The 60,948-nt window shown below is 52.3% G+C and overlaps 5 protein-coding genes across 18 annotated transcripts; 3 read left to right on the forward strand and 2 right to left on the reverse strand.

Annotated features, from left to right (window-relative positions):
- Positions 1-8,628: 8,628 nt before the first annotated feature.
- Positions 8,629-25,734, forward strand: VPS11 (VPS11 core subunit of CORVET and HOPS complexes). 5 transcript variants are annotated; one of them, XM_040977096.1, is made up of 16 exons: positions 8,629-8,855; positions 10,486-10,634; positions 10,766-10,901; positions 11,218-11,381; positions 13,735-13,982; positions 14,657-14,858; positions 15,264-15,415; positions 17,177-17,363; positions 17,755-17,901; positions 18,008-18,196; positions 18,324-18,485; positions 19,043-19,182; positions 19,272-19,474; positions 19,586-19,757; positions 24,876-25,098; positions 25,248-25,734. In XM_040977096.1, exons 1-16 carry the CDS (start codon positions 8,669-8,671, stop codon positions 25,410-25,412), a joined length of 2,826 nt encoding a protein of 941 aa, XP_040833030.1. In that variant the 5' UTR covers positions 8,629-8,668; the 3' UTR covers positions 25,413-25,734. The 5 variants fall into 5 exon arrangements, with proteins under 5 accessions (XP_040833030.1, XP_040833029.1, XP_040833028.1 ...); XM_040977095.1 differs by having other exon boundaries at positions 8,657-8,855; positions 10,754-10,901; XM_040977094.1 differs by having other exon boundaries at positions 8,657-8,855; positions 15,264-15,427.
- A 2,395-nt stretch (positions 25,735-28,129) lies between these two features.
- Positions 28,130-34,847, forward strand: HMBS (hydroxymethylbilane synthase). 4 transcript variants are annotated; one of them, XM_040977105.1, is made up of 14 exons: positions 28,135-28,271; positions 30,597-30,650; positions 30,938-31,010; positions 31,339-31,388; positions 31,479-31,534; positions 31,914-31,991; positions 32,190-32,267; positions 32,377-32,452; positions 33,153-33,266; positions 33,499-33,537; positions 33,774-33,893; positions 34,096-34,149; positions 34,251-34,337; positions 34,430-34,847. In XM_040977105.1, the coding sequence occupies exons 1-14, from the start codon at positions 28,218-28,220 to the stop codon at positions 34,601-34,603; spliced, it is 1,107 nt and encodes a 368-aa protein (XP_040833039.1). In that variant the 5' UTR covers positions 28,135-28,217; the 3' UTR covers positions 34,604-34,847. The 4 variants fall into 4 exon arrangements, with proteins under 4 accessions (XP_040833042.1, XP_040833039.1, XP_040833040.1 ...); XM_040977106.1 differs by having other exon boundaries at positions 28,135-28,265; XM_040977107.1 differs by lacking the exon at positions 28,135-28,271 and adding an exon at positions 30,335-30,443.
- A 250-nt stretch (positions 34,848-35,097) lies between these two features.
- Positions 35,098-36,890, reverse strand: LOC121154178 (histone H2AX). The gene has a single exon (XM_040977109.1). The coding sequence runs from the start codon at positions 36,040-36,042 to the stop codon at positions 35,611-35,613; it is 432 nt and encodes a 143-aa protein (XP_040833043.1). The 5' UTR covers positions 36,043-36,890; the 3' UTR covers positions 35,098-35,610.
- A 90-nt stretch (positions 36,891-36,980) lies between these two features.
- Positions 36,981-42,661, reverse strand: DPAGT1 (dolichyl-phosphate N-acetylglucosaminephosphotransferase 1). 5 transcript variants are annotated; one of them, XM_040977101.1, is made up of 9 exons: positions 42,300-42,661; positions 41,854-41,974; positions 41,529-41,742; positions 41,161-41,307; positions 39,146-39,230; positions 38,633-38,821; positions 37,879-37,966; positions 37,554-37,709; positions 36,981-37,479 (listed from the first exon to the last, which is right to left on the reverse strand). In XM_040977101.1, exons 1-9 carry the CDS (start codon positions 42,458-42,460, stop codon positions 37,414-37,416), a joined length of 1,227 nt encoding a protein of 408 aa, XP_040833035.1. In that variant the 5' UTR covers positions 42,461-42,661; the 3' UTR covers positions 36,981-37,413. The 5 variants fall into 5 exon arrangements, with proteins under 5 accessions (XP_040833035.1, XP_040833033.1, XP_040833038.1 ...); XM_040977099.1 differs by having other exon boundaries at positions 41,529-41,974; XM_040977104.1 differs by lacking the exon at positions 42,300-42,661 and having other exon boundaries at positions 41,529-41,726; positions 41,854-41,944.
- A 5,202-nt stretch (positions 42,662-47,863) lies between these two features.
- On the forward strand, positions 47,864-56,640 carry C2CD2L (C2CD2 like). Of its 3 annotated transcripts, none has more exons than XM_040977110.1 (14): positions 47,864-48,585; positions 50,536-50,631; positions 50,955-51,074; positions 51,247-51,357; positions 51,452-51,568; positions 51,652-51,763; positions 51,885-51,993; positions 52,630-52,694; positions 52,772-52,899; positions 53,011-53,185; positions 53,866-53,967; positions 54,093-54,229; positions 54,318-54,606; positions 55,562-56,640. In XM_040977110.1, the coding sequence occupies exons 1-14, from the start codon at positions 48,238-48,240 to the stop codon at positions 55,771-55,773; spliced, it is 2,121 nt and encodes a 706-aa protein (XP_040833044.1). In that variant the 5' UTR covers positions 47,864-48,237; the 3' UTR covers positions 55,774-56,640. The 3 variants fall into 3 exon arrangements, with proteins under 3 accessions (XP_040833044.1, XP_040833045.1, XP_040833046.1); XM_040977111.1 differs by having other exon boundaries at positions 54,096-54,229; XM_040977112.1 differs by lacking the exon at positions 51,247-51,357 and having other exon boundaries at positions 54,096-54,229.
- Positions 56,641-60,948: the final 4,308 nt, after the last annotated feature.

Raw genomic sequence — 60,948 nt, forward strand, 5'->3', positions numbered from 1 at the left:
CGGCCACCGTGGCCAGCATTTTGTCCAGACTGAGCTTGTTGAAGGAATTCTTATCTGATCCTGTGTACGTATCTGTGGACAAAGTCAGATATCTGTGCTTCAAAGATGAATCTGCTAGCAGAAGCAAGGAGGGAGCTGTTCTGTTTTTAATTGCTGAATGGTCAAATAGTAGAGAAATTGGGAGAACTAGAGGAATTTTGTTGCAAATGTTCATACAGTCCCACCATGCAGATAACACCCAATCGTGATCACTTCGTTAGAAGAACCCATTCTAGGTTAAAGCTGAGTTCAACCGCAGGCTTCCCGGCCCCTGAAGGTAACCTCAGTGTGGTGTGCAACCTTCCAGACTGACACATATCTCTCTTTTCATACATGTGCTTTTAATCTTTTTTAAACCATAACATGTCCTGCAGTTATATTGCTTATGGATTGTTGTTTAGCTAATAAATCCTGGAGCATCTTCCCTGTTGCTGTGATCCACTGCAGGGGCCAATGTGTTGGCTCAACTGGCTAATCCTTCCCCCTGCAAACACCAGCATCTCATATGTATGCCAGTTTGTGTCCTAGCTACTCTACTTCCGATCCAGTTGACTGCTTGTGGTCTGGGAAAGCAGTCGAGGACAGTCCGATGCTTTGGGACCCTCCATCTGTATAGGAGACCTGGAGGAAAGTCCTGGCTCCTGGCTTTGGATCAGCTCTGCTCTGGCCATTGTGACCATTTGGGGAGTGAACTAGCAGATGGAAGGTCTGGAAAAAGATAAGTGGAGTAGCTGAGACACAAACTGGTGCCCATATGGAATGCTGGCACCATAGGGTGGAGGATTAGCCTTTAGAGCCACTGTACTGGCCACCCAATGTGAACCTTCTGGAGTTTCCAGTTCAATTTCACAAAGAAAGGTTCTGTTTTCCGATCATTGATCCCACTTTTGGCCAACTATCTGGTAGATTTTTTAAATCAGTTTTAAACCAAGAGTGTATATTTTGAACCCTTCAGGAGCCTCTGAGAGAAGCCAGCACTGTACTAGATGCTGGCAACCCAGACAGGTGTGAGCTTGTCCTTGCTCTCGGGAAAGTCGCTACCTATTGAGAAACAAACCTGTTCATGGTTATTAAGCATCTGTTTTTATTTATTTATTCATTAAAGACTTATTAGATGACCGCAGATTGGAAAATGAGCAGTCCGTCTCCCTGTTCTGAAGGCAGCACCCACCGCTAGGAACCCGCGAAGCCACTGGTACCTGTGCGTTGCTGCGCTGCCATCTCAGCCTGGGTGTCCGTCCCCATGGGAGGTGCAGCAGGTGCTGCAGGTGCTCCGCAGAGTCACCTGTTGTGCTTTACAAGGACATGCTACAGAACAATGGGAGGTTTCTGAGGTAAAGGTCTGATTGCCATTGACCTTGGTGGGTAAGTTCACTATTCTTTTTTTTTTTTTTTAGAGATTTATTTATTTGGGCCCAGCACGGTGGTGCAGTGGTTAAGGTCCTCGCCTTGCACGCCTGGGATTCCATGTGGGCGCCGGTTCTAATCCCGGCAGCCCTGCTTCCCATCCAGCTCCCTGCCTGTGGCCCGGAAAAGCAGTTGAAGACGGCCCAAAGCCTTAGGACTCTCTGTGTGGAAGACCTGGAAGAAGTTCCTGGCTCCTGGTTTCGGATCAGCATAGGATCGACTGCTGCGCTCACTTGGGGAGTGAATCATCGGACGGAAGATCTTCCTCTCTGTCTCTCCTCTCTGTATATCTGCCTTTCCAATAAAAATAAAATCTTTAAAAAAAAAGATTTATTTATTTATTTATTGGAAAGTCAGATATACAGACAGGAGGAGAGACAGAGAGGAACATCTTCCGTCTGATGATTCACTCTTCAAGTGAGCGCAACGGCCAATGCTATGCCGATCCAAAGCCAGGATCCAGGAACTTCTTCCAGGTCTCCCACACGGGTACAGGGTCCCAAGGCTTTGGGCCGTCCTCAACTCCTTTCCCAGGCCACAAGCAGGGAGCTGGATGGGAAGTGGAGGTGCCGGGATTAGAACCGGTGCCCATATGGGATCCTGGTGCATTCAAGGCAAGGATTTAAGCCGTTAGGCCACGCCACTGGGCCCAAGTTCACTATTCTTTTTTTCTTTTTTCCTCTTTATTGATCACATTGTGTTTATGAGACATTGTTCCGTAGGTAATAGGATTCCCATGGGATTCCCTCCACCCTCCCCCAATCCTCCCACCTTGGTGGATACCTCCGCCTTGTTGTGTAACCACAGTTTAAGTTCAGTTGAGATTCCCTCACTGCAAGCATATACCAAGCCTAGAGTCCAGTGTCTTGTTGTCCAGATAAGTACGTCTTCTTTGGGAGACCTCTTTGATCTGACGGTACGGCCAAAATAGTAAAATCCCGATCAATTAAAAGTCCCGTCAGCCCCATATATAACATTTTGGAACCAATTGACCTAGTGCTGAGTGAACAATATGTTAGAATTACATGTACACTCTTAACAACATCTTGTGACCATTTCAATGACTTTTTGACAATTGAGGTGCCATACTGCTTTGGGTGGGGTATGCAGAGAAATCCTCCATACTTTGGTGAGGAGTACTTGTTCTTTGTGTTCTACCTGATTGTCTATTCCAAGATGTGTGTGTGTGTGTGTGTGTGTGTTTGGGGGGGGGGTGTTCTGGAGCGACCCTGTTGGTCATTGCAGAGGGTGGGGACCCCGAGCTGGAGCTGTTAGGACGAGAGAAAGCTCTTCTCCCTTGTCCCGAAGATAATAACTTGTTCAAAGCACCTGAGGGCTCCATCCCTTCCCCATCTCTGTACAGAATGCTAGTGTGGCAGGGCAGGGCATGCAAGCTGCCATCTTGCAGAACATCTGCCGAAATGACGAAAGATGATAACGGACACTGTCAAGGGTGTATGCATGCTTAATGAATCATGAAAATGGCGGCCCAAGTGGCTACAAGAGTTGGGTCGAATGAGGCTGAAGTCAGGATCCAAGACCTTCTGCATGTCCCACAGAGGTGCAGGGGCCCAAGCACTTGGACAATCTTCTGCTGCTTTCCCAGATGCATTAGCAGGGAACAAGATAGGAAGTAAAGCAGCCTGAACTTGAACTAGCATCCATATGGGATGCAAGTGTTGCAGGTGGAAATTTACATGTTAAACCACCGTGCTGGTTCCCAGGAGAATTTAAAAAATATTTATTAATTTTGGGCCCAGCGGCATGGCTCACAGCTAAAAGTCCTCGCACTGAACACACCAGGATCCCATATGGGCACCGGTTCTAATCCCAGCAGCTCCACTTCCCATCCAGTTCCCTACTTGTGGCCTGGGAAAGGAATCGAGGACGGCCTAAAGCCTTGGGACCCTGCACCTGTGTGGGAGACCTGGAGGAGGTTCCTGGCTCCTGGCTTTGAATTGGCACGGCACCAGCCGTTGCACTCACTTGGAGAGTGAATCATTGGATGGAATAGCTTTCTCTCTGTCTTTCCTCCTCTCTGTATATGTGACTTTCCAATAAAAATAAATAAATCATAAAAAATAATAATAAACAAAGAAAAATACTTCTCTCCTGACAATGAATTTTTAAAAATCAGAGCCCTGGTGTGGTAGCCTAGAGGCTAAAGTCCTTGCCTTGCACATACAGGGATTCCATGTGGGCGCCGGTTCTAATCCCGGCAGCCCTGCTTCCCAACCAGTTCCCTGTCTGTGGCCTGGGAAAGCAGTCGAGGATGGCCCAAAGCCTTGGAACTCTGTACCCATGTGGGAGACCTGGAATGAGGCTCTGGGCTCCTGGCTTCAGATTGGTGCAGCTCCAGCCATTGCGGTTGCTTGGGGAGTGAATCATCAGATGGGTGATCTTTCTCTCTGTCTCTCCTTTCTGTACATCTAACTTTCCAATAAAAATAAAATGACTCTTAAAAGAATTTTAAAAAATCCTCCTGTTGGAGCAGAGCTGGCATGATATGTCAACTAGGCTAATCCTATAGCTCCAATCACTGGCATCCCATATGGGCACTGGTTTGTGTCTCGGTGGCCCTGCTTCCCATCCCACTCCCTGCTTGTGTCCTGGGAAAGCAGTCAAGGAGAGCCAAACCCTTGGGATTCTGCACCCATGTGGAGACATGCAGAAGGCTCCTGGCTCCTGGCTTCAGATCATCTCAGCACAGGCTGTTGGGGCCATGTAGGAAGTGAACCAGAGGATGGAAGATCTTTTTCTCTGTCTCTCCTTCTCTGAATAAATCTGCCTTTCCAATAAAAAAAAATAAATAAATCTTTTTTTTTAATCATTGTCATTCAGAAATCCTTACCTTAAGTTTATAGCTAACAAATACATATACTCACCAAAGACTGTTGGATGCAGTGTTGTGTGTAATAGGCCACAATTGGAAGCTACCCAAATGCCCACCAAAAATTGGATAAAGAAAAAGATAGTGTTTAATGCATATAATCAAATTGTATATTCTATGTTCAATGGGAACTAATGGTCTAGTAATACTTAGTGAAACATCAGTGAATTTCACACATGGCACAGAGTAAAAGGAGCCAGAGTGTTCTATGATTTCAGTTTTGTGAACGTTAAAATCAGGCACAGCTAAGCAGTGGTGACGGGCGTCACCGTGGTGCTGATGCTGACGGTGTTTGGAAGAGGGCAGGAGGCAGGCTCCTGGGGCACTGGCAATATCCTCATTTCTGGTTATGAACGGTGTATTGCAATGCACATGGCATTGCAATGGACTGCAGTATGTCATTTCCCTGCCCTTGTGTTACACCCCTGCACGTGTGTTATTCTTCAGTAACAAAAATGATTTTGTTTGTCATAGAGAAAAGTTATTGATGGCTAATGAAACCCTATTTTGCTGTAAGCCTAGGTAGGAGCAGAATCCATTTTCTGCAGGAGAAGCATTGTGGTGCAGTGAGTGAAGCCACCACTTGTGACACCATTGTCCATATCGGAATGCCTGTTTGAGGGCTGATTGTTCCACTTCCCAGCCAGCTGCCAGTTTGGCCTTGGAAAGCAGTAGAGGATGGCCCAAAACCCCAGGACGCTGCACCCACATGGAGGGCTTGCAAGAAGCTCCTGGCTCCTATCTTCAGCTCAGCTCAGCTCTGGCCATTGTGACCACTTGGGGAGTGAACCAGCAAACGAAAAATCTTTTCTCTTTGTCTCTCCTTCTCTTCTTCTATGTTCCCAATAAAAATACATAAGTTAAAGAAAAAACACTTGAAAGGCCAAGCTTCAGAGCCAGGAGCTTCTTCGGGTCTTCCATGTGAGCTCAGGGTCCCGAGGCTTTGGGTTGTCCTCTACTGCTTTTCCAGGCCACAAGTAGGAAGCTGGATGGGAAGTTGCGCCACTTGCGACACAAACCAGCACCCATAGGAGATCCTGGCACATGCAAGATGGGCATTTATCCACTAGGCTATCACACGAGGCCCAAAATGAAATAAATCTATTAAAATTTTTTTGAGATTAAAATGATAGTTTGCATTGGAAGAAATGTTCATGTTTCTTCCTCATTCAATCCAGATGTCTCACACCCTGGACAGCAGCTTGTTTGAGCCTCGTCAGAACTGGCGTTCTTGGAATGCAGAAGTGCAGGTAAATCGGTACACACACGGTGCTTTTCTGTGTCATTCACAGCACTGAAGCTGCTGCATTCATACAAGAATAACCGAGTGACAAAACCCTGCTGTGTGTTCTAACAAGTACCTCCTAGCCTCTTGCTCCAGGAAACTAATTAGAGACCACAGGCCCTCAGAACTCTGGTTTGATTTCCAAAGAACTCTGATGCTTATACCCAGAGTCCCTTTCACCTCCAGGAGTCTGTTCTCACCGGATAATGACACCTGCTCTGCAGACAGCTTTAGGAAACGCCTGTGAACAGTGAAAATAGTGTGCTTGGTATTACCTGCTACATGAAATTAGGGGCTGGTTACTGGCGGTTCTTTTTGTGCCAATCCTCTAGCGTGGTAGTTGCAGATGCTGCCCTGTTCTTTCATACTCTGGGCTTTTAGTACAATTCCAGGGAAACAGATGGGTCTTTGCACAAAAGTGGGAAAGGAAGGAAGGCAGTTAGACCAAGAGGCACTGTGGGTTGCTGTCACTCCAGTCTCTACTGCTTTATCTCCCCTGGATAAACCAGCCCAAGAGGGATGGGCAGAACCAGATTCAAGTTATCAGGGAAGACTTGCAGCCGCGTCCTCTGAACAGCAGGGGGAGCACCAGATCAGCAGTGAAGAGCCTCCCCCCCCCCCCTTGTCGTTCCTATCAATGCTTTCACCCTGCCTTTTTTTTTTTTTTCTCTTGAAGATTCATTTATTTTTGGGCCCGGTGCGATGGTGCAATAGTGTAGCGGTTAAAGTCCCCGCCTTGAACGAGCCGGGATCCCATATGGGCGTGGTTCTAATCCCAGCAGCATTCCCAGGGCACAGGCAAGGAGCTGGATGGGAAGCAGGGCTGCTGGGATTAGAACTGGCACCCATATGGAATGCTGGCACGTTCAAGGTGGGGACTTTAACCACTATGCTATCGCACCAGGCCCTCACCCTGCTTCTTGATCATACATCCTAAAGTGTGAAAGATCCCGTTACTGAAAGTGGTTCGATCCACTCCGCCTCTGCGCTGCTGAGCCGAGATCCTGAAACATCCGGTACCCATGGGACAAAGAGGAAAGCAAACTGACCTGAACTGCCTGGTGATCACAGTGTCTTCCTGTCATTTCCCTCTTCAGCTGAATGTTCACCACCTGCCCTGCTACTCCGCCAGAGGAAAGGAGACTCTCAGCAGAGCCATCACGTCTATTCAACCAAAGGGAATACCCACCAGATCCCATTAGCTCTTGGTAAACCAGGTACAGTTCCCACTCTTAGGGAACTTGGGCTTGCAGGACGAAAGCACACATATTCTGAAGAAGTTGTGTGTGGAGCAGTGGAAAACGAAGCTTCACACACATTAATCACACAGACACTTTTCCAGATATCCGTACCCTCTCACATACGGCCGTCATTCCTCTATCTAGCTCCTCGTGGCAAACAAGCAGGAAAGTACAGCTCCTAGGTGTTTTTTTTTTTTTAAGATTTATTTTTATTATTTTTTCATTGGAAAGGCGGATATACAGAGAGGAGAGACAGAGAGGAAGGTCTTCTGTCCGATGATTCACTCCCCAAGTGAGCGCAATGGCCGATGCTATGCCCATCCGAAACCAGGAGCCTCTTCCGGGTCTCCCACGCGGGTGCAGGGTCCCAAGGCTTTGGGCCGCCCTAGACTGCTTTCCCAGGCCACAGGCAGGGAGCTGGAAGGAAGCGGGGCTGCCGGGATAGGACCAGCGCCCATATGGGATCCCTGGCATGCAAGGCGAGGACCTTAACCACTGCGCCACTGCACCGGGCCCTGTTTTTTTTTTTTAATTTATTCATTTTATTGGAAAGTCAGATGTACAGAGAGGAGGAGAGACAGAGAGGAAGATCTTTTGTCCAATGATTCACTCCCCAAGTAGCCACAATGGCTGGAGCTGAGCCGATCCAAAACCAGGTGCCAGGAGGCAGGAGCTTCTTCCGGGTCTCCCACATGGGTGCAGGGTCCCGAGGCTTTAGGCCGTACTCGACTGCTTTCCCAGGCCACAAGCAGGGAGCAGGATGGGAAGTGGGGCTGCCGGGCCATGAACAAAGGTGCTTGTATGGGATCCTGGCACTTGAAGGGAGAGGATTAGCCACTGAGCCATACCATAGTGTTCATTTTTTTTTTCCTATTTGAGAATCAGTGCGGCAAAAACAGAGGTCTTTGGGTGTACTCCCCAGGTGCAGCTGGGCAGGCTGGAAGCTGAAAACCTGCAATTCAATCCAGAGCCCACATGCACAGCAAGGACCCAGTGAGTTGAGCCATCACCTGGTTCCTCCCAGGGTGCACATTAGCAGAAATGCTGGGATCAGAAGCAGGAAGAGGACTGGAACGCTGACTCTGATACGCAATACGCAGTAATGGCATATCCTAAGTGCATCTGAATAGCAGGTTGCTGGTATCCACCCCCTGGGAGCTGTGCTCAGTGTTGGTGAAAGACCATCAGGAATGACAAGGCAAGGGTCACGGGCAGGGAGCTGGATGGGAAGTGGAGCTGCCCATATGGGATCCTGGCGCGTGCAAGGCAAGGGCTTTATCTGCTAGGCTACTGCGCCGGGCCCTAACAGAAAAGTTTTAAGCAGGACACATAAACCAATAAAAAACACTGACAGTGTTCGCAAACTACGTCTATGAACACAGACACAAATATTTTGGCTTTATTTTCCCCTTTCCATCAGCTTAAACACTGGCATCGTTATACTGCACAGTCCAGTGAGGCCTAAACAGTTATCTTAGGCACAGCGCATTACAACTCCCAAAACGCATGACACTCCTCCTGATCCCTCAGTGCACGCTCCTTTCGCATAGGACGAAACAGATGTTCATACGGCGACGGGACCGGATCTTCGTAGTTCTGGTCCCGCCACTTGGGAGCCACAAAGCAAGCTTTTCCTGGAGGACGCAGCGAGCCCACAGTCCCGCCCTCACTCTCAGCAGCTGGAAGCCATCGTTCCCCGCCCCCTGCGCCTGTGCGCGTGCGCACGCTCTCAGGACCTGCTGGTCACATGATCCGCGGGCTCGGCTCACGTGACACCGCTCCTGGAGGTGGGGTACCGCAGCCAAGATGGCGGCCTACCTGCAGTGGCGGCGTTTCGTGTTCTTCGACAAGGAACTGGTGAAGGAGCCTCTGGGCAATGATGGGGCAGCTCCCGCGACCGTGCCTGCCGCTGGATCCGCTGCTTCCAAGTTCCTTTGCCTCCCTCCTGGCATCACTGTTTGCGACTCAGGCCGCGGGAGCCTGGTGTTTGGAGATATCCTTTCCCTGAGCTGTCTGCTTCCTCCCCCGGTGCCTGAAGAGACCCAGCTAGAATGGAATCTTGTCAGAGTGGTTCCTGCCTCGGCCCGCTTTCCTTCAGATGGTCGCCTAGAGCTCCTCCGTGGTCTGATGGAAAGAAAGAAGGATGTCCGTTTTCCAGCTTGTCATCTGATGAGTCCTGGGCAAGTCTTGTAAACCCACTGGGCTTCAGTTTCTTTCTGGGTAAAAAGAGTGTCATGCCAATTTGGCAAGGTTATTTTAAGATCAGTCAGTTTAAAACAAAACGAAAAAAGGGGGAAAAAAAAGCATGCTAGTTGGCTTTGAAAGAGGAATGTGTAGGATGTCATTATGTCCCTTGGCCAATCCCAGGAAAGAGGAAGTGGGACTGGGAGTTTGTGGCTTGGTGCTTTATTCAGTTGCCATTAAACTGTAGTTCCTTCACTGTCTAAGACAGGGTGCACCACAAGATGATGTGTGAAGAAAGCATTGATTTGTTTTTTTTTCTAGTAAGATATACATGTTCGAGTTCTGATCCAAGCATAAATGCACTAATTACACAGGGCTCTGAGCCCACCAGTGATGTCTGGACCCATGGAAAGGATAAATCGCTGTATGTTGCATTTTTCCATGCAGATGTTCTTCCACTTAGGATAGGATTGCCTCCTGATAAATTGTAACCTGAAAATATTTATGTTGCAAATGCATTTCCTACGCTTCGCCTGCCAACCAGCCTAGCTGCACTGTAGAGTACCAGGTGTTGGCTGACTGGAAGCTGTCAGGCAGAATCAGGCAGGCTAGTGACGCGCAGTGCACTGCTGTCCTGGGAAGAGGTCATCAGCATACAGCACTCAAAGCATATTGCTTGACATCATGGTGAAATTGGACAACTGTGAGCAGTATTATCACAAGTTAAGAACTTTCTGTACATAGATATATCTGATAAAGCTCAATTTATAAATTAATCATTGTACAAGACCAACAACAATGAAATAGAACAATTGTAACAATATACTGTAAATTTGAGGACCAGCGGGATAGCTGATCCTCTGCCTGTGAATGCCAGTTAGAGTCCCTGCTACTCCACTTTGAATCCAGCTCCCTGCTAATGGCCTGGGAAGGCAATAGAAGATGGCTGGGGTTCTTGGGCCCTTGCACACGTGTGGGAAACCCAGAAGTAGCTCCTGGCCATTAGTTTTACATTGACTCAGCTTTGATCTTTGTGGCCATTTGGGGAGTGAACCGACAGATAAACATAAACATAGTCCCACTTTCAAAATATCTTACTTCCTCATTCATTTCCCAGATGGCTACAAGGACAAGGCTGGGCCACGCTGAACCAGGATCATGGAACTCTGTAGGAGTCTCCCACGTGGGTGGCAGGGACTCAGGCACTTAACCGTGGTATGTTGCCTCACAGGTGCATTAGCAGGGAGCCAGGATGCTGGCTTGGCCAGTGGTGGCTTATCATGCTGTGCCACCATTCCAGTCCCAATATAGTAGTAGTAGAGGTTTCAGACTGTGGTTGGTGATGGGTAATGGGGTGATTGAAACCATGGGCAGTGAAACCCTAGCTGAGGAGACTCCTGTATCTCTTGTTGGAGAGGAAGTACCTTGACTGCCTACACATATGGAAGGCCAGATCTGGTTCTTGCCACGCTCCCTACAGCTCACAGGCTTCCAGGCCTACAAACTACGGGTGACTCACCTGTACCAGCTGAAGCAGCACAACATCCTGGCATCTGTCGGTGAGGATGAAGAGGGCATCAACCCTCTGGTGAGTCCCAGAAAGGAAGAAGAAAAGCTCCAGAAGCCTGTCCATTGCTTTTTACTTGTTTTTGTTTTTGTTTGTTTGTTTTTGCTGGGGGACAGATGGATAGCATTCACACTGCTGAGGTTTGTCCACAGGTAAAGATCTGGAACCTGGAGAAGAGAGATGGTGGCAATCCACTCTGTACTCGCATCTTCCCTGCCATCCCTGGAACAGAGCCAACTGTCGTGTCTTGTTTGACTGTCCATGAAAACCTCAACTTCATGGCCATCGGTAAGCAGAAAGAAAGGACTTCCAGAGCCTTTGTCAGCTTTCTTCACGGTTGCTTCTGCAGGTCTTCCTTTTTTTTTTTTTAATGAGATCATTTTGTTTGGAACTGAGGCCATTTAGATAGTACAGTTGAGGATTGGAAAGCATCTAAGTATGCTCTCCGAAAAGAAGTCTGTGTCCTCATATTTGGGTTAGTCACTAGAGACTCTGGGAATGAGGAAACCTGGGCCTTCTTGCTTGCTGTCTTAGTGGTCTTTTTTGCCCTCTGCTTCCTGATATCTTCAGCCTCAGTGAAGTCCTGCTCCTTGCTCTCCTGCAGGTTTCACAGATGGCAGCGTTACCCTGAACAAGGGAGACATCACCCGGGACCGACACAGCAAGACCCAGGTTTTACACAAGGGCAACTATCCTGTCACTGGCCTGGCCTTTCGCCAAGCAGGAAAAACTACCCACTTGTTTGTTGTGACAACAGAGAATGTCCAGGTATGGCCAAGGCCTTTCTACAACCGAGGGGCAGGCAGGAAGGTATTAATGTTGATCGGGGGCTAGGGGTAAGGAACTGAAAGGAGAGGTAGTTTGTTTTCTTTCTTTTTTTGCTTCTTTCTTTCTTTGTTTCTTCCTTTGTTTCTTTTTTAAAATTTATTTGAAAGACAGAATTACAGAAAAAGATCTCTGTTGGTTCTCTCCCCAGATAGCTGCAATAGCCAGAGCTGGGTCAGTCTGAAGCCAGGAGCCTTAGCAGGGAACTGGATTGAAAGTGGAGCTGCTGGGACTCAAACCAGCGTCAGTGTGGGATGCCAGCACTGCAGGCGGAGGCTTTACCTGTTATGCCTCCATGCTCTCCCTGAGAGAGAGCATTCTTAGCATTTTTATCACATAGCGAGAAGTCATTTTTCCAGCTTAGCATTTTCTTTCTTCACTTAGGAGAGTGGGAACAGTTAGAATTAGGAAAGGAACCCTGGGCTTGTAATAAAAAAAAAATGTTTGATTTTTTTTCCCCCCTCAAATTGTTAAGTGACATTGGACAGATTGCTTTGGCTCTCTAGTTCCTGGCACTCCTAACTCATACCAGCCTGTTTTTTAAAGAATGCTCTTGTTTAGAAAATAATATTTATTTTCATATACATGAAAGGCAAAGTGGCAGAGAAAGAAAGCTCTTCCATCTACTGATTCACTTCCTAAATGCTCGCAACAGCCGTGACTGGGGCAGACCTAAGCCAGGAACTGGGAGTTGTAACCATGTCTCCCTTGTGAGTGCAGGATTCCAAACACTTGAACTGGTATTTGCTACTTCACAGGTGCGCTAGCAAGAAACTGGATTGAAAGTGGAGTCTCTGAAAATCAGATTTCAGTGGGATTCAGGTCTCCCAAGGGGCAGCTGAATGTGCTGGGCCTCAGTGCTCACCCTGTCCTGATTTTTTTTTTCCTTTAAATATTTATTTTATTTTTATTGCCAAGTCAGATTACAGAGAGGAGGAGAGACAGAAAGGAACCACAGTGGCTGGTGCTGTGCCGATCCGAAGCCAGGAACCTGGAACCTCCTCCAGGTCTCCCACATAGGTGCATGGTCCCAAGACCTTGGGTTTTCCTAGACTGCTTTCCCAAGCCACAAGCAGGGAGCTGGATGGGAAGTGGAGCTTCCAGAATTAGAACCAGCGCCCATATGGGATCCCAGTGTGTTCAAAGCAAGGACCTTAGCCACTAGGCCACTGCGATGGGCCCACCCTGTCTTGTTTTTAAATTAATTACTTAGTTAATTTTTGTTTGTTTGTTTTGAAAAAAAAAAAAAGCATTCTTTCATAGGCTGGTGTAGTTTCCAAATAACTCATAACACCCAGAGCTAAGTTAAGCTCAAATCAGCACCCTTAGCAATTCATGAGTGGCCGGGACCTAATTACACCAGCCATTACCTGCTGCTGCCTGGGTGCACATTAGCAAGAAGCTGGGTCAGAAATGGAGCAGCTTTGGTAAGGGATGCTGGCATCTGCTTTAACCACTGCTCCAGACGCCTATCTGTAACCTTAGGCTTTTTTTTTAAGGATTTATTTATTTATTTTTATTGGAAAGTCAGATATACAGAGAGGAGACAGAGAGGAAGATCTTTTGTCCGATGATTCACTCCCCAAGTGAGCGCAGCAGTCGATGCTATGCTGATTCGAAGCCAGGATCCAGGAATTTCTTCCAGGTTTGCCACACAGGTGCAGAGTCCCAAGGCTTTGGGCCGTCCTCGACTGCTTTCCCAGGCCAAAGGCAGGGAGCTGAATGGGAAGTGGAACTGCCGGGATTAGAACCGGTGCCCATATGGGATCCTGGTGCATTCAAGGCGAGGAGCTTAGCCGCTAGGCCATGCCGCCGGGCCCAACCTTAGGGTTTTTTTTTTTTTTTTAAGATTTATTTTTATTATTTTTTTATTGGAAAGGCAGATATACAGAGAGGAGAGACAGAGAGGAAGATCTTCCGTCCGATGATTCACTCCCCAAGTGAGAGCAACGGGCCGATACTATGCCGATCCGAAGCCAGGAGCCTCTTCTGGGTCTCCCACGCGGGTGCAGGGTCCCAAAGCTTTGGGCCGTCCTCGACTGCTTTCCCAGGCCACAGGCAGGGAGCTGGAAGGGAAGCGGGGCTTCTGGGATTAGAACCGGCGCCCATATGGGATCCCGGGGCGTGCAAGGCGAGGACCTTTAACCACTTGCGCCACCGCGCCGGGCCCCAACCTTAGGTTTTAATTCCAATTCTTCCTTGAGCATTTTGAAATACCATCTTCCAGAGAGGGGAATGCTTTTGTGTGAGGGCCTCAGCGCCACCTCTTCAAAGGGAACTTTCCCTCTTTCTGCAGTCTTACATCGTGTCTGGAAAGGACTATCCTCGTGTGGAGTTGGACACCCATGGCTGTGGCCTGCGCTGCTCAGCCCTCAGCGACCCCTCTCAGGACCTACAGTTCATCGTGGCTGGAGACGAGTGTGTCTACCTGTACCAGCCTGACGAGCGTGGGCCCTGCTTCGCCTTTGAGGGCCATAAGCTCATTGCCCATTGGTTTCGGGGCTACCTTGTCATTGTCTCTCGTGACCGGAAGGTTTCCCCCAAGTAAGGACCCAGGAGGGAGCTGCACTCGTTTTCCCAAATTAGCATCCTAATGGCTGAATACTGCCAGTTTCTAGCTTCAGTTTCCCAAAGATTGTTCTACACTAAGACTTAATTTGTACTGAGAAGTGTGAGTTTCTGCTGCAGATATCTGCCGGGTTGCCTTGGCCTTGATATACTAGAGATGTCCAGAAAATGTGAAGTTTGTGTTGATTGTTTTTTCACTCTTTAGTGAAAGTAAGTTGGACAGAAACAAGAGCTTAAGGTAATGGAGGAACTGGAAAGTAGTGAACGTGCCTCCCCCAGTTGTGGCTTTTCAGAGCCGTGTGGAGCAGGGAGACAGGAGCTCTGGCATTGTGGAAGTGCTCTTTGTTAGGTATTGGTTTGTTGCCATTGGTCCCAAGCACAGCAGGCATCAGGTGATCCATTTTTGCATGAAAGGCTTCCTGTCTACTGCGTGAGTTAATGATAGGATCTCCGAGGGTCAGATGAGGCTTGTGTGTTTTCCTCGGCACCTTCCAGCATTGTGCTGGGTGTTAGGGACGAGCTGCAAGGGCAGCCAGACAGGTGGTTTGTCCTGGGTGGGATGGGCAGCACCAAAATTGCCCAGGGAAAGGAACTGAAAGGGAATGGACACAGGTGATACACATATCTGATGCTTTTTCTTTTCTGTACAGGTCAGAGTTTACCGGCCAGGACTCACAGAGCTCCGACAAGCAGATTCTCAACATCTATGACCTGTGCAACAAGTTCATAGCCTATAGCGCTGTCTTTGAGGATGTAGTGGATGTGCTTGCTGAGTGGGGTTCCCTGTACGTGCTGACGAGGGACGGGCGGGTCCACGCACTGCAGGAGAAGGACACCCAGACCAAACTGGAGGCAAGGCCACCAGGTTCCCAGAGCTAGTCACAGACGCCTGGAAGTAGCTGCAGAAGTAGGCTCCCGTAGTCACCTGGCTGGGGTGTTTCCTTTCCTTGGGGTCACCACCTTACTCAGTTTCCTTATCTAAGGTAAAATTACAATAGGTTAATAGCCTTGGATGAAGTTTTGGAGGGAAGTAGTTTCTGGGAGCATGAGCCCACTTTCGGGGTTCACTTTGTTAGAGAACCCTTTGCAGTGAGCTGCTGCTGGCCTGGTGGGCGTGTGGGAGGGTGTATGGGAGTGCTGTGAGGAGCATATGGGTGGATGGCAGCTCCAGGACTGACTGACGTGTGTTGCAGGTACATTTTGGAGAGGAGCCTTCTCATGACTCCTTCCTACTTTCTGATGTCCCTCCTCTTCTAGATGCTGTTTAAGAAGAACTTATTTGAAATGGCAATTAACCTGGCCAAGAGCCAGCATTTGGACAGTGATGGGCTGGCCCAGATCTTCATGCAGTATGGAGACCACCTCTACAGCAAGGGCAACCACGATGGGGCTGTCCAGCAGTACATTCGGTCAGTCTGCAGGCACTTTGGGACAGAGCTCTGAACGAGAGGAAGTCAGCTAGCTGAAACCTGTGCTGGGGGCGGGGCTTAAACGCCATCCCAAAGCTTTGGTATTTGCTGTAAAAACTGCACCCTCTCACAGGAAAGGACGGGTACCCTGTTGGAAAGGCAGTGTTAGGGGAAGGTCTAATGTGTAGGCAACTGAACTCTTGTTTTAAAGTTAAGCTTAGCCATTTTTTTTTTAAGATTTATTTTCATTTTTATTGTATAGATTTATGGAGAGAAGGAAAGACAGAGGGAAAGATGGATGGGGGAGCTGGTAGGTATCAGGTTACAGTTAGAAGTCTCACATTGTATCATACAGTAGAGTGACTATGGGGAATGATAATATACCATATTTTTCCAAAAGCTGAAAGAAATGATATTGAGTATTTTTATCATGAAAACATGAGATAATTGTGTTCACGTAGATTTAGGCTTGACTTGTTGTACACATGTATTGAAACATCACATGGCACCTTGTAAATATGTTCCTTTTCCCCACCTAAGGATATGTTGATTTATTTGAAAGGCAGGGTACCTGGGAGAGGAAGACAGAAATTTACCATCTGTTGGTTCACTCCCTAAGTGACCACAACAGCCAGACACATCCAGGAGCCAGGATCTCCATTCTGGTCTCCAACATGGGTGGTAGCAGGGGCCCAAGTATTTGAGCCATTATATGCTGCCTTCTCAGACACATAAACTAGAAGATGGATTGAAAGTGGAGTAGCCAGAGCTTGAAGTAGCATTCTGATGCATTAAGATTAGAATACTGGTATTTTTTTTTTATTAAAGATTTATTTATTTTTATTACAAAGTCAGATATACAGACAGGAGGAGAGACAGAGAGAAAGATCTTCCGTCCGATGATTCACTCCCCAAGTGAGCGCAACGGCCGGTGCTGTGCCGATCCAGAGCTGGGAACCAGGAACTCTTCAGGGTCTCCCACAGGGGTGCAGGGTCCAAAGACCTTGGGTTTTCCTTGACTGCTTTCCCAGGCCACAAGCAGGGAGCTGGATGAGAATTAGAGCTGCCAGGATTCAAACCAGCGCCCATATGGGATCCCAGCGTGTTCAAGGCAAGGACTTTAGCTGCTCGGCCACTCTGCCGGGCCCAATACTGGTATTCTAAACAGGGGTCTACTGCACCACAACTCTGGCCTTTGTTACAATTTTTGTTTTGTGAATTAAAGGAAAAAATTACCAAGGACCCTGGTACTCAGTGTAGACCACAGTCCAGCAGTGCTAGTGTTACCTGAGACAAAAATAAATAGGATCTGGGGCGCAGTATAATTGCTCAGTAGCTAAATTCTCACCTTGTAAGCACTGGGATCCGATATGGGTGCCAGTTTGTGTCCTGGCTGCTCCACTTCCCATCCAGCTCCCTGCTTGTGGCCTGGAAAAACAGTAGAGGATGGCCCAAAGCCTTGGGCCCTTTATCCATCAAGAAGTTCCTTGATCCTGGCTTTGGATCAGCTCACCTCCAGCTGTTGTGACGATTTAGGGAGTGAGCCGATGGATGGAAGATTTTTCTCTCTTCTCTCTGTATGTATGTCTTTCCTATAAAAATAAATCGACCTTTAAAAGAAAAAAAAGAAAGAAATGCAGGATCTTGAGCCTTACCCAGACCTACTGGACCAATTTGCATATTAATGTGATCTGCAAATAATTCTTGCACACACAAATTTGGGAAGTGGTGCTGATCCAGATGATACTGGTGTCTCCCTAGAACCATTGGGAAGTTAGAACCATCCTATGTGATCCGCAAATTTCTGGATGCTCAGCGTATCCACAACCTGACCGCCTACCTGCAGACCCTGCACCGACAGTCTCTGGCCAATGCCGACCATACGACCCTGCTGCTCAACTGCTACACCAAGCTCAAAGATAGCTCCAAACTGGAAGAGTTCATCAAGGTACAGGGCAATGCTGGAAGAGGATTCAGGGGCTGTGGAGTCCCAGGTCTCCCTGCTGCAGCAGGACCCAGGAAAAGGTTGGGTTTATTTGTAAACCTCTGTAAATGGGGAGGCAGAGTAGATGTGTTGCCAGTTTTCTGCCATCTCCCTTTTTTGATGATGTCAGAACTTGGCACATAGTTCAGCCCAGGGCAGTGACCTTGAGGAAACCATGTGTCCAGGAGGGTCTCCAGCTTTCCATCAGGAGCTGTGAGGAAGACTAGCTTCACGTTCTCCGAGCACAGCCTTTGGTAGCACCTTGGGAATTTGTCTTGACATCAGGTGCTTGTGTCCTCTGCCTCCTCCAGCCCCACCTCTGTGTGAGTGACCCTGTCTTATATCTCTGTGGCAGACGAAGAGCGAGAGTGAAGTCCACTTTGACGTGGAGACAGCCATCAAGGTCCTCCGACAGGCTGGCTACTACTCCCACGCCCTCTACCTGGCGGAGAACCATGCCCATCATGAGTGGTACTTGAAGATCCAGCTCGAGGACATTAAGGTGGGTGAGGCTCTTGACTCGATCAGTGCTCCATTCATCTCGAGGCCATCCCAGAGAGATGAAAGTGGCAGGAGCAAGTGCTACCCTGTTTTTCCCCTCCCTGCAGAATTACCAGGAGGCGCTTCAGTATATCGGCAAGCTGCCGTTCGAACAGGCAGAAAGCAACATGAAGCGCTATGGCAAGATCCTCATGCACCACATCCCGGAGCAGACGACCCAACTGCTGAAGGGACTCTGTACTGACTATAGGCCCAGCACAGAAGGCCGAGGTGACAGGGAGGCTCCAGGCTGCAGGGTGAGGCCTCTAGGAGAGTAGCTGGGGTCAGCCAGGATCACCATGGGGACTGTGTGGGGGACCGTGTGGGACATCAGACTCACTCACTCACTCACCGAGCCACCTCTCTCCTCCCTTGTCATCCCAGGCCAACTCGGAAGAGTTCATCCCCATCTTTGCCAACAACCCGCGAGAGCTCAAAGCCTTCTTGGAGCACATGAGTGAGGTGCAGCCGGACTCCCCCCAGGGTGTCTATGACACACTCCTTGAGCTGCGCCTACAGAACTGGGCCCATGAGAAGGAGCCCCAGGTGAGCCCTGGCGGGGGCGTGGGAGGTACCGGAGAGCAGGACAGCATTTGCTTTCCACATTTTTTTTTTAAGATTGTATTTTTTTTTATTTTGGAAAGTCAGATATATAGAGAGGAAGAGAAACAAGAGAGGAAGATCTTCCATCCAATGATTCACTCCCCAAGTGGCTGAAGCAGCCGGAGTTGCTCTGATCTGAAGCCAGGGACCTGGAGCCTCTTCTGGGTCTCCCACGCGGGTGCAGGGTCCCAAGGCTTTGGACTGTCCTCAATTGCTTTCCCAGGCCACGAGCAGGGAGCTGGATGGAAGGGGGGCCACTGGGATTAAAACAGGTTCCCATATGGGATCTCAGTGTGTGCAAGGCAAGGTCTTTAGCCGCTAGGCTACCACGCCAGGTCCTCATTGTTTTCCTATAATCAGCCCTGAAACCAGCAATGACATTTCCTCTATGGGTGCAGAGAAAGTTGGACTGAGGGAGAGAACCAGTCAGTGGGCCTGGTCCTAAGAAACAGCATGAATGTTCCCCCATGTCCAGCAGCTCTGCCCTCTCTCTTCCCTAGGTCAAAGAGAAGCTTCATGCAGAAGCCATCTCCCTGCTGAAGAGTGGCCGCTTCTGTGATGTGTTTGACAAGGCCTTGGTCCTGTGCCAGATGCATGACTTCCAGGATGGCGTCCTTTACCTCTATGAGCAGGGCAAGCTGTAAGTGTGTGGGGAGATTACAGGAGAAGGGTAAGGATTCGAGTAGTTTTCCAGGGACAGCTGCTGAGACGTGCCCTTGCCCGGCCCAGGTTCCAGCAGATAATGCACTACCACATGCAGCATGAGCAGTACCGGCAGGTGATCGCTGTGTGTGAGCGCCACGGCGAGCAGGACCCCTCCCTCTGGGAACAGGCCCTCAGCTACTTCGCCCGCAAGGAGGAGGACTGCAAGGAGTATGTGGCGGCTGTGCTTAAGCACATCGAGACCAGGAACCTCATGCCGCCCCTCCTAGGTACTGGGAAGGATGGGACTGGTGGAGGCTGACGACCAGAAAGGGCTCTGGGATGGGCGCCTTCGGCTCATTCTAGTTCACCATCTTGTTTCCCCTCGGACCCTCTCTCAGTGGTGCAGACCCTGGCCCACAACTCCACAGCTACTCTGTCAGTCATCAGGGACTACCTGGTGCAGAAACTGCAGAAGCAGAGCCAGCAGATCGCCCAGGATGAACTGCGGGTGCGGCGGTACCGAGAGGAGACTACACGCATCCGCCAGGAGATCCAGGAACTCAAGGCGAGGTACCCAGTGCTCAGCTGTGCAGGGGAGGGAACAGCCCGGTAGCAAACCCATTCTCATGGGATACAGGAAAGACTCATTACACATAGGAAGCCAGGATGGCGTAGTGTGTGTTTGTTCATCTGTAGCCTTGAACATCTGCTTGGGTGTTTTGGAAGGAAACAGAATCTTCCATCTATTGCTTCACTCTCCAGATGGCCGCAGTAGGCAGATCTGTGCCAGGACCAAGTGAGGAGCCAGGAGCTCTGTGTCTCCCCTGAATGGCAGGAGCTAAGTTCTTGGGCCATCTTCTGCTTGCTTTGCAGGCATATTAGCAGGGAGCTGGATCAGAAGCAAAGCAGTGTGGCCAATGGAGCCATAATATGCTAGGTTGCAGTGCTGGCCCCTTGAAGGTCTGATTTTTATTTCAACTATACTGTAATCAAAGGCTTAATGATTCTACCAAACAGATTCTAGCAAATCAAATGACTATAGTCCAGCAGAAAAATGAGCAGGGACTCTAAACAATAATCAGCTGAAAAGATGTTAAATTTCATTCATGATGTGAAAGTTGTATTTATTACTTGGAAGTCAGGATTACACAGAGCGAGGGAGAAATAGAGATCCTTCATCTGCGGGTTTACTCACCAAATGGCTGTAGTGGCCAGGGCTGGGTCTGGCCAAAGCCAGGAGCTTCATCCAGGGCTCTCGCATGATGGCAGGGACCCAAATTTTTGCGCCATCTTCCACTGATTTCCCCATTAGCAAGGAGTTGGAGTGGAAGTGGGGCAGCAGGGATGTGAACTGGTGGCTATATGGGATGCTGGCATCATAGGTTGTAGCTTTACTTGCTGCATCATAACATCATCTCCACAAAGTATATTTTAAATAGTCACAGAATTATTAAAACTATAGTAGTATATAATTCCTATCAATTCTTAAAGATTTATTTTACTTTTTGGGAAAGTCAGATAAACAGAGAGAAGGAGAAACAGGAAGATCTTCTGTGCCCTGATTCACTCCCCAAGTAACCACAACAGCTGGTACTGTGCCAATCTGAAGACCGGAGCCCAGAGCCTCTTCTGGGTCTCCCACAGGGGTACAGACAGGGTCCCAAAACTTTTGGCTCCTGACTGCTTTCCAGGCCACAAGCAGGGAGCTGGATGGGAAGCGGAGCTGCCAGGATTAGAACCAGCGCCCATATGAGATCCCAGCATGTACTAGGCCACTATGCTGGGCCCAAACCCGATTCTTTCTTTTTTTTTTTTTTTTAACTTTTTCCATTTTTTAATTATATTTTTGACAATCTTTACATAGTTAATTAGGGTAAAAAAGTTCAAAGGCTGCAGGAAAGTGAGTAAGTCTATTATTTTCACATTGTTTCCTTCATGTATCTGAGGTGAAGGGGGATTTTAAGGGAGAAGCCCGACCCAATTTCCCACCCTCCCCAGGTCCCTGATGTGGGGCATGCTCTGAGGGTCTTGCTCAAGTGGGTTTGATAGTTCAACAGTTAAGAATTGCTGCCAGTCTCACCATTCCAAGCACGATGAAGTCATTGAAGAATCCACTGATTAACATAGTCCATTTTAGAGTCTCCGTTTGCCCAGTTTTTCACTGCCAACATAAGGCTGAGATGGTTGATTGACTTGTTCTATCCTCTCTCTTTTCATGGTTAGGGTTCTGAGTCTGGCAGTTCAATTCTGGAGATCCTCAAAGAAACTTTGCCTGAGGTGTTCCCAGACCAGATTCTTGTGTGTATCAGCAAGTACAGGGCCCAGCATAGTCCATCGCCCCAGTCAGCTGGTGGTTGCAATTGCTGGGTCGGTTCTGTTTCCAGCCCGGTCTTCCACTGGAACCAATGGGTGTTACAATCCAGCCAGGTTCTACCCAGCACACATATAAGCCCTCACATAAACCAGTATGGGCTGCAGCCTAGTCAGAGCGACCCACAATAACCTCCACCAGGCCCTCCCCCTACCCTGGTTTGCCAGTATGTGCAGCAGACGAGTCAAGTCTGTCCCACATCCCATTCAGCTCTCATACATGTCAATGGGCATTGAAGCCTAGTTCCGTCTAACCAGCTCCACAATCCAGCCCACACAGATATGGTTGGGTGCCTCTCTGTCTAGCCACCCTAGCCCCTGTCCTGGTTTTCGTGCCCTCCAGTGGGAATGGTAACCCAAGAGGGAGGAGCCCACTATTTCCCTTCTAGACTACTCCCACTCCTGGATTATGCACTCTCCAGGTGGTTCTGCAGTGTAACTTGACAGAATTAACCCCCAGTGCCAGCTTCTGCCAGCTGATGCTGTGACTAAGCCCAACCAACCCTCACCTACTCTAATTTTGGCTTGCACCAGTAGGAACAATCAGCCCAGCCTGGCTTTTCCCTGATCTGGTCCACATGAAGCCCACAGGTGTTGTAGCCCTGCCTAGTCTGATCTGCACCCATCTCTGCTCACGCTCTCCAGTGGGAGTAGCTGTCCAGTAGGGGAGCATCCCCATATTCCCCGTCGGCTCCTCCCCCTCCCTTCCTCGTTTTCACGTGTGCTGGTTGGGTGCTGCGGTCGTCACATCTGGTACAGGTCACCTCACCTTGGCATTCTGTAATGTGCACTGGTTTTTTCATGACCGAACCTGGCTTGACCCACACTCTGTTCTGGTGTTTGGATTTGCCAGTGGATGATGTGAACTGATTCAGCCTGGTCTGCCCCAACCCATGCCAAATGTATGGCAGAGGGAAACTTTCCATGGCCTGTTCTGGGCTGTTTCCTATCATGCTTCTTGGGCTTACCTGCAGGGACTGTGTTCTGCTAGAGGAGTTGCCCAGGCTCCTCCATCAGAACCTCTCTCAGTGCAAGATTTCGCACATACCAGTGGGTCCATGAGCCAGCCCTGCTCAGTTCACCTCCTGTCTTAGCAGGCAGAGTGGCTTTTCCTGACTGGCATTCAACCCAATTTGGTTCTTAATGTTGGTTGGATGTTTCAGCCCAGCCAAGGCTCGTCCATACCCACATACAGCTCACACATGGCTCAATAGGGGCAGAGACCCAGCCTAGTCCATCCTACATCTACCCTGGTCTTTCAGAGCACCAGACGGTGTTGGAGTCTAGCCTGACTTGGTACGACCAGTCCCAGTCCACACTTGTGCTAAATGAGACTACAACTGTATCCTGATCAGAACGCAGCCCCGATTCCAGCCCTGTGCTTGTTGGTGGGAACCTCAACCCTGCTAGGGTGTCCCCTTAGCTCCCCAACCGGGCCTGTTCCCAGCCACAGATCGTACACATGCCAGTGGTTGCTCTGACTTAGCTTGGCTCAGCCCCTCACCTGTCCCAGCCCTTGCCTTAGACACTGTGTGTTAGTGTCCCTTCAAACCTGATTCTTTAATTTTTTAAAAAAGATTTATTTTTTTTATTGGAAAGTCAGATATATAAAGAGAGAGGAGGATTACAGAGAGGAAGATCCTCTGTCCGATGATTCACTCCCCAAGTGACCGCAATGGCCAGTGCTGTGCCGATCTGAAGCCAGGAGCCAGGAACCTCCTCCAGGTCTCCCATGTGGGTACAGGGTCCCAAGACCTTGGGCCGTCCTCGACTGCTTTCCCAGGCCACAAGCAGGGAGCTGGATGGGAAGTGGAGCTACCAGGATTAGAACCGGCGCCCATATGGGATCTCGGGCGTTCAAGGAGAGGACTTTAGCCACTAGGCCATACCGCCGGGCCCAAACCCGGTTCTTTTTTTTTTTTTTTAAAGATTTATTTTTATTATTTTTTTACTGGAAAGGCGGATATACAGAGAGGAGAGACAGAGAGGAAGATCTTCCGTCCGATGATTCACTCCCCAAGTGAGCGAGCGGGGCTGCCGGGATTAGAACCGGCGCCCATATGGGATCCCGGGCGTGCAAGGCGAGGACCTTTAACCACTTGCGCCACCGCGCCGGGCCCCAAACCCGGTTCTTAACATGTGCTCTTCACTTTGTAAAATATTTATCAGAGAACAGTAGATTGTTTTTAATTTTTTTAATTTATTTTTATTATTTATTTATTGGAAAGGCAGATATACAGGGAGGAGAGACAGAGAGGAAGATCTTCCGTCCGATGATTCACTCCCCAAGTGAGCGCAATGGCCGATGCTATGCCCATCCGAAGCCAGGAGCCTCTTCCGGGTCTCCCACGCAGGTGCAGGGTCCCAAAGCCTTGGGCCGTCCTCGACTGCTTTCCTGGGCCACAGGCAGGGAGCTGGAAGGGAAGCGGGGCTGCCGGGATAGAACCGGCACCCATATGGGATCCTGGGCGTGCAAGGCGAGGACCTTACCCACTGCGCCACCGCGCCGGGCCCAGTAGGTTGTTTTTTAAAAAAGATTTTTATTTGTAAGGTAGATATGCAGGAAGAGGAGGAGAGTCAGAGAGAAAGATCTTCCATCTGCTGGTTCACTCCCCAAGCGGCTGCAATAGCTGGAGCTGAGCCATTCTGAAGCCAGGAGCCCAGAAGCTTCTTTTTGGTCTGGTACCAGGTCTAGGGTCCCTAGGCTTTGGGCTGTCCTTTACTGTTTTCCCAGGCCATAAGTAGGGATCTGGTTGGGAAGTGGAGCATCTGGGACACAAACTGGCACCCATATGGGTTCCTGGCATTTGCAAGGATATGACCACTAGGCAACTTCACAGGGCCTGAGAACAATAGTTTCTTGATTCCACAAATATGTACTGTACCTTGATCAAGTCACAAGTCTTGTTTGTAAGCCATCATTTTGTAGAGGGTGAGACAGACAGAAACCCCTTAGTAGGCCAGCTGTTGTCATATATTGGGTTGTGGTAAGTTTTGAAGAGAGCTTGAGGAGGGAGGATTGGTGTTAGAATTTTAGACAAGGTGGCAGGGAATGGCCTCATCAAGAGGGTCACATCTAAGTGTAGAGCTGGAATAAAATCTCTTGGAAGTTGTGGAAATGGAGAAAACTGTCCCCTTTGGGATCCTTGGACTTGCCAGGAGCATGCAGGGAGCCACCCCAAACCCTGGGCTGCTGTCCTTTGGGGGCTTCCTGGAGGTGGTGAGAGCAGGACAGGGGTCCCTCCCAGTGTCCTCCAGCCACCTTCTCTGGCCCCTGGCTGTGGCTCGCCATTCACATCTGGTCTCCATTGCCCACAGTCCAAAGATTTTCCAGAAGACCAAATGCAGCATCTGCAACAGTGCCTTGGAGTTGCCCTCCGTCCACTTCCTGTGCGGCCACTCCTTCCACCAGCATTGCTTCGAGAGTTATTCTGAAAGTGATGCTGACTGCCCCACCTGCCTCCCAGAGAACCGGAAGGTCATGGATATGATCCGGGCCCAGGAACAGAAACGAGACCTCCACGATCAGTTCCAGCACCAGGTGGGTGGGAATTTGTGGAGCAGGGGAGGGGGGATTCCCCAGTGTCCCGGCACCACCGAGCCCTGCTGGGCTCTTTTCCTTTTCTCCTCATGTAGGAAACATTCACATCTGCTCTAATTCTTCCTTCTCCCGCCTCTTCCCCTCCGCAGCTCAAGTGCTCCAATGACAGCTTCTCCGTCATTGCTGACTACTTTGGCAGAGGTGTGTTCAACAAACTGACTCTGCTGACCGACCCTCCCTCAGCCAGACTCGCCCCCGGCCTGGAGGCAGGGCTGCAGCGGGACCTGCTTGTGCACTCCCGGAGGGGCACTTAAGTGGCTTTCAGGAGAAAGCAGTGGACAGTGGAGGCACAGCTGGAAAGACGCGTGGGCCTGAGGCAGCTGCACAGAAGGGAGGCAGACATCCGCCCCCTGCAGTACCCCTTCCCTTGGCCTCTGGACCCCAGGGTACTTGGTGTGGCTGCCTCCTTCTGCAGGCTTCCCTCCCTCCCATGGACTAGCAGTGTAGACCATTCAAGCTGGCAAGGGAGGGCCCCTCAGCAACGTCTGAGGGCAGACAGTAGCCGCTTTCTTCTGTGTCTGGAAGCACCAGGCTGTGCTTGGGTCCTTCCTCTAAATAAACGAATAGAATGCTTTGCGGGAGGTGGAGGACTTTCTTCCAGGGACCTGCTGGTGGTTCCTGGCTGTGCATAGCGCGCTTCCCAGTCCTGCAGGTAGTGATGCCTGTGCACCTCACTCCATGCAGGCGGGGCCCTTGCCGCCAGCTCCCTGAGGAATAAGCCAGAGGCTGGCGACCAAGCATCCAGAAGGCCTCTTGTGCTGTAGTGTGGCCGGTCTACTGCTTGTGTCAAAGCAGATTCTGATGTGAAACCTGCAACTCGGCTTGCCTTCTGAATGAGTTGTTAGTTGATCCACCATACTCCTTACCTGATGATGGATGGGATAAGAGGCCTTTTATTGAACTAGCTCAGGCTTGTAAGTTTATACTCTGGGTTACACTTCCCGGGAGGGTGTTGTTCCTACAAGGGTGTTTGATTGAAGACGGTTGTGGTCTATATATAGCATATGGGAGTAGCACCCCATGGGAGCAGCACCGTGGCGGCTCTTAGTAAACTTTGGACCAGCTTAGGCGAGTCTAAAGCCTGGCTGTGTGGTTTCACCTAGGGTAGATTTGTGGGGCTGTTATAAAGGCCTGAAGGGTAAACTGGTTGGTATGTGGATGCCTGTTGCTTAATTATGAATAATGCAACTGGGAAAGCACTTTTTCTACAAAGCTTTTTTTCCACTAAAACCATGTTGTTAACTCTTATGTCATAACCCTGGGATTTTAAAATATATATATTTGGGCGCTGGCATGATGGCTCAATTGGCTAATCCTCCAACTGCAAATGCCAACATGCTGGTTTGTGTCCCAGCTGCTTCATTTCCCATCCAGCTCCCTGGCTAGGAAGCAGAGGAGGATGCCCAAAGCCTTGGGAACCTGAACCTGCATGGGAGAACCAGAAGCTCCGGGATGCCGGTGGGATCAGCTCAGCTCTTGCTGTTGTGCCCGTTTGGGGAATGAACCAGCAGACAGATAGATGATCATTCTGTGTCTCCTTCCTACTGTAAACCTGCCTTTCCAATACAAGACATGAATTTTAAAAAATGATTTGAAGGCCCAACGCAGTAGCCTAGCAGCTAAAGTCCTTGTCTTGCACATGCTGGGATCCCATGTTGGTACCGGTTCTAATCCTGGCAGCCCCACTTTCTATCCAGCACCCTGCTTGCAGCCTGGGAAAGCAATTAAGGACAGCCCAAAAGCTTGAGACTCTTCACCCCTGTGGGAGACCCAGAATAGTCTCCTGGCTCCTGGCTCCTGATCTCTCAGCACCAGCCGTTGCTGCTGCTTGGGGAGTGAATCAGCAGCTTGAAGATACTTCTCTGTTTCCTCTTTTCTGTATATCTGACTTTCCACTAAAAATAAATCTTTAAAAAATAAAATAATTTGAAACGCAAATTACAGAGAGAGGACATAAAAAGAAAGTGCTTCCTTCTGCGGGTTCACATGCCAAGAGGCTGCAGCCAGTGCTGGGCCAAAGCCGGGAGCCAGAAACTCCATCCTCTGCTCTCACTGGTGCACTGTGCAGGAATGTGATGGGAAGCAGCACAAATTCGGGGCTTTCGGTCTGCTCCAGATGCCAGCTGAGGCACTGCTTCCTGAAGGTGGCCCCTAAGCAAGATTTCCATTTCTTTCTATGAGCTTACTACCTGCTTGCGGAAGGCCGCCCTTGGCCTGGCACAGGCGGGCGGTGGGCACACGGCAGGCGGCGGGCACAGGGCGCACGGGGCTCAGGCGGGCGCATGGGGCACAGGGTCGGTGGCGGGCGCACGGCGCACAGGCGGGCAGTGGGCACGGGGCAGACGGCGGGCGCAAGGGGCACAGCCGGGCGGTGGACACAGGTCAGACGGCAGGCGCAAGGGGCGCAGGCGGGCGGTGGGCACAGGGCAGACGGTGGGGGCACTGGGTAGGCGGCGGGCGCACAGGCGGGTGTTGGACACAGAGCAGGCGGCGGGCGCAAGGGGCACAGGCGGGCGGTGGGCACAGGGCAGACGGCGGGCACAGGCGGGCGGTGGGCACAGGGCAGACGGCGGGCGCACAGGCGGGTGTTGGACACAGAGCAGACGGCGGGCACAGGGGGGCAGGCGGCGGGCGCACAGGCGGGTGTTGGACACAGAGCAGACGGCGGGCGCACAGGCGGGTGTTGGACACAGAGCAGACGGCGGGCGCAAGGGGCACAGGCGGGCGGTGGGCACAGGGCAGTCGGCGGGTGCACGGGGCGCAGGCGTGCGGTGGGCACAGGGCAGTCGGCGGGCGCAAGGCGCGCAGGCGGGCACATGGGGCACAGGCGGGCGCTCAAGGCCGGCGCAGCCGAGGGAGGGGCAGGCCCGCCTGGAGGAGGGGCCTCGCTCCGAAGGCGGGCACCGGAAGTGACCCGCGGCTCCCTGCGGGCCCCGAGTCTGAGGCCGCAGCACGGGCTGGGGCTCCACGTGCCCCGGCTTCCCGCCGGCCGGGGCCCACGGCTTCCCCGGACCCGGGAGCCCTTGGCGACAGCCCTGGCCTCCTTGGGGAGCGGAGCCATGGCTGGCAACGGCAACGGAAACGGCGACGCGGCTGCAAGGACTGCAGCCACGGTGAGTCCCGAGTCGGTGACCCGCTTAACTTCGGGCTTCCGGACGAGCCTGCAATGGATTGGTCGCTGCTGGTCGTCCCCGACGTCTATTGGCCAGGATGGCCGTCCGTCATGGGGGGGAGGTGTCTAGAATTTTTTTTTTTTTTAAAGGGCAAGTAGCTACGTTGCCTGTGGAAAGGCAAGGCAGAAATGAGTCAGCGGTGGGCTGGTTTCAGAGCAGTAGGATCGATTCATGCTGCCCACCCTTGTCGGCGTATGGGTGGGATGCCTGCCAGGCCTGGGATACAAAACTAGTGACTCAGGCTGCACCGGGGGAACGTTTGTCTACGGTCGAGGCCGGTCCCGATGCAGCCACCTCAGAGCCTGTTGCAACTTAAGACTTGGAGAGGAGCGCAGTCTCCGAACTGCATCCCTATGTTTTGGAAGTGGGGCTTCTCTGCTTTTCCGCTCAGTCCCAGCCTACTCCCACAGTGAGACACATCACTGAGTTACCACGACGGAGTAGGGTGGAGACGCCTGTGGGCGTCTCAAGATTCCTGGCTTGCTTTATGGGGCTAAGGGCTGATGAGTACGCTAACCACTGAACCGCGGAGGCCCGTGCAGACCGGAGATAAGCCGGAGATGGGGCAGTTGCTTATCTGCTGGTCCAGCCTGTTGGTGAGGAATGAGGTTTTTAGCTATTGAACTAAGAAGATCTGGACCCCAGCTGCAGCCTGCCCCGTTAAGTAAGTCACCTCAGCCCTTAGAGCCAGCCTGTGTTCCTGTGGCATATTCGCTGATAGGCACACGACAGCAATAATATGCAAAAGCAATTAGCTGTAGCATCTTCATCCTGCCTAAGTTCTTTTGGAAAAACAGTTCAGTCAAATAGGTTATGCAGATGCTCTGAGCTTCAAAGTCGTTTGAGGGCCCAGCATGGTAGCCTAGTGGCTGGAGTCCTTCCCTTGCACGCACTGGGATCCCGTTTGGGCATTGGTGCCCAGTGGCCCCACATGCCATCGGCTCCCTGCTTGTGGCCTGGGGAAACAGTCGAGGCCGGCCCAAGGCCTTGGGACCCTGCACCCGTGAAGGAGACATGGAGGAAGATCCAGGCTCCTGGCTTTGGATCAGCACAGCTCTCTGGCTGTTGTGACCGCTTGCGTAGTGAATCAACAGAGGATCTTCCTCTCTTTTTCTCATCCTCTCTGTATATCTGACTTTCCAATAAAAATAAAATAAATCTTTAAAAGAAAAAAGGTTGTTTGAACTTGGCAGTTCCAGAACCCAAGTTCTTTGCCAGGGTTCCCTGTGGCCCAGAATTTAGTGGCCGTGGTTAGCATGTTAAGCCTCAGCCTGATTTGCAAATGAGGTACCAGAGGAACAGTGCTGTAGAGCAGAGTCACAGAGTAGTAAGCAGCAGAGGTCCCGGATGTCTGGCTGCCAAAGATCTGCATAGGAAGAGGAGCCCATAGCAGGGGGCATTGACATTGTATATAGTGGTTGTTGACTGAAGTAGAAAGAATGTCGACCAACCCCATCCAACCTGCTTGGCACCAGGCACCTTTGTCCAGGATTCCCTGGCATTTGGCAGGGGGTGTGTTTGAATCTTTGCCCTGACAGCATTTCCCTGTCAACACAGTTGGGTAACATTAGGGACAGGGTGGCGGGAGGGTGAGGGTGACATCGGGCAGTTCAGCCTTGTGGTTCCAGAGCATGTGTGGGTCCAAGGAAACTTGGGGTTAGACCTCTTCATTTTACAAGCCCACAAGCAGGCGGTGATGGGATAGTCCCCGAGGCTGGGCTCGGGTTGTCTGCTCCATCTGTTGAGCCCAGTCCTCAGCATGCACATTCGGCCAGGAAGGACCCTGCAGTGTGGAGTAGCTCTTGGTAGCGTTCTCAAGTGCTGCTCTGCGGTGGACAGTAAACCTCTCCCATGACTCAGCATTGTTTATTTTGTGGCCCCCACGACCCTGGCCTGGCCAGCTCCACCCTCCCTGGAGCCAGGCTGATGGGCCTATCTCTCCTGTCCACCTGGCCATGCACAGCACTCCCACAGTGAGCTGCCCCAGCCGGCCTGGCCTTTGGGGCGCAGTGTGTTCCAGCTACAGCATAGCAGTGAGAGCAGGTGCTACTCTCACTGCCTTCTCATCACCACTCCTTTGGCTCCCTGAGCAGGCAGAAGGGGCTGAGGAAGGTAAAGTGGGGGGCCATTCTTGCTGCATTTCCCCACTCTGAGATCCAGCTGGCCAAAGGCCTGGTGCTGCGGCTCCCTTCTTCCAAACCAGTGGTTCTGGTCCTTGGATGCTAAGGAGCAGAGGGGACCGTGACCTGAGGACTCTGTCTACAGGAAGAAAACAGCCCAAAGATGAGAGTGATTCGAGTGGGCACCCGTAAGAGCCAGGTGAGTGCAGATGTGGTTAGGTCAGAAGATTGGTGCTGCTTGCACTGTGGCAAGTTTGCCACAGAGGAATTAGTGGGTGGGCCATTACCTTCTTGGGGCTTGGCAGAGAGATGGGCCTTGGGCTGTGGGAGAAGTTGGAGTGCAGAGCACCCCCAGGCGAAGCCTTCCTCATTCCCAGGTGAGAATGGCAATCCTCCAGTGTCTTCCTGGTGCTATGGAGATAGGAGATAGGAGATGGGGTTGGGGATCAGGGCAAGGACAAGACTAATTGAAATCTCTGCTCCCAGCTGGCCCGCATACAGACGGATAGTGTGGTGGCGACGCTGAAAGCCTTATACCCCGGCCTACAGTTTGACATCAGTGAGTTTTCTAAAGAAGAATGGGAGGTGATAGGCAGTCAGTCCATGAGACCAGAGGGCAGAGCATGGATTTTTTGGCCATGCACTGCCACCAAGAGTTGCTCTTGGCTACCCCCCATTAACATCTCTAACTCGGACTACTTGGGCTAGTCTAACATTGAGCTTCCTTGCTGTGCATCTTTCTGGGTGTGTCCAACCTTCCTGCTGGGTGGGACATTCCCAGAGGGCAGGAACTGAGGCTGGTGTGCCCTTAGCCCCTCTGTGAACTTAGCCCAGGGTTGAACTCCGTAAATGCTGACCTGTGGTCACCTGCTTGTCTGTCTCCTCAGTTGCTATGTCCACCACTGGGGACAAGATTCTTGATACTGCACTCTCCAAGGTAACAACTTCCACCCCCAAGTCCTGTTCCCCGGCTCGTCTTCCTTTTCCCCTAAGAGAGGCATTCCTTGACTCAATTGTTGCTTGGCAGATTGGGGAGAAGAGCCTGTTCACCAAGGAACTGGAACTTGCCCTGGAGAAGGATGAGTAAGTTGACAATAGGACATGTGGGACACCCACCTGTCACACTGGGACCCCTGTGAACTACAGCCCTGATGTCAGCCAGGCTCAGATGGGCTGTGGGGGGTCCTGGGAGTGCTGCTTCGGGCTTCAGAGAAGGAGAGCACCCTGGGTCTAAGCCATCTGGCTGCCTGAGAAGGAGGCGAGCTGCGTAGAAGGCACTGCTGGAATGGGAGGGAAGTTGGGGAGAGAGCAGATGCCAGGGTTCTGAGGGCTTGGAAAGCCTGACTTTGTGCTGTCCTAGGCCATACTGCCAGAGGAGAGGTAGGGATGGGAGAGAAAAGTCTGGGGCCAGCTGCTTAGGCCCTGAGCCCTTGCTGCCTCCACCCCTAACCACCTTCTCTAGAGTGGACCTGGTTGTTCATTCCCTGAAGGATCTGCCCACTGTGCTTCCTCCTGGTTTCACGATCGGAGCCATCTGCAAGTAAGTGTGTGGTGAAGGGGCCCGGGCTGGGTGCTGGCCTCCTGGCAGCTTTGACCTCCCCTTGGAGGCTGAGCTCTCGCCCCTGCCCCAAGGAGTGTTGAGCATGGAGGAACATGCTAACACCAGTGAGGTGACTAATTGAGAGAGAGTAGAACTGACAACTCTTCCTTATTCTCTGTCCTTTCTTTTCTTACCTAGGCGGGAGAATCCCTATGATGCTGTTGTCTTTCACCCCAAATTTATTGGGAAGACTCTAGAGACCTTGCCAGAGAGGAGGTCAGTGAGGTTTGCGCAGGCATCTTTGTGGAATGTGCATCAGAGGTGGAGGGACTCGGGGCTGAGAGAAGGTGCTAGGTCTCATTCCGAACCCTTTCTCTCTGTGCAGTGTCGTGGGGACCAGCTCCCTGCGGAGAGCAGCCCAGCTGCAGAGAAAGTTCCCCCATCTGGAGTTCAAGAGTATTGTATCCTTTTAGGAGAGAGGAGCAGCAGCCATGGAAGAAGACACTGTCCCGAGGGCTGAGAGAATGTCACAGTGGTAGGGCAGGTGGCCCCTGGGGGCAGTGAGCCATCTGTCCTTCCCCCACCCCCTCAGCTGTCCTTTAAGGTTTTCTCAGCCCCAGGCAAAAGCCTGACACTAGCTTTAGTGAGTAACATTAACATTGTCCCTGCTTGTACAGAATGGACATTTTAGTTTTGGAGACAAAGGTGGGCATGAGGTGTTCAGAACAATACTGAGCAATGGTGGGAGGTTTCGAAGGTGCTTCCATATTTGGCATCTATGCTACTATCTTGCCTTGCGTCTTACACTGGATATATCATTTCCTAGAGCTCATTTAAAAATTAGTATTATGTGCTGAATGTCCCACTGGGAACATACAGAGAATTTTCTGGAAGCTTCTGGGTGGAACATTGAAACACAGTGTTAGGGTTTAGGGGAGGCTTTTCAAATGTTTTGTTAACCTTTGGTAGGTTATTTAATTCATCACTGCTCTCATCTGTAAACTTGGGAGAATAATAACACCTGCCTCCTAGGCTTGTGAGATGAAACGGGTTGGACCATGGAAGCACTTTGGACGGCTATCACGTGTGACAGGGAGGCGAGTAAAAGTCAGCAGGAGGGCCAGCAGGAGGCTTCTGATTGTCCTTAGCAGCTCTCCACAGAGGGGAAACCTCAATACCCGGCTTCGGAAGCTGGACGAGCAGCAGGAGTTCAGTGCCATCATCCTGGCTGTGGCCGGCCTGCAGCGCATGGGCTGGCACAACCGGGTAGGGCAGGTACGGCCCACCTGCTTCCCCTTGCCTCCCCCCAGTTCTTATCTGAATGCTCTTATCTGAATGCTCTTATCTGAATGCTCTCCCTGATCGACCCCCCTACATGTGGCACTGTCAGCTTGGACATGGGTTCCAGGCTGGCACCAGACTTAACAAATGTGCCTATCCAGGCATTCAAGCTCCTCACTGCTGTTGGGGGCCTTCAAGCTCCCTAACACCCACTTGTTCTTCACAGATCCTGCGGCCTGAGGAATGCATGTACGCTGTGGGCCAGGTAGGCCTGATGGGGGAGCAGGGACAGCTGCATCTTAGTGAGCCTCTTCCTTTGTGTTCAGCCAAGGAGCTGGGCTCACATACTTCTGCCTCTGCTTTCCCCAAAACAAAATCCTCAGCGAGGGCTTTGGCTGGGGTGCTGCTCCGATCTGGAAGGCCCTGGGGAGATGGGGAAGGGAATGCATCCCCGCCTCAGCTCCATAGAGTGCTGAAGGCCTGGGCGGTATTTTCCACCAGGGAGCCCTGGGTGTGGAAGTGCGAGCCAAGGACCAGGATATCTTGGATCTGGTGGCTGTGCTGCATGATCCCGAGACACTGCTTTGCTGCATTGCCGAAAGGGCCTTTCTGAAGCACCTGGTAGGGATGGGCTCCCCTGTGGAGAGGTGGGGACTGGGAACAGCAGTGCTAAACAGACATAGGGCTAACCTGTTGGCTGCTGTGTGTGGGAGGAGCCGGATCTGGGCCAGCAGCTGTCCCTTCAGTTGTCCTCAGGTCTGAGATGTGGTCTCAGGGCCCTGGGTTGGAGGCCACTGGTGTTCACGGGAACCTGTCTTGGCAGGAAGGAGGCTGTAGTGTGCCAGTAGCAGTGCATACAACCATGAAGGATGGGCAGGTAAGCAGGGGTCGGGCAGAAAGGGTGATGGTGCTTCCCCCTGTGAGCCCCAGCTAAGGGGTCCCCCAAGATTAGGCTGAGGCAGCCATCTTCTTTCCCAGCTGTACATGACTGGAGGAGTCTGGAGTCTGGATGGGTCCGATAGCATGCAGGAGACCATGCAGGCCACCATCCAGGTCCCTGCCCAGGTATGAAGGCTGGAGGGTAAGGGAAAAATGACAGGGGGACCAGTCACCTTGCATTTGGTCCTCCCCAAACCCCACATCCTCTCCTCCTCCAGCACGTAGATGGCCCCGAGGATGATCAACAGCTGGTAGGCATCACGGCCCGGAACATTCCACGCGGACCCCAGGTGGCTGCTGAGAACCTGGGCATCAGCCTAGCCAACTTGCTACTGAACAAAGGAGCCAAGAACATTTTGGATGTTGCCCGGCAATTGAATGATGCCCACTGAAGGACCTGTGGGACCCAGGTGTCTGGGCTGCTGCTCTCCAGTGCCTACTCGGGCCCTCTGGGACGAGTTCTGCAAACTGAACTGCAGGGTGGTTCCACACTTCCAGCGATCTGCCTCCCCAAGGTGCCCGAGTGGTCACCTTGTGGGGTCCTGGTGAATGGGGCCTTCATCTCTTACAGAAAAAAAATCCAACCCACAGCCTTTGAATGTAACCAATTCTACTAATAAACCAGCTCTGAAGGTGGTCTTTTTTGTGGTGGGGCTTGGCAGCCATCTCAGCAAGTACAAATCCCTTTAACTATTACTTCTGAGGCTGCACTCTGGACCAGTCCTGGTTCCTGCCTCCAGTGGCTGAGAACAGCCATCCGTGATCCTGAAATCCCATCCAGTTTCAGCTGAGCCTGCTTCAATCAGCCGAGCCCTCCACCCCTCGACCTCTGCTGTCGACAACTAAGTGGGCAACCCGACAATTTGAACAAAATCAACAGACACTGTTTAAAAAAAAAACTTTTAATAAACAAAATTAGTCCATTTGGCCCCTCCTCCCCCACCTCTAGGTTCTAGTCCGAGACGAGTTAGCTGCACCGATTTCAGTCTGAAGCCAACCTAGGCGATCCAGACGGGGAGTCACCGACGTGTGCTGGTGTCCGGGAGCGTGGGGCGGGTAGGGAGTCGCACGCGGACACACAGGGAACCCCCCAGCGGGAAGCTGCTCGCCAGTCCGGCCGCGCCGAACAGTCTCCCAAGTCCTGGGCCGAGGCGCCCACGCGAGGGCGGGCACGCACCGTGGGGCTGGCGGCCGCGGGGGACTCGGCCCGCCGTCCTGCAGCGGGCGCTGCGGCGATCCCGAGGCCGGGCCGGCTGAGTCACGAGCGCGACCCGGGGAGCCTGCAGGACGGCGAGGGGAGGGGGAGGCCGGGCGCCGCGGCCCACGCGGCTCAGCTCTTCCCGTGACACAGGTGGTGGCCCTTAAAAGGGCCTTTGTGTGGTGGCGCGGCGCGGGGCCCTCAGTACTCCTGCGAGGCCTGGGTGGCCTTCTTGCCGCCCGAAGGCGTCTTGGGCCCCACGGTGGCGCTGGTCTTCTTGGGCAGCAGCACGGCCTGGATGTTGGGCAGGACGCCTCCCTGGGCGATCGTCACACCGCCCAGCAGCTTGTTGAGCTCCTCGTCGTTGCGGATGGCCAGCTGCAGGTGGCGGGGGATGATGCGCGTCTTCTTGTTGTCGCGGGCCGCGTTGCCCGCCAGCTCCAGGATCTCGGCCGTCAGGTACTCGAGCACGGCCGCCAGGTAGACCGGCGCGCCGGCGCCCACCCGCTCGGCGTAGTGGCCTTTCCGCAGCAGCCGGTGGACGCGGCCCACGGGGAACTGCAGGCCGGCACGCGAGGAGCGCGATTTGGCTTTGGCGCGGGCCTTCCCGCCGGTCTTGCCGCGGCCAGACATGATGAGCGAGGTAGAACAAGAGGGGGGAAAAAAAAAAAAAAAAGGACGTCCGGGAGCAGGACCCAACGGCCAACCGCCGCAGTCCAACTGTCGGCGCGCGCGCGCCGGCGCTGCCCTTATATGCCCCCAGGACACGCCCCCTGCGCGCTTTCGATTGGTTCTTTTTCCTAGTGCCCGCCTCCGGTTGGCTGAGGTTAACCCTTCGATGACGTGATTCAGCTGAGGGAGCGCGTCCGCTGATTGGCCAGATTTGAAAGCCACTTGCCCGGGCTGGACGGCGAGGCGGCGTGCGGACACTTGGTCGACCAACCTCCCCCGACGCAGCCAATCCGCGTAGAGCGCGCGAGATTTAAAGGTTACAGGCGGAGACTAGAACCGGAAGACGGAAGGGGCGGAGCCCGAGCGTGTGCAGCCTCGGGCTTCTCGCCGGGAGGACTCCGCGCTTTGGTGGCCTCCGCCGTGTCTCCGCGTTCGGGCCCGCTCGACCCTCCAAACAGGCAAAAGGATAGTGAAAAACGGACGTAAGGCCGACCCTGTGTCAGAGGACAACTCCCATCCGAGGACACTACGGGTTTGTCCCCTGAAGTGTCAGGTTTCTCCTATTTCCTCAGCATTTCTGTCAGGTCTCAGTTGTGGTTCTTGCTAGAACCGGTCAATAGAGGGCCCACATCGGGGCTGACAGGTTAAACCTCTGCCCGCAGCCTTCACCCCTCCCGGCCAGCACCTGCCATTGGGGAGTGAACCAGCAGATGAAAGATTTGTCTCTGCACTAACTCTGCCTTTCAAATGAAAAATAAATTTTAAAAAATCAGGCTCCATTAAGAGGACTACCTTGAACAAGAAAAAAACAGTCTGACAGAGTGAAAGGCATCTTCTTGGAGGTAGCTTTCCATCAGCTTTCCCTGTGTATCCTAAAATGCTAAGAAACAAACCAACAAAAAAAAGACAACACTTTATTGTCATTATTGGGAGCATCTGGTCTCCCCCCTTCTGCCCTTACTAATCAGAATACTTAATTGATAGTCAAAAGTCAAGCCAACTTCCGGCCCAGGTCCTCTCCCACGGCCCAGAGTGTCCCTGGGGTCAGAGTCAGGTCCCTGGGAGTTGAGCTGTGGGTGACTGCATAAAAGTTGCTGAAGCCCAACTCAGCCAACTGCAAAGATGGGATGGCAGGACCGAGTGGCCTACTGGCGGAAACCACAGGAAGTCTAATCAACAGTCAGTAGGGAGCAAGAAAGGCCCCGATGTCCATTATCTCAGGCGAGGGAAAATGCCGAGGCATCTGGGCCAGGAGGCAGCTTGGTCCACACAGAGGTCAGTTAGGTCAGGACCCCTGGCGACTATGAGGTCACAGGCCAACGACTAGGAGACTCAGACATCATAGAAGAGACGGACGAGCTGGTACCGAATGGAGAAGGTGAGAGCACTACCCACGATCTGCGAGAGAAAAGGACTAGAATGAGAACCATCGAGAGAGACAAGGGAGTATGGGACCCCGTTCCCACCCTCACCTGCAACAGCAGCAGGAGCAAGGTGAGGGTCCTCTCGTGTAGGGGCCCAAAAACTTTAAGCAGCAAGTTGATGAGGGTCAGGTTGTTACACTCGGTGAAGTCGCCCTCCTCGTTCTGGCTCTGGTGCACTGTCACAAGCTGCAGCTTCCGGGCGACCTGAGGGCACAGAGGCAGAGAGAGGATTGCAGCTGATGCCTCTGCTTCAGCGACACAGATCTGCACAGATGTTTCCAAGCACCCCTGGTATCTGATGTGGGTCCAGGTTCCCAGTTCCCCCAAGTTCAGGATGGTGGCCTAGGGCCTTACCTCCTTGTTACCTTGTTACCTTTAAAATAAAGGTGCCCAAGAAAGAGAGGCTCTTGGTCTTGAACTTGGAATAGCTCATCTCCAGTTTGCCTGTCTTGGTATTGAGTCTGCAGGGGGAAGACAGCTTCATGTGACTGAGCCACTACTCAACGCTCTCCCACTGTGCTCATGGATAGGAAGAGCTCTGACTGTGGGGCGAGATGACCACAGCAATGTCGGGCTCTGCTCACTATGGTGTTACTTAAACCGCTGTGAGCATTAAAGGAGGTTATGTGATGGCTGCATGAATTATGACAGGTGAGGGCCCGGCGGCATGGCCTAACGGCTAAAGTCCTCGCCTTGAACCTACTGGGATCCCATATGGGTGCCGGTTCTAATCCCGGCAGCTCCACTTCCCATCCAGTTCCCTGCTTGTGGCCTGGGAAAGCAGTAGAGGACGGCCCAAAGCTTTGGGACCCTGCACCCCTGTGGGAGACCTGGAAGAGGTTCCTGGTTCCTGGCTTCATATCGGCTCAGCTCTGGCCATTGTGGTCACTTGGGGAGTGAATCAAGGGATGGAAGCTCTTCCTCTCTGTCTCTCCTCCTTTCTGTATATCTGACTTTGTAATAAAAAAAATTAATAAATCTTTAAAAAAAATTATGACAGGTGAACTGCATGGGAAGAGTTAACCCTTCTTTGCATCCATTCTCTTTGCTCAGCAAAGGGATGCACTGGCTTTAGCCATCCCTAGTGAAAGACTATGAGGCCCTTCTAAAGCTCCCAAAGCTGCTACCTGGGTATTCGGTGGCGAGGGCAGGGGATGATATGCAGGAGCTGAGGCAGAGAGTAGAGGAAGTTGAACACCTGGGGCATGAAGAAGAGTAGCATGGTCTTGCTGAAGTGTCCCAAGATGCCCACCACGGCAAAGGTCATGCCAGCAAAGTAACAGAAGGTATCTCCCACAAACACCTGGGATGGGTACCTGTGTGGGAGAAGAGGGTTCGCGCTAGTAGCAACAGGCATTGCCAGTCCTTCCTTTCACGTCCCCTCTGTGGGCACTGGGCACTGACTCAGAGCAGATTCCAGCTTCCCCAGCAATGCCACAGCACCCACGGCCCTGAATTCCTCTATTTTTAGGGATCCTGCAGAATCCCTCCCCAACTTCTGCTGGGTACAGAGGGATGTTGGAATGCTATCAACTGAAGATCCAGAAAATCTGCAGTACAGCTGTGCACAGGTTTTGTCCTTTCCCCAGTAGCTGGGTTAGGAGCAGGTCTATCCTGACCTTATCCATGGACTAACTTACCAGTTATGGTAGAGCAATCCCAAGGTGGTGAAGAAAAAGGGGATCATGAAGTACAGGGAAAATATGTGATCATCCCGATAATCACCTTGGAGAGCGGGAGGAAAAGAAAGAAGGAAAGTTAAATACCTTGGTCCTGGTTCAGTCTGTCTCCTGAGCTGTATCAGGTGTCTTGCCCAAGGTACTCTCCAGAACCCACTTTCCCTTTAATGTCACCTAGGCAGTTCCTACATTCCCTCTTCCTCCAGGATACCTGTCTTCAATTTAGATTAGACCATTTCTCATTTTTATTTAAGGATTTATTTATTTTTATTGCAAAGTCAGATATACCGAGAAGAGGAGAGACAGAGAGGAAGCTCTTCCATCCTATGATTCACTCTCCAAGCAGCCACAACAGCTGGTGCTGCGCCAATCCAAAGCCAGGAGCAAGGTATTTTCTCCAGGTCTCCCACGCAGGTGCAGGATCCCAAGGCCTTGGGCTGTCCTCGACTGCTCTCCCGGCCATAAACAGGGAGCTGGGTAGGAAGCAGGGCTTCCAGGATTAGAACCTGCACCCATATGGGATCCCGGTGTGTTCAAGGTGAAGACTTTAGCCACTAGGCTACTGTGCCGGGCCCTTGTTTTTGTTTTTTAAAGTTTATTTTGGATGTTTACTTAGTTGAAAAGGATGCATGCCTACGTGCACCACTGATTAGGGTGGGAAGGGTTGAGGAATAAGGGAAAGTGAATGAGACCATCGTTTCCAATTTTTTCTGCTTCCTGTATTTGTGGACAGTGGGGAGAAGAGAAGAGCAGCTACACCCAGTATCCCAATCACATCAGTACCCACAGATGGGGGACGACCACCTGATGTCATCCCAGGGGTCTGTGATATGGAGCATGCTATGAGGAGCTTAGACCATTTTTGACTGAGGTCTAAATACCAGCTATGCATCCTAGCTGTCTGACCTTGATCATGACACACTTAACTCCTCCTAGCCTCAGGTTCCCCATCTGGAAAACAGGGCTGACAATGACCTTGTCACACAGAGCTGCTATAAGATTTAAAGTACTGCAGTTGCCCATCAGCCCGCGAGCACTTGAAACATGCCCATCAGCAAAACCGGCCTTACTGTCTTGCAACAAGGCTGGAACCACAGATTGCTTCCAGTGAAGGGGTGTGGGAAGGGCTTGTTACAGGGTGTGCTTTGAGTGACTGAAGAGGTTGCAAGGCAGTCTTCATTTGTTCTAGTCTGGATGCCATCAGGAGGCAGTAAATTTATCATTGATCATCTTAATTTGTATTGAACAAGCAGGATGGCTGAGTAATTAGAAAACAGTAGGGGCTGGCACAATGGGTCAACTGGCTAATCATCTGTCTATAAGTGCCAGCACCCTGTATGGGCAACTGATCCCTGTCCCAGCTGCTCAACTTCACACCCAGCTCCCTGCTTGTGGCCTGGGAAAACAGTGGAGGATGGCCTAAAGTCTTGGGACTCTGAAACCTGGAAGAATCTCCTGGATCCTGACTTCAGACTGGCCCAGCTCTGGCCATTGTGGCCATTTAGTGGCAAGAATCTGGATGGAAGTCTCCCTCTGTCTCTCCTTCTTTCTGTAAATCTGCCTTTCCAATAAAAATAAATCTTACCAAAAAAGCAAGCAGCAGCAGTCTGCCACGTTAGTCCAGGAGAGGGGATCTCGGTGTTGTGGTTTCACCTGCACTCAGATGACATCAGAGGGGTCTGGCTTTTGTGTTGCTCTACCATCGTCACAGAGTAACCTGCGGGATGTTGACGAGCGGGTGCCATGATGCTGTTCAACAGATCATAGCCTGGCTGTCGGCTGCCATTTCTTTTTCATGGTTAATAACTTGTTATTATTTGCCACATAAATGGCTTCCTTATCTTCTCTAGTTATACACCCATTGCCGTTTTCTAAACTCCTCCAAGCTCCGTACCAGGCAACTCCTTTCACATTCAAGACTTTTCTCTCTCCCTGTCCCAATCCCCACCTACCTACCTACCTACCTACCTACCTACCTTCCAGCTCCACCAGGTTGAAGACAATGATGGAGGCCGAAATGACTAATGACTGTCCAGCCTCCAGGCCATTAATTCCTGCTAGAATATTGATGGCATTGGTACAGAACACAGCCAGCAGTCCCATGTAGACATAGTACAGGATCCCTGGTGGGAGGGACACAAAAGAGAAGTCCCGTTACTGCCCAGGGTAGGAGGAGGCAAGGACAGGAGACAGGATGAAGGGCCACCAGAAAGCAACCAAGGAGGCGCAGGAAGGACTGAGGAGGGGTGCTGGAGAATGTGGAGCACCAAGAAGCATGCTCCGGGAGCTGGCGCAGGGCTAGGGGGCGCTCTGAAACAGGTGTCAAGTTAGGAGCACTTCTCACCCAAGTCCAGATGAAGGCCAAGGAGCAGACGGAAGGGCTTGGGGACCACGATGGTGGTGTTGCCAAAGTTGGTGAAGTAGACCATGAGGAGGGGCAGTGAGGCAGCTGTGGGCAGCAGCAGCTTGTGGCGCCAACGCAGATTGAGCACGTCATCCGCGAAGCCCAGGAAGATCATGCAGCAGATGGCAAGGAGGGCACCTATCATGGCCACAAACTGGGGGAGGCTCGGGCAGGCCCAGGCTCCAGCCTCTCCCCATCCCACCCCACAAACCCGCCACTCGTTCAGGCCCCAGCCCCAGGCAAGGGCCTCCACTAAGCCACTTACTTCGTGATGAGGAAAAGCCTTACACTGCCCCTCCACGAAGCAGTTCAGGAAGGGGAAAGGGATGAAGCAGAAGAGAATGATAAGGAAGACGGCGCCACTGATCACTCCCTGGGACTCTGGGCTGCACCCCAAAAACAACCATGGAAGAGGAAGAAGAAAGGGGGCGTGGTCACTCACCGGGGCAGGGGTGACAGTGACCCCAGGGGTCTTATTCGTCCCAGTATCTTTTTAATTGGGGGGGGGGTTGTGGAGAAGGAATGCGCCACTGCCGGAGTCCCCCCTCCCTCCCATTAACCTAAGGGCACACCCCCTCACCCGTCCCCGTGGCTAACCAGAGTCCTGGGCTGCCTGGCAGGTTAACTCGGTGCCCGCCCCTGCCCTGCCCACCCAGCGTTCCTCTGCACCCCCTGTTCCTACCCAGCCCGGGACCGTGCACCGCTGCTTACATCTGCTGCCGGCTGGATTTATTGAGGTCTTGGCCACAGAGACGCGCGGCGATGAAGTGGTCACGGAAAGCTGGGATCAGAGTGAGGGTGGCCACAAACCCCACCAGGGAGCCCATCAAGTTCACTAGCAGCGGCATCGGCAAGTCCGGGAAGGCCCACATGGTGAGCGGCCAGGGCCCCGCTCCACCGGCCCCTGAGAAAACTGGCACGCCGGAGTGCAGCCCGGAGGCCTCCGCAGCAAGAACGGGCCACAACCAGCCACAACAAACCCCACAACTCGGACTCAAGCCGCCCCAGGACGTGGAGAGCTCCTATATAGCAGCCCGGGCTCTGTCTTGCGACACCTGCCTCTCGCCTGTTTCCGCCCGGCGCTACTTCGCAGAACAACTTGCTGCGGGAGGCGGTAGTCGCCATTTTTGTTACGGGCACTAGAGGGTGCCAAAAGCGTTACTTTAGAAATGTTATGTTTTTTTGACGCTAGAGCCATCCCGAGAGTACCGGTGAAGTAACCGAAAAAGCAGGAACAAGAGCGAATACTTCTCTAACAGCCTATTAACGACGCAGAACCCTGATTTCTTGCCCGATTCCAAAATGAACGCCCCTTGACATCACGTGTCGGGCAGCGCCTACTCCCCGGTTCCACGTCAGTGTTAGTTCCCCTGACCTCTGCAGGTCGCGTTTAAAGGGCCACTTCCCCCTCCCCCCAATGCTTAAGCCTCGTTGCCTCTGGAGCCACGAAGATGGCTACTGGGAGCAAGGGGTTGGGCGGGAGGGACGAGGGTGCGAGGACACGCTCGCTTCTGATAAGGAAACCTGTAGCCAATGCAGTCTGAAACCAAGGTAAACATAAGTCATTTCCCGGAAACGCTACTACTATTTGGAAGGATCGTGGCTATTTTAAGTCGTAAATACCAGAAAAGCCCCTCCCATCCTGTTTCTCTAGTCCTTGATCCAGGTGCTCGGTCCCTCAACCTCCCACGGTAGCAGTTAGTTGCCAGGCAACCCAGCGCGGCACTTCCCACTGAAAAGGGCTCGTAGCAACCTCCGGTCTCGGATTTTACCCCGGGGTTTTAACTTGGCCTTGGATCCCTGTTTTGAGCCAATTTTCCAAAATGAGAAGCGGGAGATAGAGGCTGTACCATTGCCGTGAGCTGGGTGGCAGGAGAGGCAGATCCACACCTGTATGGCCCTAAGGGATTGGGGCTCCCAGTCAGGCTATTCTTCCAGGTCACTGTGTGCTTTTTGCTGGGCACCTGTTCCCTTGCCAGTGACAGGCCCCAGCCTCTTGATTCCTCCACGCGTTCTCAGAGGCACAGAGGCAATAAACAGGGGGAGTTTAAAGGGTGGCTCTTCAAATAGCCTGGCACTTTGTCCTCCAGTAGGAATGTGGGGTTTTCAGGAGACTGTTGGGAAAGAGCCACAGAACAAGAGAGAAAATGGGGCATGAATTCATAACCAAAACTGAATTTGTTAAAAAAAAAAAAAAAATTGGTCAGGCATGGCCCTGTCCCGGTGTGTAGATAGACTGCACCCTTGGCTGTTGCCCAGTCCTGCAGGTTAGGCTGGTCTTTGGAGGTGGTCCCTGGGGGACTGGCTCTGTTTACTGTCTGGGAGCTAGAACAGTTCACTGCATCAAAGGTCAAGGTAACTCTCCTTGAGTCAGAGATAGCTTGTCTTTTATCTCAAATCAAAGTATGAAATAGCCCTTACCTCTAAATAAGAGTATTAAGAAACATACATGTATAAAAGGCATAGACATCAAGGTCCTTCCAAAGATTCTTCAGGGCCTGGTGCAATAGCCTAGTGGCTAAATCTTCACCTTGCATGCATGCACCAGGATCCCATATGAGTGCCGGCTGCTCCACTCCCCATCCAGTTCCCTGCTTGTGGCCTGGGAAAGCAGTAGAGGATGGGCCAAAGCCTTGGGACCCTGCACCCACGCAGGAGACCTGGAAGAAGCTCCTAGCTTTGTATCAACTCAGCTCCGGCCATTGCAGCTGCTTGGGGAGTGAACCAGCAGATGGAAGACCGTTCTCTGTCTCTCCTCTCTGTAAATCTGCCTTTCCAATAAAAATAAATTGAAACTTCTTAAAAAAAAAAAAAAGGACGACTTCCAGAACATGAGCCAAAACCTGTTAAAAAGAGAGAGAGAAAAAAACCATCTTCTATCTGCTGGTTCACCCCCCAGATGGCCACAATGGCCAGAGCTGAGCTGATCCAAAGCCAGGACCCAGGAGTTTCTTTTCTTGGGTGCAGAGGTCCAAGCACTTGTGCCATCCTCTGCTGTTTTCTTTATGTGTGTGTGGTGTTGTTGTTGCTCCTCTGCTGCTTTCACAGGCCAAAAGCAGAGAGTTGGATCAGCTGGGACATGAACTGGTACTCATATGGGACACCAATGTTTCAGGCAGAGGATTAGCAGCTATATGACCGCACTGGCCTCTATTTCTTTTTTTTCTTAATTCTTTAATAATGTCTATTTATATTGAATCAAACTCATTTATATATGAAAATTATATCATTTACAGAAAGGAGGGAGAGATGGATTTCCATCTGTTGGTATATTCTCCAAATGGCTGCAGTGGCTGGAACTGGGCTAGTCCAAATCTAGGAGCCAGGGGCTTCTTCTTGGTCACTCACATGAGCGCAGGGATCCACGCGTTTGGACCATCCTCTGCTGCGTTCCCAGGCACATTTAACAAGGAGCTGGATCAGAAGTGGGACAGCCGACTTGACGCTAGTGCTACAAGTGTCAGCTTTACCTACTATGCCACAGCCCAAACCTCTCTGTGAGCTTTGGAAAGTGACCTAAGATCTGCATAAAATCCCCTCATTATCCTCAGGAATTGATTCTGTCACCACATGAAAATCCTCAGATCTATGGATGTGGATTCTCTAGTCCCCCTTATACAAAATGATGATGTATTCTCACCTAACCTCCAGCACACTTTATGTCTCTGGATTCCAAATATCATTGAATACAATGTACCGATTGTAAGCAAGTGTGATGGTGCACTGTTTAGGGAAGGATGACAAGAAATAAAATAAGTCTACCTGGCAAGGAAAGTAGTGGTTTTCATGTGGTGAGTCCACAGATTCAGAGCCTGTAGATACAGAAGGACAATAACATGTGCATAAACAATCCCAGTGACTGACAGAATAACATTCTGCCGGGTTTTGTTTTTGTGTGTGTGTGTATATTTATGTGTGTGTGTCTGTGTCACAGGTGCCTCTCAAACTGGATACTCCCTAGAGGCCCATGTTTTTGCACAGCTGTCCTTCTTCTGGTCCCAGGGTGGGGGAAGGGCTAAGGACATGGTGTGTAGGAGGCATCATCCATGGAAGGCGGCTGAGTCTGAAGGAGGCACAGAGGGCAACAGGTGCACACAGCAGAGGCAGAAGTTGTAGTCCAATGACGTCAGCAGGTGATAAATACGGAAGGGCCTTCAGAGGTAGGAGAGAGCTGCCAGGAGCAGGTGGAATGGAGGAGCTTGTGGGGTCCCCAGAGGAGGTGCTGCCTGGTTATCTGGTTGATCAGAGGCAGGCGAGCAGACCCTCCTTGAAGGTCTCAGGGACAGTCTGTTTTCTGTAGGGAGAAACTGAGCCGCAGGAGTCTTCCTTCCCTGGCAGACATTGGGAAGTTCTGTCTTTTTCTTCTTCAGAGATCATTAGCAATCCCCAACATCTCAGCAGGTGGGAGGGTTTGTTCAAAGGCCAAAAACTAGGTATTCATCACTCAGGTATATGTGTGACCTCAGAAAATGTTTACTTGGATACTTGTCACCTGATCTGAATGATTTTGTTGTCCAGGTGGTAACTGCCATGGCCAGGAGCAGTGAACACCTGGGTCTGGGCCACACTTCAAATGTCATGCTGGACTCCACAGATCAGGTATCTCAGAGGTGCCTCTGCTAAAGCATCCCAGGCACCTCCTAAGGAGCAAAACTAACCCATTCTGCAACCGATGACCAGACAATTGGCCAGACATGCTTCACCATGAGACTGCTCTGGAGGGTCCGGGCCTGTGAAACTTGCAGGACCCTATCTGTGGCTTGGGCCAAGCAATTGAGGGACACTTGTTCCTTGGGCAAGGGAGATAGGGAGCAGTAAGTACTGCACTGCCAACCAGAATCTGGCGGCACAAAACTAAGTGCTCAAGTGGTTGGAGCGGCTGGAATAAGCCTACTAAAGGCTGAGAGCCTTGGAGGCCCAGAGTTGCCGATGGAGGCATTCTGGGGAGCAGATGGTCTTTCCAGAGAATCACTGGGCCTGGACCACCTCTTGTGGGATGCTACCCCTAGCCCTAGCTGCTCTGCCCACTGCAAGTTCTCTCCTCTCCTGCCCTGGTGACTAGAAACCCTTGCTTCAGGAGCCTCTGTGGTTCTGGGACTCCAGGTACCACAAACAGGTCAGGGTCACAGGATAACTGCATCTCAGCCACTTCCGCCCCAACGCCCCCGTTTCTTACAGTGAGATCCAGGGCTGCTCCAGCACCTGCTTTGACTCAGACACCTGCTGGTTGTGCCTAGCTCTGTGCTCATCCCTCAGAGAACAAACTGGATCAGGATCAAGGCTAGTCAACACCTTCTGCCCTGCCCCCCTGAGGGACTGTGGGCCAAAGAACTCCGTAGAGAACTCTCCCAGGGAATGAGGATGCCTTTGAACACCCCCCAACCCTTTCCCAGTCCTCAGGAAGCACGGAAGGGTCCCAGGCCTGTAGGGATTCATCCTGTTCTTTGAATCTAGGGAACAGCATGGATGTCGAGGCCAGAAGTCGGGGTGCGTATCCCCAGCAGCATTTCTTGGGGAGCCTGTTGAGGTCTCACATCTTTGCAGGGTCCTCAGGCTGAATCTATTGATAGTTCATTGCTAAGCTGCCAGCTCTCTTCTCCACACGTGCTCCAAGGGCAGGCTCTGTTACTATGGAAATATTTTACTTCTAAAAACAGACACAGCTCTGGGCTTGGGAAATGGTTCCCTGGACAAACTAATCAGCGAAAAAGTTAAGGGGGATGGCTTCAGGGTCCTAGCTCTAAGGGGAAGAGGTATTGGGGGGCGGTGATGGTAGAGAGCGGAACTCAGTATTCCAAGCTCTGTTCTCTAACAGGTTCCGGTTCTGTTTTCTCTCAGTGGAGATCAGAAAGACATCTGTCCGGGAGGGATGCTCTGCACCTGCTCGCCTAGGGCCCAGGAATTGGGAACCAAGAAGGGACTGAGCTTGGGGGTGTTAGAAGAGGCGTTGATTGCCTCAGGAGTCACCTCCTTTCAATCCCCACAAGCGTTTGACTTAACAGAGCTCTAAGAAGCGTTGGGAAGGCAAGAGGGTAAGTGAAGTCATTCTTTGGCCGTGAGCTCAGGTGAGGATGAGCGTCCAGCTGGCAGCGTCGGGGCGGAGCGGCTCAAAACCCCGCCTGTTGTGAACCCCGGAACCTCCTCCTCCTCCGCTTGCTCCCGCCCCAACGCCGGAGCGCCTGGCTGCCGGGCCCCGCCCGGCGCGGGTGCGGCCCCTTTAAGGGTGGGTGGGGGCGGGGCGCCCGGCGGTGTTGTCAGTGTCAGCTCTGCGCACGCAAACCCGCCTGGAGCCGGTGCCGGCCCGCGAACCCGGGTCCCTCTAGCCCAGTCCCCGCCCGGGTCCGGCGGGCGCGCGACGTGGGAGGAGCCGCGAACCGGCCGGACGCTGACCGGGCTGCGACTGCTGGACCCTGCCGGGAGCTGGACCCCGGCCACGGAGCGCCCCCGAGGACCCTCCCTGCCACCTCCTCCGTGGTCCGTGGCACCTGCTAGTCCCGGGCGCTCGGCGCACCAGAGCTCCCCCTCCGCCCGAGCCCGCGCGCGCCCGGCCCCGGGGGAGCCCGCCCCCGCCCCGCGGCGCTGCTGGGCCATGCTCCCCCGGGGCAGCGCCTGAGCCCAAGCCGGGACCCGGACCGAGCCCGCGCGGAGCATGGATCCCGGCTGGGGGCAGCGGGACGTGGGCTGGGCGGCCCTACTGATCCTCTTCGCCGCCTCACTGCTCACGGTGTTCGGCTGGCTGCTCCAGTACGGCCGGGGCTTGTGGCTGGCGCGGGCCCGCGGGGGCCGGGGACCCACCTTAGCGGCGGAGCCCGCGGGTTCCCCGAGGGAGCTGGGCGTTTGGCGCTCGCTGCTGCGCCTGCGGGCGGCTCGGGCCGGCACCGCCGAGGAGCCAGGCGTTCGGGGCCTTCTGGCGTCGCTCTTCGCCTTCAAGTCTTTCCGGGAGAACTGGCAGCGGGCTTGGGTGCGAGCGCTGAACGAGCAGGCCTGCAGGGACGGGGTGAGTTGGATGGGGCCCCTAGGCGGGCCCTGCAGCTTTTCCATTCCGGGGCGGGGGAGGGAAGAAAGGGGCCAGGATGCGAGTGGAGATCGACTGGGAAGCTCCAAGCTCACTCTTTCCCTCGCGGATCAGAGAAAAAGGGTGCAGTGGAGGCTTAGGGTTGAAGAAATCCAGCTCCGTCCCCACATCAATTTTTTGTGGGCCAGGTACTCTAGCTCCAGACCCTTGCACAAGTTCCTGTTCTCATAGCAACGCTAATCCCTGTGCCTGAAGGCACTTCCGCCTGGCTCGCTGGTCCTGTAGGTGGGAGGGCAGACAGGTGCACCTGCCAGAGGAATTTGCCTGGTCCTCATGCCACCACACCCCGTTAAGATCTCACGCCCTGAATCCCCACCGTGGCCAGGCAGATTTCCAAAGAGCCTGAACTATCCCCTGCCCACCAGTGGTTTCACTGCCACAGTCAAACACATCCGTCTGCTCCTTGCTGGCTGGAAGCATGTCTGTTGGAGGCACGGTGGAGAACAGCTTGATGGTCCGTATGCCATGCCCTTCACAAGCAGCTGGAGCTGTCCCTCCAGGGTCAATCACAGAGCAGCCCCGGGGACTTCTTCCCGCTGCCCTTTGGGCATTTTGCTTCCCAGGAAGTCCTGATCCTGAGACCTAGGTGGGGTGGGAGCTCCCTCCCCCCACACACACTTTCACAGGACCCCCTTCTCTCTCCTGGCCCTGTGATCTCTTCAGGCCCTCGCAGTCCATTCACACCTCATGTAGAGGGTTCCATTTTCAGCCATGGCCGGTTGGGAAGCTTTACCCTGGGAGCTCCCAAAATGCCTGAGGAACAGAAGTGACCACAGGAAGTTGCACTGTTCCCTCCGCCCAGCTGACTAGCCAATTTACAACTTCAACTAACTAGCTCTCCCTGCACCTTGTCCCTGGGTCACAAGCAGCTCCCTGGGACAGCTGACTCAGCCAGATATTGGCCTCGCTGACAGGGGGTGGGGAGATGAGGTTCCAGGCATCAACCTCCACTTCCTTTGGACTGGTCTTGGAACCGAAGCAGAGAAGTCAACTTCATCCAGATTGTAAGGCAAATGGGCCCCATGGGTCTGTGTCCTCCAGCTCAAGGCCCATGGGAGAGTTGCCAGTTCCACCCACAGGAGAGTTGCCAGTCTCATCTGTGCCCCTTCTCAACTCTTCTTGCCACCCAGCTCGCCAGAGGACCCTACCGTAGGTTAATTCTGCGGCTGAGGATGAATCAGGAAGCAGTTGTCTTGAGACCTGAGCTAGCAGCTTTCTAGCTCCTAACACCACCCAGCTGTCTGCCTTGAAGAATTAGATGGATCCCTGCCCCAAGCCCTCTGAGCTTGCTTTTCTTCCCAGTGCCTCTGGTAAAGTTTCCCAAGGCGTTGCTCAGCCGGGTCTTCACCTGTAAGAGCATAGTTAGCATCCTATTCTTGAGTCTCCACATCCTGTTTATCTGGAAGAAGGCTTAGCCTCATTTCTCTAGTTTTCATCTTGCAGGAAGTGGCCTTGATCCTTAGCTCTAACCCTCTCTGCCAAACTATTATGTACAGGAGGAAAGTAATGTCTTGATTTTTTTTTTTTTTTGCAAGGGGGAATACATACACCTTTTTTGAGGGTTGGAAAGGGTTGAAGAGAAGGTCAGGAGAAGAGACTCTGGCATCCCAGGAGGAACCCAGGGTCTTCAGCTCAAGATGATTCAGTCTCTGAGGTGTTCTGGCTCCCAGCGGCTCCCAGCAGCCGCAGGTCCCTGGAGAGGGGGCTGTGATGGAAGCACCTCCTGCCCTAAAACCCGGAGCCAAGGAGGGACCAGAAGCCAGCCTCTGCAGCTGAGGCATCCGCAGTGCCAGGGCCCAGCCAGCAGCCGAGCCGGCCAGCCTGGTGGGGGCAGCTCCAGGACCTGATCTTGTGCTTGCATCACTCCCTCAGAGCTCCATCCAAATCACCTTTGAGGAGGTGCCCCAACTACCACCCAGAGCCAGCATCAGCCATGTGACCTGCATTGACCAATCAGAACGCACCATGGTAAGGGATTGCTGGGCACTGTCTTCTGTGGGATGACTGGGAGGCTGGTCCCTAGGGTCCCCTTTAGTCAGGGGGTCTCCAATGCCAGAAGGTCTGAGATGCCTACTCAAGTTAGGTGTAAAACGTGCATGCATGTATATAAATCTGCTTTTCTCTGGGGCAAGGAATCTTTGGCTCTGATCTGATTTGTTTAGGGTTCATAACCCCCAAAAGGAGAAGTCCCAAGGAAGAGAGGTGGGCAGAGGTGTGCTGAATCTCTGTAGGGCAAGCTGAAGCAGGTGAGCACCCTTCCCGTGCACCTGACCTCACCTCGCCTGTCTCAGGTGCTGCATTGCCAGCTGTCTGCTGAGGAGATGCGGTTCCCGGTCTCCGTGACCCAGCAATCCCCCGCTGCCGTCTCCATGGAGACCTACCACGTCACTCTGACACTGCCACCAACACAGGTGGAGGGGGATGTGGGCAACCTAGTTGGACAGGGTGTGGGTGCGGCTGGCCCAGCATTTTCTTCTTTGCCTCCTTTCTGGGATGGAACTGGAGAAGGGAATGTCTCAAGGGAATCAGGAGTTCTGGGAGGAATGGGATGCTTCAGCCAGGGCTTGTGTCCCTGTCCCCCAGCTGGAAGTCAACCTGAAGGAGATTCCTGAGGAAGGACTGCTTGTGTCCTGGGCCTTCCCCGACCGCCCAGATCTCAGTCTGACGGTGCTTCCTAAGCTGCAGGCCAAGGAGGTAAGGAACCAGGGCTGGCGACGAGGCAGGCCAGGGCGGCAGAGCCAGTGGCTCCACTTTTTTTTTTTTTTTTTGGGTCTCCTGCTCCATGTAGAGAGAGGAGGAGGAGGTTGAGCTCTCCGTGATTGAAGAGCTCATCAAGGATGCCATAGTCAGCACCCAGCCAGCCATGATGGTCAACCTCAGGGCCTGCTCCGCCCCAGCAGGCCTGGTGAGTAAGCACCCAAAGTCAAAGGTTTTGCATGCACCTGCCTCCCCAGGAGACTCTGTCAAGATTCCTCCTCCTGCTCCTAGGTGCCCAGTGAGAAGCCACCCACGATGCCCCAGACCCAGCCAGTCATTCCCAGACCTACTCGGTTATTGCTGCGGCAGCTTCGAGCAGCTCACTTGGGAAGTGAGCTGGGAGGTGAGCATGTGCAGGCCACAGCCTGTGGCTGCCTCCATCCCTGTCCCTCTATCTAGGACACTGCCTCTCATTTGCAGCAGCTTCTTGACTCTGAGATTTTCTAACTGCTGGTTCCTTCCAGGCTCCGAAGAACTGTGCTGTGTAGCTGAGCTTGACAGCCCCATGCAACAGAAGTGGACCAAGCCCGTGAGGGCTGGCCCTGAGGTGGAATGGACAGAGGACTTGGCACTGTAAGGAGTGGTCTTTCCCCCAGTCCCCTGCTTCCATGGGTAACCGAGGGTCAGACCCTTCCATAGCCCTGACATGAATCAGCAGCAGCTCTTGATGGGAGTCCCCTTGTACATGTTAGGTTTTGGCCTGGATCCCTGAGATCTGGACACGGCCAAGATACAGCTCCCACACATAGACTGACCCTAGGCTTGAGGCAGAAACGGAGGTACAAAATGGTGGTATGAGTGCTCCCATCGAGATTGACCACAATCTGCCAAGGGAGCACTTAGGTGGAAAAGATCTCTTCCCTGAAGGGAATAGGGATTCCAGCAGGCTACAGGGAGGAGGTGGCAATCAGACTGCACCTGAGATAAAGCTGGTTTCACCAGCGTGGGAGGTTATTCTTGGTAGGAGGAGGGTTGGGCAAATGAAAGAGCATGATTTGAGGCTGGCCAGACAGAGCAGAGCAGGGCCTGGAAGGACTGAATGCCCAGCTAAGGAGTGTGGCCTCCCAACCTGGCCCTACTATTTTCTGGAAGACAAAGGGCTAGGAGTGGGAAGGACAGACAGGATATCTGTGTCTCTACCCCTGGCCTGGGATGCGCTCTGGGGTGGGTTCAGGTTGCTCATCGTCCCCATGTCCTTCTGGCCCTCAGGGATCTGGGACCACAGAGCCGGGAGCTAAGCCTCAAAGTGCTGAGGAACAGCAGCCATGGAGATGGTGCGTCGCAGGGCTGGGGGGTAAGCTGCATGGCTGCCAAACAGGGCCACAGCTCACAGCTCTTCTCCTTTCTCCAGCTGAGCTCCTGGGCCAGGCCACACTACCTGTGGGCTCTCCATCCAGACCACTGTCTCGAAGACAGGTGTGTCCACTCACGCCAGGGCCAGGGAGAATTCTGGGCCCAGCAGCCACCATAGCAGCAGAGGTGAGATGTGCAGCCAGGGTCGGGCAGTGGGGTACAGATGGGAGAGCAGGACGCAGGGTGGGATGGGCAGTCTCTGAAGCCCTGGCCTCTTTGCATTCCACCCCTTGGCAGCTTCAGTATGAAGAGGGCTCCCCCCGAAACCTGGGCACACCCACCCTCTCCACTCCCCGTCCCAGCATCACTCCCACCAAGAAGATCGAACTGGACCGCACCATCATGCCTGATGGCACCATTGTCACCACCGTCACCACCGTCCAGTCACGGCCCCGTGTTGATGGCAAACTAGGTAAAGGCAGGGAGCCAGAGAGCCCAGCTCTAGGCAGTGCTTCTTGGCTGCAGGCCCCGGGTCCTGGGTGGGCCAGGGAAAGGGGGAAGAAAGGCCTTGTTCCTGGCAATCCTCTCTGATCTTGCCACACCTTAACTTGGGACCCAAGTCTCGCAATCATTCCCATATAGCACTCCATTTCCCCACATAGCACTCCATTTCCCCAACAGCTCTGCTCAGCCTTCGATGTCTACTTTTAGTAGCTCCTCCTGCAAGACTCTGTACTTCCCCTCTGCTTGTGTGGGTCTCTGTTCTTCTCCACCTCCAGCCCTCCCTCTTCCTACACCCTGTGGGATCCTCCACTCCACCTCTCCCATCTTCAGTGTTCTCCATCACCTAGGTCCCATGGCATTGTCCCTACCTCCCAAGAGCTCCTCCACCATCCCTGTATACTCTGCATTTCCATAGCAATCTCCCCATACCTGCCAGCGGGCCCTTTTTCACTTTCCCATTGGTTCCTAGGGGTCTTTTTTTTTTTTTCCTATGGGGTCTTTTGGTCCCCATGATTAATCCCATGATTCATCATCCCTTCATCATCTTGCCCTCTGAGTCAACCAAAGTCTGCATCTCAACAAAGGTGGGGGTGGGGGATTGCCGCTCAGAAGCACAGCCCAGCTCACTGACCCTCCCCCACCCACCAGACTCCCCCTCCCGCTCCCCGTCCAAGGTGGAGGTGACTGAGAAGACGACCACTGTGTTAAGTGAGCCTGGTGGCCCCGGCAGTACTTCTCCCAGCAGCAGCCGTGAGTCGGGGAATAGGCATGTGTGTGAATGTGGTGATGCTGGGGCCCCAGGGGCCAGCCCCTTTTTTGGGTAGAGTGGGAAGGAGCCAGGGAGAAATGGGGCTATCTGTCCCCTACACCCCCAGCAGGGGAGAGCCACCTTTCCAACGGCTTAGACCCGGTGGCAGAGACGGCAATTCGTCAGCTGACTGAGCCCAGTGGGCGGGCAGCCAAGAAGACGCCCACCAAGCGCAGCACTCTCATCATCTCGGGGGTTTCCAAGGTAACGGGACTCATGGGGAAAGGAGCTGGGAGAGAGAACAAGCCCTCATGGGTCACTCCTGCCCATTCATACTTGTCCCTTCTGCCAGGTGCCCATTGCCCAGGATGAGTTGGCACTGTCCCTGGGCTATGCAGCCTCACTGGAAGCCTCCATGCAGGATGACCCAGCAGGGACCAGTGGTGGTCCCTCCTCCCCTCCCTCCGACCCACCAGCCATTTCTCCAGGAGCCCTAGATGCCCTCTCCAGCCCCACAAGCGTCCAGGAAGCAGATGAGACCACGCGCTCGGACATTTCTGAGAGACCATCTGTGGATGACGTCGAGTCAGAAACAGGGTCTACTGGAGCCCTGGAGACACGCAGCCTCAAGGACCACAAAGGTGGGGAGACTCTGGCAGGATGCTCACCCCCCACTTTTTTAAATTTTAATTTTTTCTGGAGTAGGAGGGGAGATGGCCACAATCTGCTTTGTTTTTCTGCCCAGGGTTATGACCTGGGTGCTACTGGATACCTGGAGTCATGGCAGCCTCAGGCGACCTTGTGTTCCCCTTCCTGGCTGGTCCCCAACCAGCTTTATCCCCACTGCAGTAGAGAAGGGAGCTTGGGGCTTTGGTGTCTGGCCTGGATCTGGGACTGGGGTCACAGGAAAGCCCAAAAAGTCACCTCCCTTTAGTGCCATCACTGTTTCTTCCCAGGTCTAAGCTCCTGTCTTCCTTTCTTCTCCACCTTCTCATTTCTTCCCTTCCACTCTCTACTTCATCCCAAAGCGTGTAAGTCCTACTCCAGGCTAACCCCAGAATAGCTCCTCCAGAGGTGACACAGGCTACGAACACCTCTGGCACTTCAATTTCAAAGACTGACTGAAGGGCTGGCCCCCAAATGTCCTCATATTTCTATACCACTGAGCCTGTCAGTTACAGATGCACCTGCACCCCCTTCTGAGATCATGAGACCCCCTGAGCCCACTGCCTGCTGTGGGGAGCATCTCATTCCATTGGTCATGAGTTGACCTCCTAGAAGTTCCCAGAGGTACCGCTTCTTGGTCACCTTCTTGGCTTTGAGTAAACAAGTGAGTGTCAACCCACTTCCACTTTTGCACCTTACTGGCTGTGGGGTGCACCCTCTGCCTAGTCTCTGGGGTACCTCCATTTCTTCCTCAGGATGGATAACGCACATGCTCATTTCTCCTTCTTTTGGCCAGGAGCTCTGAGTGTTGGGCCCAAGGGATTGATCCTGTTTCCACATCATCTGTCCCTCCATCCTCCTTTCCTCATGTCCCCATACCACCCCCATCCCGTCTCTGCCTCAGCTTCCCCTCTCTCCCTCCCCCCACAGTGAGTTTCCTGCGCAGTGGCACGAAGCTTATCTTCCGCCGGAAGCCTCGACAGAAGGAAGCTGGTCTGAGCCAATCCCACGATGACCTCTCAAACACGACGGCCACGCCCAGTGTCCGCAAGAAGGCTGGCAGCTTTTCTCGCCGCCTTATCAAGCGTTTTTCCTTCAAGTCCAAACCCAAGGCCAATGGCAACCCCAGCCCCCAACTCTGAGGACCCTCTCCACCTGCTGGGCTAGGAAAGAGTGAGAGTTCTCTCAGCCCATTCCCCTCATCCTCCTGCTGTCCCCCTTCCTGGAGTCCCAGTGCTGGGGTCAGGAAGGTCCTTGGGGTTCCAGGAAGCCCTATCCACCCTGGGCCATGGGGCTAGTTGGAAGGGTCCCTGTAGTGGGATGCATGTGAGAAGTGGGCACCCGTTGTCAAGGACACGGGAGGGGGAGTTGGTGGCTGGGAGCAGGAGTGGTTTCTGTCCTGGCACACATAACATTGCTCAGGTGCACTGGCCTGGTGACACTGGGCCCTGAGCACAGTCCCAGGGTGCTCCCCCCCACCTCCCTTATTTATTCTTTTTTATTTATATGTGTGGTCTAGGACCCTCAGTAAACAGGTGACAAAGGGCATCTCCTAGGTGGCCCTTCTCTTCTGTCCCAAGAGGGTAGGCAAGTCCCATCAGGACGGGGCCCTGCGCCTCCCTCATGTCCCCACTCTGACCAGCACCAATGTCTGCCCCTGAGGACATGGGCAGCTCATAGGAAGCCGGGCCAATGCCCGGGATGGGGGGGGCAGGTACTCCCCACTCCCCTCCTCCCCTCTGCTCCTCGTCCCTCCCTCCCCTTTCTTACCGTTTTTTGTACTTGATGCCTTCTCCATGAGCAGTGGCTTGGTTAGAAGGAGGGAGTCAGGAGCCTGATGGGAAACCTTCCCCCCCCCCGGGGGAGATGGTCCGAGTGCTTTATTTAAAGACGGATGGTGGGAGTGAGGGCAACGCTGCACCTCTGCGTGTCGGGAGATAATGATGATATCCATTGCTGTGTGATGGCTTGGAGTTTAACTTATTAAATTAAAGTCAATCTGGAGTTTATAAACTGGACAACAGGTTCTCCTTTGGAAGGCACATAGGCAGTGAGGTGATGCTGATGGTGTGGTGAGAGCAAGGGGCCTCAAAGGTGACACAGCGCAGATGACACAGTGGGTCTGCTGAGGAGCTCCCACCGAGAAGAAGGATGTAGAGAGAAGATTGGGACAGACAGGCTCCTGAAGGTTGAAGCTAAAAATTTCAGTGTCTACCATCATCTTCATTTTCCTTCTCAAACAGACTGCTTGATAGTAGAGCTGCACAGCTCCAGTCCTTCCCTGCGTGTACACGGGCAGGTTTTGTAACCTCTGAGTGCCTGTGTCTGACTCTAAAGTGGGGATGGTGACAGCAGTAGCTGTCCTTCCGCTATGGTGGGAGGTGGCAGTTGGGTGCTCAGGACTGCATGCTCAGGGCTGCGGACAAGTTCATGCTGGCTGGAAGAGAGGTGGGTGAGGAGAAGAAGCCTTCTAAGTGTCTTGCCAAAAAAAGCTTTTCTTAAGAAGTGACAGATAGTGGCAAACTGTGTCCCTATGCCTTGTACCCTGGGAACTTGAACTGATGGGCTCTAAGGAGTCCAGAGCACACGCCTAAGAGGCAGGGAACCCAAGTTTGCCACAAATAGGGTGTGGGGGGACCTCAGGGCAGTTCTCCTTTCTCGACCTTAACTTCCTCGTGTCTTGAGAATAAGGGTGGCTTGGGTAAGCACTCAGTGGCATTCTGTGACTCACCTCCCTAACGGGGCATATGCCTCAGGTATATGCCAAGGATTTGTTATATTCCCCAAGCTTCAGTCCATGTTAATCGCAGACTATGAGGTCATTTGGAAAGAGTGGCAGATTTTTTGGTTAATTTATATGCTCAATGTTGGGTCATGAAAAGTCAGTGCTTTTTCAGACTTTCCTCCAACCTAATAAATGCTGCAGCTCCCAGTAGCTCATAAAGCAGAAGTTTGTTTATCTGTATCAGAGCATAGCCACATACACTGAATTTGTAATGTCATGAGAAAGTTTGGTTGATGAGGGGCCCAGTGTTCAGATGTCCACTCTACCTGGGAACTGAGCAGATTGTAACCAGGGATTGTATTGGTCAAGTGATGGGGGCTCAGGGCTCAAAGCAATCACATATTTTAAAGAACTTGATCATATTTCAAACATAGAGATTTTTAAATGAATGCAAAAGGGGCTGGTGTTGTGGTGTAGTCAGTTAAACTGCTACCTGAGATGCTTACCTCCCGTACAGATGCCAGTTCAAATCCTGACTGCTTCTCTTCTGATCCAATTGCCTATTGATATGTCTGAGATGGTCCAGGTGGCCGTGCCTTTGCCACCCACATGAAACCTGCATGGAGTCCCAGGCTCCTTGCTTCATCCTGGGCCAGCTCCAGTTATTGTGGCAATTTCAGGAATCAGTATAGGAAAATGAATCTCTACGTTTCAAATAGCCTTTTTTTTTTTTTTAAAGATTTGTTTTATTTTTATTGGGAAGTCACATATACAGACAGAGAGGAGGAGAGACATAGAAAGATCTTCCAACCAATAATTTACTCCCTCAGTGGCCGCAATGGCCAGAGCTGCGCCGTTCTGAAGTCAGGAGCTTGGAGCTTCTTCTGGATCTCTCACGTGGCTGGAGGATCCCAAGGCTTTGGGCCGTCCTTCCCAGGCCACAAGCAGGGAGCTGCATGGGAAGCGGGGCCACCGGGATTAGCACAGGCACCCATATGGGATCCCGGTGCATTCAAGGCGAGGACTTTAGCTGCTAGGCTACTGCACCTGGCCCACCTTTTATTTATTTATTTATTTTTAATTGGAAAGGCAGATATACAGAGAGAAGGAGATAAAGAGAAAAATCTTCCATCTGCTGGTTCACTTCCCAAGTGGCTGCAACTGTTAGAGCTGAGCTGATCTGAGCTGATCTGGAGCCAAGGGTTCTTCTAGATCTCTATGCAGGTGCCGGGGCCCCAAGGGTTTGGGTCATCCTTGACTGCTTTCTCAGGCCACAAACAGGGAGCTGGTTGGGAAGAAGGGCCCATATGGGATCCTGGCATATGCAAGTCGAGGACTTTAGCCACTAGTCTAGTGCACCGGACCAAACTTTTTCTTTTTTTAAAAAAAGCACTTATTTTCATTGGAAAGGCACATTTACAGAGAAAAGGAGAGATAGGAAGATCTTTGATCTTCTGGTTCACTCCTCAAATGGTCACAACAACCGGAGCTAAGCCAATTCAAAGCCAGGAGCCAGGAGCTTCTTCCAGGTCACCTGTGTGCATTCAGGGTCTCAAGGCTTTGGGATATCCACTGCTTTCCCAGGCCACAAGCAGGGAGCTGGATGGCAAGTGGAGCAGCCTTGAGATGATCTACTGCCTAGATGGGATCCTTGCGTGTGCAAGGTGAGGATTTAGTCACTGAACCATGGCAACAGCCCCAAATAATATTTCTTAAAAAGCTTTTTAAAAAGCAAAGGAAATGGGCCTGGTGGCGTGGCTTAGCGGCTGGGGTCCTCACCTTCTGCGCACCGGGATCCCTTGTGGGCGCTGGTTCTAATCCCAGCAGGTCTGCTTCCCGTCCAGCTCCCTGCTTGTGGCCTGGGGGGCGGTCGGGGATGGCCCAAGGCTTTGGGACCCTGCACTTGTGTGGGAGACCTGGGGCGGGGGGGGGGGTAGGGTTCCTGGATCCTGGCTTCAGGTTGGCATAGCACTGGCCGTTGCGCTCACTTGGGGAGTGAATCATCGGGCAGAGGATCTTCCTCTCTGTTTCTCCTCTCTGTCTCTCTTCCTCTCTGTATATCTGACTTTCCAATAAATAAATAAATCTTAAAAAAAAAAGGCAAAGGAAATATGAAACATGATTTCATCAACTTGGCCCATCTCACACTTTCAGAAGGAATAGCTTTTAAGTAGAATAAATTATCTTGTAAGTTTTCGTGGCAGTTTTTTTTTTTTAAAAAAATATCTTCCATTTGCTGGTTCACTTCCCATGTAGCTGCAACAGTTGGAACTGAGCCAGTCCAGAACCAGGAGCTTCTTCTGGGTCTTCTATGCAAGTGCAGGGTCCCAAGGCTATGGGCCATCCACCGCTGCTTTCCCAGGCCATAGGCAGGGGGCTGGACTGGAAGTGGAGTCTAGAACACCAACCAGCACCCAGGTAGGATCCCAGCAGCTACTAGGCTATCATACCAGGCCCAAGGGGCCAGTTTTATGTAGCAGATTGAGCTGCTGTCTATAACATCAGCATTTGTACTGGCAGCAGTTTGAGTCCTTGGCTGTGCTACTTACTAGCAGCTCCCTGCCACTGTGCTTGGGAAAGCTGCAGAAGACTGGCTCAGTATTTGGGCCTCCCATGTGGGAGGCCTGGAAGAAGCTCCTAGATCCTCACCTGGCCCAACTCTGACTGGTGCAACTATTGGGGGAAGTGACATAGTGGATGGAAGATCTCAACCTTTTCCCCTCTTGGTAACTCAGCTTTTTACATATACCAATGAACTAAAAATTAAATAAAGATGGAGCTAGGACTGGAACTCAGGCGTTTCATATGGGATGTGGGCATCACAAATGGCAGCTTAACTACTGTGCCAAGAACCTGCCCCTTTGTGGCAGCTTTTATAGAACAATCTCAAAGTATATTGGGATTATCCAGCCAAAATTTTGGATTGCTTTCAAAAGCAACAGTTTGCGATGGAAATGACACTAGGAAGGAAGACACGGTCTTAATTTTTGGATACATGTATGCATCCCAGAGTGATCCGGAAGTTTTTGCTGTCACCTTTGAGTTTACACAGCTTTGTGACTGCACTTCCTCTTCATGGAACTGCTAAAATAGAATAGCCATTTGTGGTATAAATGAAAAGGTAATTCTGAATTAAAATGAGATTGGCTTTTAATGACATACTATTTGTACACTTCATAAAAGTAAACTTTGGGAATTATATTTTGAAACCCTATTTAAAAATGGGGACCAACCCCTATTTCACTGTTGTTGAAAACAAAAATAACTCACGCACAAATATGGCCTTACTGTCTGTAATGGCATCTTTAAATTCATTTTATTTATACTGATGACTTCTACGTCTTTCTGGGCTTGTATAAGTTGCACAGATAAATAAACCTGAAAATAATCAGGTTGGAAGATATAGAAAATGATAATGGAGAAAAATACCAATAAGTAACTTAAGTATGTAACCAGTGTAACATACGTGTCTTGAATCCTTATTGTTTCAACCCCGGGCTGAAGAAGGGAGTTACAAAGAAACAGACGGTCCCTGCTTCCCTCACTGAATGATCCAGTGCCGCGGAACCCGGCAAATATAATGCAATGAGAT

Source organism: Ochotona curzoniae, unplaced genomic scaffold, assembly GCF_017591425.1.
Source record: "Ochotona curzoniae isolate NIBS_2020 unplaced genomic scaffold, NIBS_Ocur_1.0 contig_2723, whole genome shotgun sequence".
NCBI lineage: Eukaryota > Metazoa > Chordata > Mammalia > Lagomorpha > Ochotonidae > Ochotona > Ochotona curzoniae.

What these genes read in the sequence shown, in the direction of transcription:
- VPS11 (XM_040977095.1), top strand. Translation starts at nt 8,669, where the DNA reads ATGGCGGCCTACCTGCAGTGGCGGCGTTTCGTGTTCTTCGACAAGGAA. An exon ending in TGACAACAGAGAATGTCCAG is followed by an intron (nt 11,382 to 13,734) that starts GTATGGCCAAGG and finishes CTCTTTCTGCAG; the next exon opens with TCTTACATCGTGTCTGGAAA. An exon ending in GGGAGGCTCCAGGCTGCAGG is followed by an intron (nt 18,197 to 18,323) that starts GTGAGGCCTCTA and finishes TTGTCATCCCAG; the next exon opens with GCCAACTCGGAAGAGTTCAT.
- HMBS (XM_040977105.1), top strand. Translation starts at nt 28,218, where the DNA reads ATGGCTGGCAACGGCAACGGAAACGGCGACGCGGCTGCAAGGACTGCA. An exon ending in ATCTGGAGTTCAAGAGTATT is followed by an intron (nt 32,453 to 33,152) that starts GTATCCTTTTAG and finishes AGCTCTCCACAG; the next exon opens with AGGGGAAACCTCAATACCCG. An exon ending in GGGCCTTTCTGAAGCACCTG is followed by an intron (nt 33,894 to 34,095) that starts GTAGGGATGGGC and finishes CTGTCTTGGCAG; the next exon opens with GAAGGAGGCTGTAGTGTGCC.
- LOC121154178 (XM_040977109.1), bottom strand. Translation starts at nt 36,042, where the DNA reads ATGTCTGGCCGCGGCAAGACCGGCGGGAAGGCCCGCGCCAAAGCCAAA.
- DPAGT1 (XM_040977099.1), bottom strand. Translation starts at nt 42,460, where the DNA reads ATGTGGGCCTTCCCGGACTTGCCGATGCCGCTGCTAGTGAACTTGATG. An exon ending in GGATTGCTCTACCATAACTG is followed by an intron (nt 38,822 to 39,145) that starts GTAAGTTAGTCC and finishes TCTCCCACACAG; the next exon opens with GTACCCATCCCAGGTGTTTG. An exon ending in TGCTCCTGCTGCTGTTGCAG is followed by an intron (nt 37,480 to 37,553) that starts GTGAGGGTGGGA and finishes TTTCTCTCGCAG; the next exon opens with ATCGTGGGTAGTGCTCTCAC.
- C2CD2L (XM_040977110.1), top strand. Translation starts at nt 48,238, where the DNA reads ATGGATCCCGGCTGGGGGCAGCGGGACGTGGGCTGGGCGGCCCTACTG. An exon ending in TGGACAGAGGACTTGGCACT is followed by an intron (nt 51,994 to 52,629) that starts GTAAGGAGTGGT and finishes TCTGGCCCTCAG; the next exon opens with GGATCTGGGACCACAGAGCC. An exon ending in CAGCCACCATAGCAGCAGAG is followed by an intron (nt 52,900 to 53,010) that starts GTGAGATGTGCA and finishes ACCCCTTGGCAG; the next exon opens with CTTCAGTATGAAGAGGGCTC.